The sequence below is a fragment of the Haliotis asinina genome, chromosome 14, assembly GCF_037392515.1.
Source record: "Haliotis asinina isolate JCU_RB_2024 chromosome 14, JCU_Hal_asi_v2, whole genome shotgun sequence".
In the NCBI taxonomy this organism is placed as follows: Eukaryota; Metazoa; Mollusca; class Gastropoda; order Lepetellida; family Haliotidae; genus Haliotis; species Haliotis asinina.
This window is the reverse complement of record NC_090293.1, coordinates 16768535-16840623: the sequence shown is the minus strand read 5'-3', so window position 1 is coordinate 16840623 and position 72089 is coordinate 16768535. Positions and strand designations below refer to the sequence as shown.

Below are 72089 nucleotides of genomic sequence, written 5' to 3'. Positions count from 1 at the left end.
TTCCATTGAAACTTTATATTTCTGAGATAATCTTTATATGAGTCTAAGCGATATCACCTAAGAAGATAAATAGTCGACGTCATGATAAAGTCTCAAGGACCAACGGACATACCAATTATTACCTTCAGAATCTACATAGTAGTAAAGATGTCAATGAACTTTTCAAAAATTTCAACATACCAAAAATAACCTCAGAATAATCTCAGTCCCCAGACTTTAGGAAAAAATAAACTTCCTGGACCATATGGATGTACTGCAGAATTTCACAAATTACTTGAGTATGATGTTAACAAATATTTAATAAATAATTAATATCAATTAATTGACACATTCAAAACTGGTGAAACGTCGGTGTGCTCAAACAGAGCCTTAACATGTATCATAGTTCTAAAATACGCCATATTTTCCTCGGTCTTACATAAATATTTCTGAGTTTATAGAATAGAACTAAACAACCCAGTTTGTATATTTTACTCAAAAACGAGAATACCGAACGCTGTATCTGTTATTGGTGATCTTCATTTTCCAGATTATAAGATAATTAGCATTGTGTGTTAAGCTTTAAGATTACAGACATGGTCCGTTCCAAGTACATTAATCCGTCAGTGAGATATGCGAACGTCTTAATTACTAAGTTACTTGATAAGCGTTATGTACTAATCGTTAAGAATACATGTCCAGAGAGAAAGGTAAAGATTATGCTATGATAACACACTCGCCGAGGAAACTGTTAGATAATTTTAGTCATTTCTGCATTCTCAAGTCTTTGAAGCTACGCTGGTAATCTCAAAATTCAGATAGGCAGCAGTGTAGATTAGTAACATTTGTAAGTATTTTTTAAGGATTACTCAGTTGAACGTGCGTCCATATCACGAACTCTGAGAGCATCGGTGGTATATATAACGGCCTTTATTCGGGGTACTTCACTCATGAAATGCACCGAATAAAGACTGGCCACTAATTGATGCTTCTCTTGGTTATTTCGAAGGTAAGCCATGTTCATTTCATTCAATGTATGTTCGTAAATTATGTTCATGTTTTCTGTTGCGTTCCATACTGTTAGTTTATACGATATACTGTCACTTAAACTATGCAGTATAGGCTAACTACACCAGGGAATATTTTAGTTAGGTATGACCATGTAACACCACCCTAAATATGTAGTCTACGTCAACATAGCTTACAGTATAATTTAGTAGCGTCAGGCATAATCTAACTTTAGTACATCACATTTACATATAATCGGGCTCGTGGAAGCAGAGGAATCATTGTGCACGTCTTGTATATTTTATTGCGTGTTTACAATCAAATGTATACCAGTGAATGTATTTCTAAATGATTATTGAGTGCCTTTAATTCAAATGTATTACATGAGATAACTATACTGTACACGCAAAACTAAGGAGCGTGCATAAGCCTTGCTGTCGCATTCTGCTGCTCAATATTGCTACGTTTTCAGTTTTGTTAAGCTCTAATTATATATACGTTGAACACTTTCAACAACATGATGTTCGACATATGATCTTTTGTATCTCACGATAATCTAGATGTAAAAATGTGGTCATATGATTCAACTAGCACACTGACATGTATATTATTTGTGTATTTATATTGCGCCCTTTAAGTTGTGTTCCCTGTCATTTACGACCTCCACGAACAGAATATTATTTTAGTTATTGATAACACATGATATTACTTATCTTACTAGAACGTTACCTCATCCGTCTCTATGCTTATTTGTCAGCTGCGCCCGTTTCACCTCCGTGTAATCCTTGCAATTGTTTATTGTAAGGTATTTTGTCAGTAAGGTTTGTGTAATTGTTAATTCACATGGCTTTCATATGTATTATTTGTACAAGTTTTGCTAATGTTTTATTATGTGATGACGTATGAAAAGCACCGAATAAAGACCGGCCACTAATTGATGCTTCTCTCGGTTATTTTGAAGGTGTGCGGTCCCAAGCTAATTCCCCGACAACAATTCTAGGTATTATAATTATCCTAGGCCACATATAAACCCTAAAAAGGTTACTATAAGGTCAAGGTTATTATACATGTATTCCCACACAACATAAACCTCAGACCAAAACTACACACCCACATCACTTCTTAATATATTGTAAAAACTAGTATCGTCTAACATTTCAACGAGAATAAATCCCCCAAATACTCAGCAACATTCAAGAAGGCTTCGTGAAAAGTATATGCATTGGTGAATGTACAAGAATAGTCAGTGACATTATGAAATATACAGACTATATGGATATACCAGAATTATAACATAAATAATGATTGACTTTCAAAAAGCTTTCGATTCCATGGAATTGTCGTTTTTTAAGAAGCGTTTTAATTTCTTTCATTTTGGACCATCAATCAAACACTGGATTAAACTTTTTACAATAGCAAATTCTAGCTTGTTAATAGATGGTTTTGCATCTGACTTCTTCTAAATTACTAGAGGCTGTAGACTTAGGGATCCTCTATTGCCATGTATATTTCTCACAGTCGCCAAACTCCTTGCTCAAATGTCAAGTCATAATGACAAAATAAAAGGGATAAAACTGTTTGACCTAGAATAATTAAAGAAAACGCATAAACTAATGAACCTTCGGTCACTAAAAGATCACCATTCCTTAGAATAACAGTCTTGAGAAGCCTTATATTGCCAACACACAATCATATATTTTCCTCACTGCCAAACCCCAAAATGAATACAATTCAAATAACCCAGAAAAGGATTTTCGCATTTATTTTGGAGAGGCAAACCAGACAAAATTAAAAGATGCTTGATAATCGGACTCGAAAGTTCCAGATATACTAGAATCTTTAAAATCTCTGAAAGTATGAAGATGGTTATTTACAACAAAGTATAAATTCAACAATTTTAATTAAGACGGCACATAATATAATCCCAATAGAAATGGGCTCTAGTTATCTGAAAACTAAAGTTATACCAAAACTTCAAAACCTTTTCTAGAAAGTTCTTCAGGAAACTTGAGCTGATTTACAAGAACATTACCCTTGTAAGAAATAGGATTTTTGCAGACAGTATATTTGGGCAAATAAAACTATAAACGTTGGAAGCAAACCTATATTATAGATTAAAGGCAAATGCACAATTTATAAATGACCATAATGAATCCTTTATGTCCTTCACTGAGTTTAGATCAGAGACAAATTTGTTAGAATTTGCGAGAATTTTGACCTCAATAAAACAATATTTAAGACATGAAGCTGCAGTCCTGGGATGTAATATTAGCACATGTTAACAAGGCATTACTGCAAACAGTTAGTGCGTATAGTCAGTAATGTCTTTTTAGGTCAACTGTGGAAGTCGCCGAAGTCTTTCACGAACGCCCGGTGGCATAATTGATTCCCAGCGATCCATTCATTGCACCACTGTCTTACCTTAAACAGGCATTGGAGTCTGTTTCTCGAACAGTCAATTCTCGTTATTCTCTGTTGTTGGAAATTGACAGTTAAAGATCTAACTTTTATGTGTAAAATTTCTGGGGACAAAAGCTGAATTATAACTACCTGTACGTTTCAAACTGTTCTCCTTTTCGTAAATACTGAACCACATAATCGTTGTTGAGCTTTCAAGCCACATGGGTTTGAATCTGTCTGGACAATAATTTTCAAAAATAAAATTCTATATTTCTGTATTATGTTATTGAGAGTCGATAATTTTACAAAAACACCCACAGTTAAGAAAACAATGGATTGAACTTAATCAATTATCTCTTCATTATGCATTAGAAATAAAATGTCAAAGAGTCGTTTCAATGTCGAAGAGAAAGCGCATCAGATCCCGGGGAACCAGACTGAACCGTTTTCTGTGTCCAAGTTACTTAAAAATCTATGGAAACTGTCGATGTTTACCGAAGAGCCGCCAGGCGTTGGTTCAAAGAATGACGGTAGAGCTAATGCGAGGGTCAAGGGTCAAATATGAAAAGCAGGTAGACAAATTGAATAAATGGGCAGAAAGGTAAAAGAATGTCCTCTTGTGTTGTGAAAAACATACGGTTTGATTGAACCGCTTGTTAAAATAGTCAGACTGTCCAGTTTTCGAGGTTTATGGGATCGTGAGCGTCACCCCATCTGTATTGTCATTCGCAACCACTCGTCCCTTTCCGTAACCTCCAAGATGACTCGTGCCCCCACTCGATGCTTGCTATGTGCGAAAATACGACAAACCAATCAGAACGCGTGTAATGGGTGTATTGTTTTGATAAAAATAATCTCCTACTACTTAAATCGTTCATGACATTGTGTTATTGTTTAAATATCCTGCTAAATTTATATCGTTATATTCAAAGTACTTGGAACGTATCTGACAGAATTGTTCTGTCTAATGTAAAGATTTTCTTAAGAATCATGCAACTGACGGTAAGAGATTGAAAATACACGCACGTGCGTTTGTTGACATAACGGCTCTCACAGATCCAAATGAGTGTATTTCTGACGATCTAGCCTTAATGAGGTGATTGTACGTACGCTTCCATCAGTTTTAAGATGTGTAATTATGAATTGCTACGAGTTACAAAACAATACTATTGTATCTGTATAACTAATCAATGTTAATCTTTGACACTGTGCATATATTTCCCATCTTTGGGAATATTTTACTCCGACTATGTTCATATTTTTCACCAAATTCAGTAAAAATTCCACTTGAGGTATGACAGCAAGGTTACAGGAATATTCAGGAATATTCGAAAGTCATTTCGAAGTTTCTTCCTTGGGAAATAATGTAGTTTGAGTATTTCAAAATAAAGTTCATATTCCCATTTGTGATTGTTAAGCCGTATTTAGAAATATATTTGGAAATATATGGTGAACACATGATAATAATTAGGGCAGAATATGTCTTTAAGACATACACTTCTCTCCTTTTTAAGTTGTATCAAGGAGGTTTATTTTTTAAAATAAATAATCAAATACAAACACAACATACATACAATGTACGAGTACTCCGGTGATATTAAGTACGATTGGAATCGAAGAGACATAGAGTTGTCATTCCTGTTTGAAGGCGTCCTGATGTTCCTACGCCAATATGGAATCCTTCGAGAGGGGCACGAGTCGCTATTCGGCTTGCCCCGGAATAACACGAGTTGGCCACAAATGGTGTATTTTATGTAATGTAGAATTTTCTAAAAATACCATTTCTCCATCGATTTCGTTCAAATTTGAAATATATGCCAAGCATAACATATAAAAACAACATACGACTGTAAAAATTGTTTGAAAATTATTGTCCACACAGAGATTCGAATCCCTGTGTGTCAAGTTATCCATCAAGATGAGAGATAATTGTAACAAAACACATGTATCATTATTTTGACACAGTGCCAACAAATAGTGAACAAATAGTGAAATCACATGGAAGTTGTCATTCTGTGATAACTTCGAATTTGTGTGACTAATACCTGGGTGTATACCAGTATATGCATTTCCGCGTCAACATGCTGAATATGCATGTCAGGGTCCTAATCCACAAACCTTTCCTGTCACTAGGCCATTCGTAAACCAATGATAGACTGTAGAGTTACGACACGTCGTAATGTTACGAACGCTTTGAGGGTTGGGACCTGGAACGGTTTGTTGGTAGAAAGGATCAAACGTATGCTCATGCTATAAAACCGTTTCAGTCTGTCAATCACTGTCAAATAACAATGATGCCTAGCGTTCGCGGAAAGTGGAGTATCCATCACAAACACATGCAGAGGCCAGTGATGATCCGGGTTAGAACTGACTAACAGTTGAAGGCCACTTACAGGACTGAATGGCCAGGTTCGCTGACTTGGTTGACACATGCCATCGTATCACAACTGTTTGGTCCAGACTCGATTATTTACATACAGCTATCTTTCCCCGCACAATGCATGTGTGGAAATATCATCAACATGTGTGTTTCTAAAGAATGGAAACTGGCGCTGTTTGGGACAGAGTGTGTCTATTCTACTTGTAGTGCTGTTATATTTAGCTTGTGATTTTTTTCCAATGACAACATCAAATATTGAATTAACCCATTCTGTAAAACAAGGGAAAATGATTATACCTCTTCAAGGAAAAAACGTTAATAACGACATTAGTACTTTATTTTAGCATTACAGACACACGTATTATTTCAAACGACATCGCTGCTTCTAGGGGCACAGTTGAAATGTGCCCTTGCATCCTTTAACAAAGAAACCCCCTTTACGAGTGATGACGTAGTTTCTGTCCTTGATACACGTGCCCTCCGAGGTGCCAGCCTTAAGGGTGGCACTGGCGACGGTAATGCCGTCAGGGTTTTTCCAGAATACTCGAGTCCCAGAAACAGCACCCTCGGGTAGGGTTACCTCTATGCATTGTGCTGGAAAGAATACATTCGAATACAGAAACTTTGCAACAATAAAAGGCGTTATTATCATTCAACTTCGAGGTGACATCACGCAGACAGTCATCATTTTGAGAATTTTCATCGGTTTTAACGTGATTCACCCTCCATTAAAAACTAGTTTTGGTGTTTTTTGTTTGTTTGTTGTTTTTTTGTAATAAAAAATCTCGATAAACATTACAGACGTGCTATCTATCCTCAGTTTGACATAATCACCATGTTTTGTATATTCACTAAGGGCATGTTCATGTCTGTTTCTGTCGGGCCCGCAACTACCCAAAATCTTGGACAAATTTCGGTATCTATAATAAATAAATGAAACGTTTTGACCCTTTGAAGCTGTGGAAGAGTATTTGTACTTACTAGCTGCCTCCGTCACTACAGCTGGGATGGTTGGCACAACGACATCTGAATGTGGACGAGTGAAATCAAATTACTTCAACATTGCAATGTGTTAACGGCCAGGACATAATTGGTGGTTGTAGAATATGAAGTTATTACTCACCAGCTGGTTCGGTAACCTTTGGTGGCAACTCAGGTTCTGGGTCACAGACATCTACAAGTAACATAAGAAAGGAATGAAGATACATGAAACTCTTATATCAGTGAAATGCTCGCCCAGTGTATGGTCAGAGTGAGTGAAAGTTGAAATCGTTACATGCATCCCGATTATGTGATACACCTCCAACGAATTTAGCATTCTAAACAAAGGCCACGAGAAACCAGTGCATTTTAAAACTAATAGTGGCAACTGCTGGATGACCTGTGCCTCATAGTGTCTCAAATGAATTTGCAATCTTTTCTGTTCTTCCATATTCCCACCAACCCCAACAGATGTTTACTTATGAACGTCAGTGTTGCTCTCAGAGATTGAGTTAATCCGTCTAGCAAAGTGGTGATTGGATTAAGTCACTGTTACCTGTTGTAAACTGCAGCAATGGTAAGCAATTAGTAAGGTCACATATTGTAAACCGTTAATCATTATTGAAAGAAAATAGGTATATTTACCTCCAGTGCACTCTGCAGCTGAAAAACCTAAAACACACTATACCTTTTAATCTCTGATACATGTCCATTGGAAAATCAAGTTCATAAATTTCTTTTGAAGTGGCTTGCCAAGGAACACGCCATAACGTCTTCTGAGGTCAAGGGAAAAGTCAGCAACAAATAAGGAGACTTTACAGTAGCATTAAACATAACATCATGGATAATACTGCTTACACAAGTCCAACACATGTGTTGAAACGAACACAGTAATTTGTATCTGAACTGATGTTTCTTAAAACTGTTCTTTCAAATGTATCTATGTTATGTTACCCATTTGACATCCTTCTGACATAGTTTATGCTCACCATTTGGTTCAATAGGATCATACTGATTTGGTTCAATAGGGGGTGGTAGCACCGGATTATCTAAAACAACACAAAATAGCATTTGAATAAAGATCAGTGACGAGACGTTGAGAATTGAATCATAAATACTAACTGTTTTAATAATTACATATTTCAGTTCATTTGTACCTTTGAAAAGGATAAGAAAACATCCATTTGGGTTATTTATGAATGTATAGAGGGAGTCTCTTTCAGACAGTTCTTGGGTCATTGTGGAACAAAGAACGTTTTGGCTGGAACTCCGTTGTCTTTTACTGTACGTGTAAGCTATTTTCCAACAGGGGTGTTGACACTGTTTAGATGTAGCTAAGAAAACATATTTTAATGACATCATTAGTGTACTACCTGATTAGTGAGATTTGTGTATGGACGGTAAATATTTAAAATATGCGTCCTCGTTATGAATTACACATGCACGTACCTACAACTTCCGTCGACGTCGAAGTTGAGTCTGATGTTGATGTTGAATCCGATCGAACATCTGAAACATACAGCTACCTGCTTAAGGCTTCATTTAAAGGTCACATGAAACCAAAACGTCAAATATAAGTAAACACAGTCACCCCTTATTCATGATATATATAGTGCACTGCAGATTAAGAAAAACAAATAAACAATATTATGAATTATAATCACAAATCGAAAGTGCAATATTTGGTACTTGGGTTTATCTCCCTCGAAACCAAGCAGTCGAGATACCGAACCCAGTCACTCAAGTGTAACGAAGCCTTCTCATTGGCCAGAGGTTCATTTGTCGATAATTTGTTAATTTCAAATTGCTTGCGGTCAGTGACTGAGTTTGTGCATTGTATGTTGTCATTAACAGACATGCAGGCAGACATATAGGTGTCTATATACCACTGAGACATTGAGTTTTCTCTGTAACAGTGTCTTCTTATCACAACCAACATGTTGTTTGTTGTTGTCGTCTTCTTTTTATGTAACGAGTAGATTATTTACTTGTTTGTGTATGCAACCAAGATTAGACTACTGCTCACGACCTCATACTTCGGACAGGCATACCGTTTCAATCTACTCGCTGGGCATGCGTTATGAGCGCAGCGCAGCATAGCTGTTGAAACTCCTTTCCCATCTGAGGGAAAGTTGGTGATTCGTTCTTACTCCGATTTCTCTGGTTTTTTCGTTACATTTTTTCAAACTCAAACTTTGGCTGAATTGGCATTCTTAATGATTTGTGTCGGTAAAGTGCATACCGAAAGATATCAGAATCTGCAAAGTTGTGTTTTACGTTGCATGTGACTTTTAAAATGTGGAGGCAGAATGTGGGCATTTAGTTCGTCGCAGATTATACATACATCACATACATGTATTAAAATGCGGAATCGGGTGGTCAACATGGTTTCAAAATGTATGGCCAGTGCATATATCTCTTGACGGACAACATACTACAGAGACCACATATAATATAAACTATTTCATGACAACATTGGTTACCGTGACCGGTCACGATTTTTTGTGTGGCCATTTATCACCAAACGCAGCAGACTGATCAGTTACCAAACAACCAGCTCAAACGCTGTCTCCGTCTACAATTGCCCACTGATTTCACGCTTGGGAGTGGTATTCCATCAGGTTAACGTTCTTTGAACAGTATTTGCGTTTAATGGGTTAGTTTGTTATTGGATGAAGACAAGAACTAAAGCAAACGACGACGGCTAAGGTGCTGACATAACAACTCAATGCTAGGATGAATAAGGGATTCGAACCCACCTTCATAGCACAGATGATGGACGAACTCTGTACACACAGTGTATCACGTATCTAAAGGATGATTATATATACCAAGTTACGTACCTGAATCGGTGAGTGTAACAATTGTTTAAAAACATGTTTAGATTCCTCTGAACTGGCTAGTGTGTTACAGCTGGTGTTGTTACCGTATCTCGTCACATATGAAATCCCAAATGAATATCAGAGATAACCAGATGCTTACAAAATATTATTTTTGTCAGACGTCTACCCAGTAGGAATCTGTGGTAAAACATGTTGAAACCTTATAGGCAAATATCTATTCCCTGGCATGCATCATGCGTTAAAAAGAAAATGTTGTTTTCAGTTTGGAGTGATGCCAGCTTACCTCTTACAACAGTGACGCATATTCCTGAAACAAATTACACCCTGTAGAGTTAGAAAATGACAGACAATAGAGATACAAGATGACAAACAATAGAGATACAAGATGACAAATAATAGAGGTTTGTTCAAGTCAAGGGAGATTTTGTAACACGGCATTGTGTGATGTTATAGTTGACTGGACAAAGAAGCGATAACATCGGCAACGGCAGTCATGGAAACAGGGCAAAAAATACTGAGATGTAGAAAGAATATATCATTCTGGACTCATGTTGAATCTGAAATACACATCAGTCAACCTACATTCAATACATCATCGTTCCCTACACTATAGTTTTGACCTTGGTTGTCTGATGCGTCTAATTTCAACAAGCTTCTCAAACAAGTACAGCCAGCATTCGTGTCTTCTTTCAAAAAATAGCACTTCAGTAAACTACGTTTTAAAGGTTTATATCGAGTTGCAGTTTTGTCTAGGGCTTGCTTACACATAGCGACCTTAGCGCTACAATAACTGTAACTCCCATTCTCCAACATAGGCTTAAGATAGTTGTATTGCTGAGATCGTTTTGTGCAAGTAGGTCCCGATGATAACGGTTATAATGAGCTAGGACTTGACTTCCCTGTAGTGATAACATATTTCTCTGTATTTAGCATTTTGGAATTAGCGTGGCCCGTTCTGAGAGTGACATTCACGGTAATGTCACTGAGAGAATGACGTTTGGCTTACCAATGGCGACCAAGCACAAGATGGACACTCTGCTTGTCATGGCTGCAGGAGAACTGGTCTTGTGTTATGGTGAGCCTTGTTGAAATGAATCACAAATGGAACTATCCCTATATAGTCATCGTAGATATTTCCAGGTCATGTGAAGGTAAAGGGCTCATATCAATGAATGTTTAATCAAACACAACGGACGGTTTATGATTTCGATGTGATGTTTACAACTATTTAATCAGATACATACATGTAACATAGCAGTATTAAGCCAGGGATAACACACGAGAGAACCACATCACATATGTTTGCTGTTTAACGCCTGTTAATAATCAAGTATGGACCAAACAATCCAGTGAACAGCATGAGCATCGATCTCTGTATGGGTCAACCAAGCCACTGACAAGCATTGGTTGCTGAATATAAATTCTAACCTGGATCTTAATGGGTATCATTAGGTAGGAAAGGGGTAGTAGTATGTAACTGACGTTTAATTAACCACATATATATGGACACACTTCGTGTATTTCAAGGCATGAATAGTATTATATATGAGTAGGGGTAGTAGTTAATTGGCTGTTTCATAACAACATGTCTGTGAACACACCTTTCAGAGTGAGTGAGTTTAATTTTGAGTCGCTTTTAGCAATATTTCAGCAATATCAGGGCGGGAGACACCAGATGTGGGCTTGACACATTGTACCCACATGGAGAATCGGACCCGTGTCTGACAAGCCTGTCGTCTATGAACTAAACGAGGCTGTATGATATTTGTATAGTCATTGACAACATAACCACCATACGTCTGTGTATTTGGCTAATCTCCTTCCTATTCCTGGTGTTCCCTGCTATTGCTGGAATATTGCTAAAAGCGACGTAAACTTACTCCCTCACTCACTCAAAAGTACATCTTCATGAACTACATACACCCAGTGGGGTTGAACCATGAACAAATATAGATTTCTTTGAGAACATGTTTATCAGTCTGTCTGTCTGTCTGTGAGTGAATGAAATTAAGTGTTAGTGTTAGTGTGTGTGTGTGTGTGTGTGTGTGTGTGTGTGTGTGTGTGTGTGTGTGTGTGTTATGTGTTTTGTGGTGAAGAAAGGTTTTCCCATATGAAATTTGGAATTTTATCCAGATTGAAAGCTCCCCTAACACCCTGAATGCGGTAACTCTGATCAAAATTCGAACGAGCAAGTTCACATGATGCTCTTTGAGATCTTGTTGGATTTAAAATGTAGATTGCTGGAATATGGCCACACTAGCAATCAGTATGGTGACTGTTTTTGTCGTTCGGAAATAACTGAGGGCCTCTGTATGTAGGCCAGATGGTTAAATGAGTGGAAACGGTAGCTCCGTGAAAATAGGAATGCAGACCCGTTATTCGAGCTTCCTTCCCCTCTCTTAATATCATCTCTCTTAATACCTATAATCATCTTCCTTCACTATTGCATTAGACTTGCTGAAAAAATCCTTCTCGTATGATTCGAACTGGAACTTGGGTCACAAGCTCATGGAACACTTTCACTGGGTGAAATAGATTCCAGAGCTCACAGAACACCTTCTCCGGTTGAAATTGATTCCAAAGAAACCACCCCTTATTTACTTTAAGTATTGTTTTTATAGTTTTGCAAGAGAAAACACAGCCTGAACGTTTCGGTTGCGTTCAAAATTCGTGAGATCCGTGAAGGTCCCGGGGTAGAATAGGCATCCAGCAACCCATGCTTGCCATAAATGGCGGCTATGCTTGTAATAGGCAGTTAACGGGATCGGGTAGTCAGACTCGCTGATTTGGTGTCATCATCATCATGTCATCGGTTCCCAAAAGCGCAGATCGATGCTCATATGGTTGATCACTGGATTGTCTGCTCCAGACTCGATTATTTACAGACCGCCGCCATATAGCTGGAATATTGCTGAGTGCTAAAATTAAACCCACTCGCTCACTCACTCCAAACTCGTGATAGCAGAATCATATTTTAACCATCCAAACCACGGTGTCGCCTAGCGTCCTTCACTTGGTGTGTGGTATTATCTACAATTCAATTTTACCTGCCACATTATTTATTTACCATAATTAGTGTAGAATCGCTTCCTCGTTAAACGAATTTTATTCCGAAATAGGCAAACAGCCAATATTGGTCTTCAAATAATAGACACGTAATAGTGTATACACCATTCAGTATAAGTAAGACTGCTCTGGCTCTGTTATTCATTCTGAACAGCACCTGCACAGAACAACAGAGCATCATGAACTCCACTAAAGTGACCGTCCTCTTCTTGATCGTCATTAGTAAGTCCACATACATATTTGTATGATTTCAGATATGTATGATGATGTGCCATTTTATAAAGAATCTGTGATGTTAAATGTAACTCTTTTCAGTCACACCAGAGTCTATATAAAGTTGTACATACGATTTTCAATCTCGTTTAAACAGTATTTGTAAAACATAGATGAGTTATCTAACTTTCATCAGGTTTTCATCAAAAGCTTTTCATAGAGCATATTATGTATGACATCTACTTGATAAAATTTTGTGAAATCAAATTTGTTGTATCATTATCATGGCTGGTAAACGGAGCTCTTAAAGGAACGTTGATTTAAGATCGAATATGTAGTTAAAGCTGAATATGTTGCCTGAAAATGAAAAAGAGACAAATATCACTTACATGTATTCTCGTATGGCAGAACTTGTTCAGGGGAGTCGGTATAATTTGTTTGTTGTGGATTGCGTCTTGAGTGGTAAATCGTCTATAGCCAAATCTACAGTAGATATGAGCGTGTTTCCTGTTGATTGTCATTGTCATCCACTGCTGTCGTCATTTTGTGTCATAGCAGAGGACTGAATGAATGATGCCACTTTCATATAACAATAACATCACAAAACAACTGCTTGTAAAAATCTTCAATTAAAGAGATCGTCTGTTATATTAAGGTACAAATGGGAAATGTTTTCTTTCTCTACGTGTCCAATATGTTGAGTCGGGATGATTAGGTATGTTTGATTTGTCTTTGAAAATGTAGTTATCGCCCTGCAGAAAAACCGATGATACATTCAGTGATGAAAACATATACTCTTACCACAAATATATTTCTACATGTTTCCTTTTTATGAATAACTGATACGTTGTTTCATTTAATTCTTTTTGTTTCAGGCGTTTCATTTTCCCTTGCAAGACACAAAAGAGGTGAGTAAATTTTCTGAATGTTTACAAGCACTTATACATCTTTATTTGTATTTTATTTTATTAATTCCATGATGCTTATGTCATAGTTTAAAATGTACAAGTGTACATTTGCTACTCTGAATAAACACAAAAGTACAATGTTACATCAAAATGCATGTCTTGTTTCAGAAGAAACATCGACGTCGACGTCGACTTCCACTTCCACTTCTACTTCCACTTCCACTGAGACAGGAGGTTCGTGAAGTCCATTACTCGTACGACTTATGCGAAACGAGATATTGTCTGTTTTGTTTTATCGTTTTACTATTGTGAAGAAGGCATGTTAGATAATATGTAAAGTGACTCTGTCCAGGACCTTTCCCATATCCAGTGTTACTCTTTTCTGACCATACTCTGAGACATGTATTACACAAGGAACAAATGTGACGGAACACCACTGCATACGACGCGCCCAGATACAAAATCATTTTTAACATCTCTGAGTCGATGCAGAAAATATTACACGTATGAATACAAACTGCAATCAGTAACAGTCTTTCAGTATGCTTATCAACTAAAGGAGCATAATGAGTAAAAGCATTAATGTTTCATTATTAAATATAAGTTGATCTGTAGTAACCCTTACTTGTCGTGAGAGGCGACTAACGGGATCAGGTGGTTAGGTTCGCTGACTTGGTACACACATATCATCGTATCCCAATTGCGTTGATCGATGCTCAAGCTGTTGATCAAGGTATTATCTGGTCCAGACTCGATCATTTACAGACCGCTGGCGTATAGCTGGAATAATGCTGAGTGCGGCGTAAAATTATACTCAGTTACTTACTCATTAAACATGAAAACATGCACAAAACAACTTGACACGTCCACTGTACACCCGCGAGGAAAGCTTCCATCACCAAGTTCTATCTGAACATGTAAGCATCGATCTCATCTAATGAGGAAGGTGTTAATCATTTTTATCCTGTAATTGCGGTCTACTATCAACTGTGTTGAACATTTTGTAATCAGAAATACTTGTTATTCCAGGAGTGCCAGAATTAGCACCTACGTTTCTTGGAGCCAACGGTAAGCATCATACTCACATTAAATTAACCATCTGTCACAATGCATGAGTGAATGAGTATTGATTAAGAGTGCCGTTATCAACATTTCAAGAGATATTTAATAAATTCAAAGTGCAACGTGCACCATGAATGGATGTAGACACGTGTATATCTACCATTATATTTATGTCATGAAACAGCATTCCATATTTGATGGCGTTTTTCAAATTCCTTTCTTTCCAGGTGAAGGATGCGTCGGAGGTAAGGCGTTTTTAGCAATATGACGGGAGATTACTATGTCAGTTCCAAGGTTGCAATTTATGATCAACATTACCAAGGTATGAAACATCGTGTAATGCCTCAGGCCGCATAAAAACATTAATGTTTCTGGGGCCCATTTTTTCAAACGTGACGAGGGCGGTAGGACTTTTTAAAAATGTTTGATAGAAAAAAGAAGTGACGAGGGAGGAACACATTCTTTTCTTCCAGAAATACAGCTTGGAAGTTTTAGCATTCGTTAATGAGCGTTGGTTCAGTCACACTCGTTCTTACAGACACTCATTCTTATAGTGAACAAACAGATGATCGGGACGCGGCAACGTCAGAATAATGTTCTTAAATGGCAATCCAAACAATGTCATGCGCACAATAAAAATGACGCACCGATGCCCAAGAAACATTTCACATTTTAATTTAGCCTTGTAACTCACCAGTGAATTTAAATGACGCAATATCAGTTTAATGTATGACACCAATGGAGGAATACCATGATGCGATGATGACGCTCAGCCCTTGTGTAACTTATCAATAGAAGAAAGCACTCCCTTGGACCGGATCAATTACCTTAACCATTTTCGTGGAATAATGTTTAACTATATCCATTGATGTTTCTCCTTCAGAAGCTTGTGGTCTGGTGGATCCTCCAGTAATCGGTGAGCGTGTATTATTTGTAAAAGGACCATGATAACTATCTGGCGTCAACTGTTTAAAAAAATGGGGATGACATAAATAATGTCGTCAATATAACTGGTGTTTAATTTGTGTAGATTTTTATAATCTAGTTAAGGTAGCAGTTGGCACAGTCTGAACACAGAAAAAGAAAATAGAAAAGTGAATAAATATGGAACATGGACTTGTCATTCAGAGGTATTCTGTGTGTTCTTTTATCAATGGGAGGAGTTGGATAATCTACACAAACGACAACACATGTTACCCGTGTATGTCATTACAAGACAACGAGTTTGCGAAGACAATAAACCAAGTGGCTTTGGCAGAATTTTTATTCAAGTTGTCGTTTCAGATGTAGGAGAACCTGCCCAGTAATCAAAGTAAACGTTTAAAACGTGGCCCTGTACTTCGCTCGATCGTCTCCGGCGTTTGGCGACACTGGAAGTCACGGAAAGATCTTTCGAGGTTCCTGACTACGTTTGGTGCCTGATTGGACCACTCTTAGATATACAGTTTTTTTCAGAATTTGCTATTATTTCGTTTTACTCTTATTTAGATGTATAGATAGAACATATCTGTGGAATGTAAACCTTATGCCACATATCTCGATGTGATTGTCACAGTATGACTGTGCACCATTGTTCAGTAATAAAGTCAACGTTAAATATTATCTTATGTTCTGTCTGTTTGTGAGTGACTGCATGAAAGGGATTTGTTAATACTGTCAGTAGTACGGCGGTGAATGATTCATCACCATTCCTGTAACTACAGTACATTTAAGGATTACAGGCCACTCTGCCTGTTAAAAGACGTCGCTAATCATCCTCACAAGATATAGTTGATAATGGGAACGAATGTTTTACTGACGACATTTAGTAGAAATACCTGCCATAAACCAACAAGTTATACACATGTTCACTCAAATGTTGCAACGAAACCATACAGATACAAACATGAAAATTGAAATTGGAATCAAAGACCAGACTGCTGGAATATTGTTAAAAGCGGCGTAAAATTCATACTCAGTAGTTCTATTATAACTGTAAATAAAAGTACTACACTCACTCACTCACTCACTCGCTATTCCAGTTACCAAGTATAATGAAGATACTACTACCTATTCTGCATGTCGAAGGACGTATTTAATCGTCCTTAAAGGATCTAGTTAGATAAATGGGATGAAGCTTTATTGATGGCGTGGTCGCAATACCTTCCAAAAACTAATAAATAGAGAGAGTCACTCGTTTACTCAAATCAAGGTGAAAGAAAGTGCTGTGGTTTTACCCCTGTTGGCAAATTCCTGCCAAGATAATCAGGTGGCTACAAATTTGTGGTTCCGAAGCTGAAGTTGACTGACAAAAACGGTTTGTTAAGAAACCTCCCCGGTCATAACGACATCCTAAATAAACACTGTCCGTGCTGACACCGTGTCCAAAAGTTGTAATCAGTACAAAACAAATATCGAAAATGTTTACAGAAAGTGTTCGATCAGACACATATATCACTGGAAGATCCTTTATACATTTATGTGTTTACTGTGCAGCAGTACGATTCCTCTGGCTGGACGACAATCATTTGAGGTCGATGGATGACATAAAATGTTCCCAAACCACTACGCTCACACCCCAACAACGGTCAACACTAATCTATACAAGACATTCAGCTCTCTGGCACCAGACCCATAACGCTCCCATCGACCAAACGAAGCATGAGGAGAAAAGGGGTCTCCTCGTTTTGCCACCACCCTATTGCTAAGGGTGGCGAAGCAGCTATGTGTTGATTGGAAGAACAATCAACATGAGGTGGCAGGGGTCGTCTCAAGTATTATGAAAGGTATTAGTAAACTTTGCACGATATTTACATTACAGCGTCTAAAAAATTATTTTTTTTTGTTCTTTATATTTTTATAAGGTTTAGAGTTTGGAATACATCACATGGCACAGGAATGTACATAGTTCTTACAGTATGGAGCACATCACATGACATAGAAATGTACACAGTTCTTACAGTATAGAGTCTTAAGTATTATTAATGAAATTGCACATGATATGCACACGTTTTACTGCATTTACACCTGTACCAATATATCATTTCCAGTAAATGCTGGCACCTCTGACGTCCTCTTAACTCTATACTTAAACCACAGAAATGCTAGACTACGGCCACCACCAACGTTACGAATGAACTCGACACTGGCAAGTGAGTGTGTGATGTAAAGCAGTATTCCAGCTCCACACAATGTGCCTATATGGGGATTCGATCACTTCATTCATGCCAAATATAAGTCATATATTCGAAACGAACTTCATATAGATGATAATGTACAGAAGAAGATGGTGATGACGATGGTGCTAATAATTCAAATAACAGTCTGAAATTACTCTCCTTTAATGTATGTGGTTTGGAGATTATACAGAATTACAAGAAATGATAACAAACAATGACATTGTAGGATTTCAAGAAACAAAAACCCACACCTTACTCGATATTGATATCTCAGCCTATAACCAATTTCTCCGAAACAGAAAGACATCAATAAGGAAATCGGGTTGCATTGTCCTTACTTTCAGATATAAATACGAAATATGTGTGACAATCATTACAGAAGAATTTTGTGAAGCCTTATAAAAAAGTATGAAAAACTCTGTGAGACGTTCAAGATGATATTGAATTTATGGCTCGTGAAAACTCAAATATTTCAGACTGAAACATTCAATGACATTGAAAATTCTTTACGTTAGCTGCATAGGCGAACTTGTTATATTGATGAAAGGCTTCATTGTCAGAGCTAATGAGTTGTTTTCTACTATCTTGAATTTGAACTTGTATTTGTTTATGTGTTTACATTATATCCCATTGCACCACCAGATTTATAGAAGCTGGTCCAATCAAAAGGTGCTTTACCCCAGGAATGGCGTAGTCTGCACCTTCAGGATCAGGATGCTGACAGGGGGTATGAGGAGGAGAGTGCTGTCTGTCATACAGTCACATTGAGGTGACGCACGGTATTGACCTTGAATCGTGTAAGACAAGCAAAATGACATATTGAATGTTCACATTTCCCAGTAAATTCAACATTAAACATTCCAGGGTCATACTTGTACAGCCATGCTTTTGTATCAAAATGAGTGTGTTTCTTTTATGTGATTTCGCGAAATTAGTGAATAATTAACGAACCTACCCACTGTTCATGCGTTGTGAGCGCAGCATAGTTGTGTAAATCACTTTTTGATGATGACACGCTCTTGGTGTGTAGTTAAGCATATCTCTTACAGCTGTAACGCTTAAATCTGAACGATAACAAAAGATTTTATGTTATGGCTTTAGATTGTTTCCTTGTTTGTTGTTTGAATACGCTGTATTCCATCAATATGGTGCGGTCTAATAACTGAGTTTGGGCCAGACACTCCAGTGATCAGCATGCGTTAGTCGTCTCTTAGGACAAGCATGGGTTGCTGAAGGTCCATTCCAACCTGTCTCACAGACTTGGTTGATATATGCCATAAAAGAAAATGATTGTATCCAAGTTGAGAAAATCAATGCCCGTGATGTTTGATCACTGGATTGTCTGGTCCAAACTCTATTATTTACGGACTGCCGCCACATAACTAGAAAAAATTAATCAGGATATCAGGAATCGCAGTGTATCATAAGGCTATAGAAATGCGTACTCAAATATTCTGCACCACTGTCCTTAGTGTCCTGGCAACACCCCCTTTCATCAATGATGAAGACAAGGTGTTGCATTCTAATTTTCTTTCATAAATTCAGAATCGGTGTGGATTGTGCTAAAACAGACAATTTACAACAGTGCTATTACTTTTTGCCGCAGTTTATTAATTTTACCGCGTTATTGCAAATTAACACACCCGTGACACACCCACTGTATTATCATTGATTGAACCAATGAGAACATGATGAGGTTACCAGCGGCGATCAAGAACAAAACACACACCGTAGTTGAAGTCACAGGTGCTGGTGAAGTGCCTTGGTGAGCTCATTTTCAGTAGTTCTGTAGGTTGGGCTATGGTCATCATAAACGTACCCAGATCATGAGAAAGGTACGAGAATAAACAAACCAAATAAATAAATAATGAAATAAATAATAAATAAACCAATAAACACATTGTCCAACAATACGTACCGTTATGTAATGTTTTGGTGAGCTGATTTCCAGTAGTTCTATAGTTTAACCATAGGTAAATGGTTCAGAGCAATAAAGGTTAGTCCAACAATATGTACCGTACCGATTCATGCTTACGTCCGCTTAATGTCAAATAGCAGTATTCAGCCATGGATAGTGTGCAAAGCAACAAGATTATTTGATGAAGGGATCAGTATATGATCACATTTCCATAACGTAACGTTTGTGTAGACTCACTGATGTGTTTCATTGTCAAGGTCATTGATGGGATGCCATATATTATGTACGTGACAAATATGATTTAATACGTATTAACCCTTTACTGTCTGCAAGTTGCATTGTTGTTGGTTCGATCTCAACGTGTAACTCTAACAGCGTGAGATCCGTGAAGATCAGGGTCAAAATTGATCTGCAGCAACCCATGCTTGTTGTAAGAGACGACTAATCAGGTTCGCTGACTTGGTTGACAATGCCATCGTATTCAGCGTCATTCGATGCTCATGCTGTTGATGACTGGATTATCTGGCCCAGATGAATTACAGACCACCGCCATATAGCTGGATTATTGTTGAATGAGGCGCAAAACAAAACTCACTCAATCACGTTACATCAATGTGGGGCGGTTAATGGGGAGCCGCTTCATAACTATCATTATCCTTTTCATATGTATACCTTTTCGAGATAAATTTTAAATTTCTGCATTAGGATGTACTATCAAATATCTGTAATTGGCACTGTTCTTGTCGTTTACAGCGACAGGTACACTTTGTCTTTTATGACCCTCTTGTCCACCGTGCACCTATCACATTTCACTACCTCGAATGGGGGCGACCCAGTTTTAAAGCGTTCGCTCGTCAGGCCAAAGACCCGGGTTCGACTTCCCTACAGGGGTACAGTGTCGGTGGTACATTTTCCCGGTGTCCAACGCCATGGGACGTTTAATTCAGTCTATATGTTTCTGTAATCTCCTTTGCTTGAATATTTATATTTCGTTGCTGGAGATGGGGACGGTACATAATTGATCTTCAACAACCCGTGCTTCTTGTAAGAGGCGACTAACAGGATCGGGTGGTCAGACTCGCTGACTTGGTTGACACATGTCATCATATCCCAGTTGCATAGATCGATGTTCATGCTGTTAATCACTGGATTGTCTGATACAGACGACTATTTACGGACGTCCGCCAAACAGATTGAATATGTTTCATTGTGACGTTAAAAAACAAACAAATAATTTGGAATGGACACCCGTGTGGACGCTTTCCACCGATTCTCGCTGATTTGGGGAGACACATGTAGGACATGATTGTGAACAGTGTAATCCGATTACGAAGACTGAGGTAGCGAGAACCCGAAAACGTCACAATTCCCCTAACAGTAGCAATACATCCGCACTGGAATCTGACTGACATTATAAAATACCCAACAAAATAACACGGACTTGACAGAATAAAACAAGGCCAACTATATGTGTTTAATATCACACAACGACAATAACCAACTCCTTCCAGTGGAAGTAAAAGTTTCAATGTCTTCCGAGAATCCGAGAATGCGCTTGCTGGGGATTGTAGGCACGCTTCTCAGTTCGTGCGCATCTTGAGGCAGGTTAGTTGAACATTAGTTTCGGGGCTGAGCGTGTCATCTTCATGGCTTGGAACTTAAACAGTGTAAGGGAAGTCGTATGTTACTCCAAGTTCGTTGAGGACCGTCTCGATCACCCCCATGATGTTGAGGCTGCTTTCATGGGAAACCAGTGGACATTCCAACAAGCCTGGGAATAAAATATACTGAACGTTAGTTGAAAAAACACATTGGAGGGAGGCTGCTTTAGGTTTGTGTTTTTTAAGTTCTTGCGGACTGTAAATTATCGAGTCTGGATTAGACGATCCTGTGATCAGTAGCAAGAGCATCGATCTACGTAGGATACGATGACATACGTTAATACACTGCATGTCACCGCGCCGGTGGGGTGAAATGTTAGAATGACTGAGCTCACAAATGTTTAAAACTATGATTTAAACCAATAGCAAATGTGTTTTCCTGGGGAAATAATATGAATTATTCGGTTCACGGTCGAATTCTGGCACCAAGAAACCAGTGCTTAAGAGGAGGGTCATAATTTTGACGAACATTGGATTCGAACTCACATCCATCTCGGACTTACCTCCTCCGACAACATTAAGCTAACATACCGATATATACCCAAAATGCAGGTCAATGCACATTTTACGACTGCTTGAATGAGTTAAGTGAGTGAGTGAGTGACTTTACTTTTACACCACAGTCAGCAATATTCCAACTATATGGCGGCTGTCTGTAAATAATCGAGTATGGAACAGACAATGCAGTGATCAACAGTATGAGCATCGATCTGCGCAACTGGGAACAGATGACATGTGTCAATCAAGTCAGCGAGCCTGACCCGATAGTCGCCTCTTACGACAAGCATGACTTACTGAAGGCCAGTATTCTAATCCGGACTTTCACGCGTCAATCGATAAAGAACACACCCGTGCGGTCGACCGAAAGCAGCAATATTTATTCTGATTAGGTTTCTCAGTGCCTTGAAATTGCCTGTTTGTTGTTTAACGCCGCACTCTGCAATAGTCCAGCGGACACTGAGACTGTCCACCCGACCTCGTTAGGCGCCTCTCACGACAAGCATGGGTTGTGAAGACCAACTCTAGGAGGGTCTTCACGGGTCGATTTCTCCAGAGTGTGTCACTATTTGGCTAACCTGGGAGAAGTTGACGTTCAATATCAAAAACAAAAACTTTCAATACTTTTTAGACTCACCATTCTGAAGACATTCTCTGACACACTGTTGTTCGTATTGAAATCCATTACTCTGCGCTCCGTAATACGTGTCAAATTTGCCTTTCGGGAGGGAGAACTCAAATGAGCCCATAGGTGAAGTCATTTTTACTGGTGCCCAAAAGTTTGGTTCGACCTATGGAAACATGATTAGATCCGATTAGGATCCTCGAATCACATATGCGTGAATGTAAGCATCATGACATACGCCTGTAAATACAAAGTTGCCATCATGAATTAAGTTCCGTTAGTTATCATTTGGTTGCTGAATACCAATTCTAACCTGGGTCTTCACGAGTCACTGGTGTGTCAGGAATCTGCCAGGGAATCCGTACTACCCGGCGCAGTGGGGAAGCCTAGCCCTATACTGCGGCAAACTCCATTCACGACGTGAATGTTCACAGCGCTAACAGTCAAAACAGGCATATTCTTACCGCGAATAACCCATGCTGCCTGTTAGGCGCTAGAAGGTTATAGTCGCATGACTTATCCCAGCGGGTACCCATTTTGTGCTGGGTGAACAGAGGCAATTTTGAAAAAAATCGCATGCCTAAGGTGAAACCACAAGTATCGCATGTGCTTCGTTGTAGGGCAGGACTGAAGTCTTAAAAACTCTCAGGAGTCAAGCTGCTAAACACAGTCACTCATCCAAGGACTGTCCGAGCTCAACACTCAGTCAACGTTCCTTAACCCCAACTGACTTGTGACCGAAGCTCCATGCACAGGGCATCACACCACCACATAAAAACATTGTACGATCGCAAAAGTCTAGACTTTCTTAAACATTGTACAAACAGTACAAACGCAATCTCATGGTTTATTAATCGGCACAACGAACTGAAATACTCCCGAATGTGGGCATATTACAACATGACAGGTGCTCCCAATACGTTTGACGCTGCTACATACAGATGTTGCAGCTGGATCTACTCGTCACTCTGGTGTTTCCAACTCACGCACTCACTCACTCACTCACTCACCCTGATGCTTCCCTTTGTACCCAGGATGGTGGCAGCATTGTCTTCGTGAGATGTTGTGATGTTGTACAACAGACTGGCGATCCGGCCCCCACTGTAGCGGAGTGTGATAGCGGCTCCAGTGTCAACTCCTATTGAATACATGTCGTTGTAAAGAGGCAGATGGTGATGATGTATGGTGATGATGATGGTGGTGGTGGTGAAGATGACGATGATGTATGGTGATGATGGTGGTGGTGGTGAAGATGATGAGTTTGTATGGTGATGATGATGGTGGTGGTGGTGGTGAAGATGATGATGATGTATGGTGATGATGATGGTGGTGAAGATGACGATGATGTATGGTGATGATGTATGGTGATGATGATGGTGGTGAAGATGACGATGATGTATGGTGATGATGTATGGTGATGATGATGGTGGTGAAGATGACGATGATATATGGTGATGATGTATGGTGATGATGATGGTGGTGAAGATGACGATGATGTATGGTGATGATGACGACGACAACGATGACGAAGAGGAGGCAGAGGAGGGCAAACATACTGACGCTAACCATAGGTAACATACAGGCTGTCGTAAAGAACATAGCTATCATCGTTGTCGTCTCTATCATGTTAATCATCATCGTTCCGAAACATATCATTAGTTTGATGTGTTACTCACTTCGCGTCGAGTGTCATGATCAAGTGCTGAGTGTCAATAATCAAGATAAACATCGGGTTCAAGATAAACTTCTCGTTTGAAGAAAATCTGGAGTTCAGAGCTAAATGCTCGAAACAAGGTCAAAGCTACCAATACTTTTGCTGTGCCAGTCCTCTCCTCTTCCTTTGGAGTAGTTGACTGGACAAAACAAGACATCCAGAGTCATGACCCCGTGACCTGAAGGATCATGTCTGAAAACAGAGCACATCACCCTCGTTCCTCTCTTAATCGTTTATATATGCCAGTCAATTCTGGAGGTCGGGGTTTGACTAATGTGGAGCCTCTTCATGATAGAATTTTATTGTGTACTTTTGCACATATTTATTTATCGGATGATCCTCTGGTGATACATGTCAGGCAAGGAATTCCACAGCTATTTTAAGCGTGCCAAGGTTGTTGGACACAATCTGCAATTTGAGGTTGATTTTGTGGATGGCGATATACTGCTGGACGGTACAGCGATGGGAGTAAACCAGGTGAAGTCCTTTACCAAGTCAGCCCAGAGTCAGTCATTTGTGGAGAAGCTGTCTGAGAAGCCATTGCATCGTGCGTACATGCAGTGTGTGGAACAGAACAGCAATCCAACCGACTCCTTCGTCTGAATGAAGTCGGCTGGTCTCAAATGTGAAACTAAGGGCTTCCTTTTTGCTGTCAAATGTGAAACTATGGGCTTCCTTTTCGCTGCCCAGAACCAGTCACTTCCCACTCATAACTGTCAAAATGTGATTCTAAATCAAAATGTTAACATGAAATATCGTCTTTGCAATGAATTTACAGAGACTCTCTGTCCAACACCTTGTCGGTGGATGCCCTTCCTTGGCACAAACAGCATATCTTAAAAAGCATGATGGCATGGCTCGCTGCTTTTACTATCGCCTCCGCCATGCCTGAGGCTTTGACCCCGAGGTCCGAGGTACGACCCTGAACATGTCCAGGGCATCCTGGAAAATGATGCTTTTAAACTTTTCTGGAATAGACCAATATACAACCTGAGACGAATTCCCGCCAACAAACCTGATCTTGTCCTTTTTGCTGAAGCCAATGAAATTATTTATATCATTGATTTGTCTGTCCTTTTTGACAGCAATGTGATTGGCAAGATTCAGGAAAAGCATCACAAATATGCGGACCTCGCCTTTGCAATATCTCGCTTGCATCTCAAGTACACGGTCGTCAGACTCCCCATTGTACTCGGTGCCCTTGGTTTGGTACCTCCTGAACTCTCGGCGCAGATCAGGAGAGTGCCCGAGTTCTCCACCGAGAGCACAGCCCTTCTGACAATCTGGGTAATGCAGAAGGCTGCAGTTTTGGGGAGCCTCCATATTCTCCAGAAAGTTCTTGGTGAGTTCGACTTGGCAGTGTTTCCTGGGAGAAGTCCCATTCGCTGTCTGGGCTGCATGTAGAGGGGGCGAGGGCCCTGAGCTGATGATGAGCTTTACCATCCTGACTGTGCCAGGATCACCCGAACCCTCTCTGCTGCATTTCTGTCTCAATCTGTAAAACATAATAATGACAACAACAACAACAACAACAACAACAACAACAACAACAACAACAACATCTATCTCACCACTTTCGGATACTGTGCCCTCAACGCTGATTTTCTCCGGCTTTCCGCCAAAGACGAAGTCGGCAAACATGACGACGTAGCAACCGAGGTCGAGGATGCCCCCTCCACCCTGTGCTTTTTGGTTCATCCTGTCGACACTGTAATTGTCGACACAAAACTTTGCCGTCGCCATCTTGATGTCCCCAAGACTACCTGAGTCCAGCTCCCGGCGGATCTGATGGTACACTGGGAACATTCGGGACCAGAAGCCCTGTTCAAGAAAGGATGTAGTTACATTAACGTGTATTCATCTTCTCCAATAATCCTGTACCAGGATTCCTGGTTCAAAAAAAGAGGCAATATCGGGAATATGTTAGATTAAAATGTTTTCATCTTATCCAATGATCCTGGACCAGAAACTCTGGTTCAACAGCTAGCAGTCAATCGGTGAATATGTAAAATGTCTAAATGGTGGTCAATAAATTTGCATTAGAAGAACTGGCTCCAGAACAAGCAGTGGGCAAAATAGTTAAACCTGAAATGTTTTAATCTGATCTGATAATCCTGGATCAGATCTCTTGGTACCAGAACCATCACTTTCCCTATTTTATGACGATTTTGCGTTGAAGCATATTGCTCTGTGGCTGATGTCTTATTCATGGACTTCGACCAGCATCAAGAACAAACGCAAAGAATACAAACGCTGATTTACAAAATCCAAATGACTTATTTCACAAGAATATTGGATAGTCAGTTGCAGAGTCCTACATCTATAGCAGGTGTGAAGTCCATTTCAGGTGTCCAAAGCCGTGTTGTTGCTGGAATATTTCTATAAGCGGCACAAAACCATATTCACTCACTCACTCAGTTAGATAGCGTAGAATGCATGGACTGTCTTGTGGTGTTTTTGAGTATTCAGAATGTCACTAGATAAAAGTCGTACTAATTGCAACTACGTTGTATAATATATATTTTATTCGAGTTGTACTATTTGGACTACTTTGCATTGCATTGCATTGCATTGCATTGCATTGCATTGCATTGTATGAGGCTGAGTTGTATAACTTCAGGCTGAGCTGTGTTATGTTGCGTTTCGTTGCGCTGTATTGTATTTGATTGTTTGATTTTACGTGTTTGTCACAAAATATATTTCAGATGTGAAAATGTTGGCAAATTTGGAAGAGCAAGTTTTTGCATGAATTTCGGCAAAATGTCTTTTTGAAAATTTCTAACAAATGGAAATAGTAGCAACCGAGGAATCGTACATAATGTGAGTACAAGATAGATGCAATAAATAAATATATATATCTGATCTGATCTTGGATTCAACGTATCAGGTACGCAGCTAACATGCTGTTTTTACCTCCATGAAGAAGAGTTTCTTTTCTTTGGCGAGGGCGAACACTTCCTTCGCTGCGGCCACTGTCATGGTAACGGGTTTTTCACACAAAACATGTTTCCCCGCATTCAGGCACAACATACTCAGCTTGTGATGCTCTGGATGAATGGAGCCAATATACACGATATCTACAAAGAAAAAGAACTTATTAAGAATTGCAGATTCCTATCAATTGTTTGGAGGTTCAAATGTTTTGCGCTGCCTGATGCAACGAGGGCTGATGGATTAAAGGACATTAATATCCAAATATTATTTTCACATCACATTGGAGACTTTGGGGTCCATTCGTTTACATGCAGTCCTGCAAGCACTTGCACTTGACCATCTTGCTCACATTCAGCGTGTTAACTGATCCCGTGAATCGTGCGACTTTGTACAGGGAGGCAACTTGTTCTGGTATTAGCGATACGATACACCACGATGCTGAATTCTAGTCACGACGATATATTGCCTGAGCATTGTGCACGGAAGCTGAGATACAATACGAATCCCGATACAAGGGTGGCGATACGATACGTATCAAGATACTAAAATCTTTAATTCTCACCCCAACGAAAAACATCTTAAGAGCAAAGCAAAACCATTTACATGTAACAGTATTTCGTCAAATTCCGACAGCGTTTTTCAAAGTTCTTTAGGACATGAGACTGTTAATGATATCAAAATGCGAGCATCATGTTTGACACAGTTCCTGATGCAAGGATTTCCTAGAAAATTATGAAGGGAAAATAATTATGCATATAGTTTGATCATCAAACAAACGTAGGTCCTTGTTGAGAAATACACTTCGATTTGGCAACATTCAAAGTAAAACATCAATGCATCGTGACCCACTGAAGTATCGTATCTGGATATACGACAATGTATAACTTTGTACCGTTTCACTGCATCGGCAGTCGATGCAACTCAATGATCAAGGTTATGAGCATCGATATACGCACATGGTTCGATTGACAGAGAGGCAAGCTATCCATGCATTGTAGTAATGAATTTATGTACCGATGTCTGGATTTTGAACCAACTCGCTGTAACTGCCGTATGCATTCTTGATGCCAAATCTATCTGCAAAAGCTTGAGCCTTTTCTTGTGACCTTGCTGCTATAGCGATAACCTGAAACATAGTAATGCATACACTTAATTCTACTTAGTGAAACAAACAAAACGTTATCAAAGAGAAACTTGAAAATCGGCGTATCTTGTTCATGCTCGCCACGAATAGTTGAAACACTGCTGATACGGCGTTAAACAATATTCACTCACTCACTGTTAGGCCTAATCAATGCTGAACCAATTGAATTCAGCGTAAAACTTTACAACATTAACCCAACTGAACTGACTGTGTGCTTGCTGTCATGTACAACCGACTTTCCCCTAATCAAAGAGGACTTGACCGAGTTTACAACTCTGTGTGTAAAATACATCAGCATGATGTACAAAGCTGTGTTCCAGTGACTCATTGTCACTCTTATGTTTGACTGATTAAATGCAAACGTCATATTAGCTCAAACGTGCATGAAAATTCTAAAATAAGTACATAAACACTGCATTCTTTCTGTGCTCTTCACTATGGAGGAATAAAGGAGTATATATGCCCATGGCGGACACAAACCAGTCCGATCACTCATGGTTCACGGACTCACAAACCAATGCAATCATTCATCCATTCACTGATTCACAAACGAGTGCAATCATTCATCAGTTCACTGACTTACGAACCCGTCAGTTATTCTCCCACTGACTGGCTTACAAACCAGTCCAATCATTTATCCATTCACTGACCCACAAACCGGTCCAAACATTCAGCCATTAATTGATTTACAAACCAGTCCAATCAATCATCCATTCACCGACTCACAAACCAGTTAAATCATTCACCCATTAAGTAACTCGCAAACCAGTCCAATCATTCATTTATTCAATGACTCATAAACCAGTTCAATCATTCTTCTCTTAACTGACTTACAAACCAGTCCAATCATTTATCCATTAACTGTCTCACAAACAAGCACACACACAAGCACACACACAAACACACACACACACACACACACACACACACACAAACACACTTACCTGATGTTCATCAGGGCACTGACTAAGTAGGGCTGCAGTGAAATCCCCGGATATTTTACCCGCGCTGAATATTCCCCACCTGGTTGCCATGGTGTGTTGAATCTGCAGGGAAAAAAACAAATCTTTTGTCTGGCATGGACAGCTAATGACCCGTGAAAACGGGTGACAATAAACTGTGCACCCTCTCTGTCTCAAGAGTGTGCATTGCCCTCGACACCACCCCCCACCCCCTTACTCAGGAAGCTGTATCCATCCCTGCAAATCTACCCCTTTTCAATTCTAATCACGTGAGAACATACCCAGTAGCTGTATGGTATTTACGGTATGGCCGTAGGTATTCAACTCTGTGTGTTAAGATCGTGACTTTATTCAGTATCAAGAAAAGATGCATTGAAGCACGAGGACTTACCTTACCCCGTGCGCTGACAAGCCTGAGTGTATCACGTTTTAACAGTGCGGTGATCTAAGGTCATTTCCCGTTATGTTAAACGAGTTTGCTTTATCCTAGTGCGTTCATGCGATATACACCCGATCACTGTTTTCAATACATAGATAACGGCAGTATTTCTGCCAGGTCAGATAAAACAAAGCTTTTATATTTTTTTCGATTATTAACAAATTCCCCAATTACAAATTTCTCACCATACCCAAACACATTCGATCTAAGGACTGGCAATCTTCTAGTCTAATAGTGGATCTGTTAGAGAAAAATGAAACATTCAAGCTCAAAACAGCAATATCGCAGCGCCTGAACGCATCAAGATTACTGACACAATTCACGACACGATGTGTACACGAAGACAACAGCAGGTTGTACAGTCCAATAAACAGGGTGGAGGACTTTGCTGGGTCACTCAAGGACGATCATATTTATCCTGATATCAGTTGACTCAGATTATTGTCACAGCCGGACCTTTAGTCCAGTGGTGAGCGCTGTGCGGAACGAAACAAATTTGTTTGCCAAGGTGCCTCAGTTCGCGTTATTGAGTTCTGGCTGCCCCTTGGGCACACCACGGCCGTATGATTTCGATTACATGTTGGCTCTATTTTGTTGCCATTATCTCTGATCTTGTTTCTAGGTCTTTCAGCAAGATATCCATGATCTGTGGTCCCACCAATGTGGTGAGTTTTCACCCACAGTAATGATTGCCATAAAAGGCGACTATGCTTCTCGTAGGAGGCGAGTAACGGGATTGGGTGGTCAGGCTTGCTGACTTGGCTGACACATGTCATTGGTTCCCAGTTGCGCAGATCAATGCTCATGTTGTTGGTCACTGGATTGTCTAGTCGTTTGTTTTAAAATGAAAATCGTATATATGCAAATTACATGCCATGCACCAATCAAAGCATTCCAAATAAAAATGGTTGTAAGGAAGTGTAAATGGTGATGCACTCTGAAAACATTCAATAATATCATATCAACATTGATTGACTCTGATAAACCTCCTAAATATTTTTTATCGTAATTAAAAAATGAAGAACCCCTACATTTGTAAGGGTGTATTAAATCGCTGAATTAGCTGGCTCAAACTGCAAGGGAAGTCGCGTTTTTCTCCAGGTTCCATGATCACCGTTTCCATTATTCCCGTGATGTTTCGGCTGTCTCCGTGAGTGGTCTATGGACAATTCAACATGCCTGGAGAAAGAAAGTTTGAATATGAATTAAACATGCAGTATGGGGTACAGAAATGTGTTTATCTGATCTTAACCCGTATAGTTTAGGCTATTTTCAAAGGTGGACATTAGATCACTGGGAACAGAAACACTGACCATCCATCAAACACGCATCTTTATTAAAGAATTATACATGGTGTTATTTTGGTTAAACATGCGCCAATAGGTGATGAGAGAACCAATAAGACGTTTTAACGTGTGTTTGTTTGTTTTTGTTTTTTGGGTTTTTTTTGTTGTTTTCGTTTGTTTGTGTTTGTTTCTTCTTGTTTATTGTTACTGTGTTCAGTACTGATGGGTGAGTGAGAGAGTAAGTATAGTTTTACGCCACACTCAGCAATATTCCAGCTATATGGTGCCGGTGTGTGAATATTCAGGTTTGGACCAGACAATCCAGTGATGAAAAGAATGAGGAGCATCAATGTGCGCAATTGGGAACCGATGACATGTCGGCAAGCCTGACAACCCGATCCCATTAGTCACTTCAACGACAAGCATCGGTTACTGAATGTCAGTATTCTAAACTGTTACAGTACCTTCACGCGTTCAGAACTGATTGGAAGAAGAAGACGAAAAGAAGAAGAAAAAATGTTTATTACAGTGTCACATGATATATTGAGAGAGGAAGATACACCAAGCCCGTTTCTCCCCTAAATGATAGACTGTGTACACTGTGTGATAAAAGTCAAGCTGAAGATTAAATCCAATTTTTTGCTAAAATGTTCATTTTACAGCGACTTAAATTAGGCTAAATTACAGGCTAAATTACAGGCTAAATTAAGGTGGCCCGGTGCATACAACAGATGCACCACAAGAGACGGGTATCTTTGTAACATATCTGTGATATTTCTAATCTTCTAAACCTGCCAACTCTGCGATTATTACGTGTGTAAAGTATTATGAATATTGGGATAAATCTGTGTGTTTGTTCAAGCAAATCAGCGTGTCTGAGTGAGTTCATACGTCTGTATGAAGGAGTCGGTGTGTCTGAGTGAGTCTGTGTGTGGTTCGTAGATCTGTATGGGCAAGTTGGGATGGCTGGCTGAGAGAGTTGGTGTGTGTCCCTGAGTGTGTTGGCATATCGGTTAATGAGGGTCGGTGTGTTATTCTAGTGAGTTAGTGTGTCTGTCTGAGTGAGAGGGTACGTAGAGTGAGTCAGAGTGTGAGGGAGTCAACGTCGGTCAGTGAGTCCGTTCGAGTGAGTTGGTGTGACTGTTTGAATGAGTCACTATGTCTGTTTGAGCAAGTCTTGTATCTGTCTGAGTGAGTTGGTGTGTCTGCTGGAGTAAGTCGGGTGTTTATTTGAGTGAGTTGGAGTGTCTGTCAGTCTGTCAGAAGTAGTCATCTAAAATGAGTAGGTGCGTATGTTCGATGCTTTGGTGAATTAATGCCTGGCAGAGGGAACTGGTGTGTCTAGGATGCTTGGTTCTTTTTTTTTCTTCAGTGGGAAATAATGTTTTAAGGTTTTAATGTCTTTTAGGCCCCGTGAGACCCGGTTGTTACATGTATTTTATGACTGTAGATAATTTGAAACGACATGACACAGAAATAAACTATTCTTCATTATGGACATGTTGAAGATGCATATGGGTGTTCCCAAAGAAAGGGGAATTGACATCTGAGAAGAGCGAAGTTGCCATTTACCGAGAACAGTTGCTCTATCCGTGGACGTCTCACCATCAGTCATTACCTCCCATGGAATACTGTTGCGTCTATCACTAGAAATACCTATTCTACCGATTGTCTTCCAAAAGACTACGGGGATCCCGATCTGCATATTTATCCAATAAACGCTACTGTTCATCCATCTGATACATAAGTTTAGACTTTCTCGATTGTAAATCGAACATCTTCCTTTCAGACACGAAAATATGCTTAAGACCTTTCCTCTTGATATTTTTACAATCCAACCATGGGTTTGAGTGGGTTTTGCTAACGTTTTTCTAGAGTCGAAAGATAGGGATCCCATTTCGGATACATAGATGTATCATCAAAGAAACATTATTCATTATTTTTAAAAATTACATTTTGTGAAGTTTCTTTTTTGACTCAGTATACAATGCGATATGACATAGGTTTTTCACAAGCGACAAGCGGAATGGCCTAGATTTACCCCGAGCTGGTTTCGCCGATAATTCAGTTTGCTAGGTAGTCTTACACAACTCGGATCAGTGATTGCTGGCCCTTTGCCCAGCTTGTAGGTCCAGACGGGGAGGTAAGTCACTGTGACAGCCATTGATAAGGGAATCCTTTACGACTCCATGTTGAATCCATCTGTATCATAAAGGTAAGCTGGTTGTTGTTTGACGCTGCACTGTCCTAGCTATATGGCGGGGTTCTGTAAATAACCGAGTCTCGAGTATTTCTGAGGGCGGCGTAAAACCGAACTCACTCTCTCTGAACCAATAATGAGGATGTTATTCATTATCTGTAATGTAATGAATAACCTTACCGCTGACCCTATGCCGTTTAAATATCCCATATACTCCAATGGGTGCAAATACACAGATCACTTTTTGGTTTCGTTATAAAAGAAACCCCGTCATTAAAACTACTCATTTCGATCTTTAATTACCTTAACTCGACCTTTTTGACAACAATGCAATATTCTCAGCCGCGAACGAAATTTCAACCAATCAAAGCGGTTGGAAGAAAGGTGGGGGTCAATATAATATTACTAACAATATTAATGTCACTTCGACCCGCACCGGGCTTCCGTGGAAAATATCGTTATGTTACAAGTTGTGTCATGCAAAATCCTTTCGGTCCTCTTTCAAATACATGTTTAACTACTAGTAAGAAAGTAGTTTTGATTTTCTAACTTTATGAAAACAAATCATAATCTCAATAATTCTAACGGACTTTAGCCCGTGACTTAACGATTTTCAAAATCAAAATCACTTTCTATTGGTGGTAAAATATGTATATGATTGATGGATAATAGGGTTTTGTAAGACATTGCTTGTAACATACCAATTTCACTCTTGGAAGCGAGGTGGGGCTCAATTTAATATTACTTACAATAATATTGTCACTGCGACCACAACCTCACTTCCGAGGAAGAAATCGTTATGTTCATGCAAAAATCCTTTTGGTCAGCAATGTGCAGTAAGTACTCCTGGTTTTATATATACTTTTATTATCCTCCAATGCGGAGAGATACTCACACTAGATATAGTTCACAATGAAGATCATATGATTACATCAGAAGTAGGGAGAGACTCAGACATGGTTCTATCGTTCCCTTAGTACTGGTGAACAGTTTGTGTTTTATAGTCCGCAGTACACATCTTGTACACGTACTGTACGGCAGTAAGAGTGAATTGTGATCTATCACTTTCACTTAAAGTGAAGTTAGGATTGCAGGACCGTCGAATCGCCATCAGACATATTGTGTTGAAAAACACTGAAGTCAACTGGTCCAATATTGGCAAGTTCCCACAATTCAGATGAATATTCACACGACGTTATAATGTGGGACCATGGATCTGAAAAGAAGCTACCACAGCGTTCGCACAGATACTTTTCAGATTTGAGCAGTTTGTAAACGGAGACAATTTCATAAAATACTCCACAGAATGCCTAGGGATTGGATTCTTCTGCACGGCTGCCCAACCTGGGTGAACTGATAATAAAGAGTGAATTTGCTTGAATTCTTGGAGATCTGGGTCATTATGGATCCGCTTAACCCAAGATCTCGATTGAAAGCCGAACACTGCAGATTTTACTCTCTTTTTCCATCGCGTATAGTATGGGAAATCGCCGTTGTCGAGAAGGGACCTGATTTGATCCATTAAGCCGTACTTTTCACACAGTCTGTAGATATCTGACACAAAACCTTGTTGATATTGTGAACAACCATGGTGAAGCTGAGCAGTCGAGTTGAAGAGTATCTTGTATGGAAGATGTGACGTATCTGTTTTCAATTGCCTGCCGAAGAACAGTAGCTTTCTGGAGTCTATTATGCCTTCAAGTGGCATAACATCGAGCAGACCCAAACATACGCCAGTGCGGGTTAGTTTCGGCAATCCTTCAATACACTTGATTATATATGTGTATGCCCTCTCCAGCATTGTAATTAAAGCTCACATCCATATAGAGCCTTGAGTAGGGTTATTGCTTCAGTTTGTGTGAGACAGGTTTGAGGACTGACAAACATGGGATTAAATCCAGACTTGATGATAATATGTAGACTGGCACTCATTGTTGTACAGGCATTCAGTGTTCTCTCTATTGACGACACATTAGCCGCTAAGGTTATTCCTTCGTGTTTTGTAGTGACAGCACGTGGCACAGTACTACCATTAAGACTGAGATTAGGGCCACCTCTGCGTTTGCGCTTTGTACATGGGAAAGTCATGATGTCTGATTTGCTAGCCGAGACGGTAGACCTCCAGCCTCTGTTATTCTTCTCAGCTATCAGCAATAATGTCTTTAGAACGCTGTATGGTGGGCTCACCAAGGCTATGTCATCTGCCTGTGTTGGGCAGCATGTGTTGAGATCGAGAATGAATCAGCCTCTATTAGCACAGTGTATGAAACTCCCACGAAAAGACAGAAAGCCCACAGGGCTGATAACTGAAAAAATGTTGCAATGAAAAAATGTCCTCTTAACATTTAACCAGCCCTGTATTAATATAGGAAATTGAGATATGGTGTTAAAAGAAAGTAATTAATGAATTACTTGTAGTGAGGTGATCTTAAACATCAAACGCAAATTTAATATAGCCATAACTTGGTGGTCACTGTTATTTCAAAATAACATTATTCATTGGCTGAAAGCCTTCTCTGGACCCGTCACATTTAGTGTCAGATCAATAGGTAGGTTTGTCTATGGAAGTTTGATTGATCATACAGACATCATCTAGTTACCACTATTGTGAATTATTTTGGACATATTTCCCGTAGTCAATGACGTGGTAAAATATGTGCCCTTGGAAAATGTAATGTCGAACAGGGCTGGCTATAATAAAAACTTGTAAGCCCGTCATGTAACTAGCAAGCATCGGGTCGACGGGCAGACGCTAGTTCATACACTGATTAGCACGAGTCATTTCTGACTAGAGTTCATTAATGAATAAGAAGTAGAGTCTGGCAGACAAGATCCCACCCTGGCGAACATCTTGCAGTAAACTGAACCATCTTAATTGGTAGTTTCCTGTTTTCACAGAGCTCCTCATACCAGTGTACAACCTGTCAAATATACACCACATCTGGCCTTGGACGCCATTATCAAATAGTTTGACCCTCAAGCCATCATGCCAAACAGTGTCAAATGCCTTGTAAGAGTCAAAGAAGGCAACATTAACGTCTGACGGCAGTTCGTGATAGTAATGAATAGTTTCCTGGAGGTTAAAAGATGCTTGCAGGGACAACAATCCAGACTATACATATACTAGATTGTCGTCTCCTTGTTGTTCTTCAGCTTCGCGCCGCACAGTGTTGCTATCATGGTGTTGCAGGGGAATACTTCATTTGAAACCTCCGGCTGACGCCGTCGGTTCCAAATGCATTCCCGTGCTTCAAATACTCAATAACACCCGGCAATTGGCCAACACATGATATCTATCTCCTAATTTCGCTGGGTGAATCACCCACACCTAGTCTTTCAGAGAATGGTACGTTAAGGTTTGCCCAAGCAACACGTAGATGGGGATTGTAGTCATATTTTATTGAGGTGGCATGACTACCCCTATCTGACAGAATTCTCTTATTTCATCTTCATTCTTATCTTCACTGATGTTACCAACATAGAATCTAGCTACCCGTGGATAGTGCTTGTGCAATGTCTGTCTTTGGCAATATCGTGTGTTATTTACAAAAGTTTGTTTTGAACTAGATGCAGTTAGGTCTTTTACTGTACTTTTAATTCTTGTGTTATCTGTGTCGAAACTAACAGATATGCCATGTCGTCTGTGTTTCTTTTTGATGATGAAAGAATCATAACATGTGTGAGCTGATTCCTTGTTATTCACATTTCTCCCGTTGGTCGTTGATTTAGATTCCTCGTTTTGATATATTTCGTGGTGTCTATTACCTACTATAGTTGTTGGTCATTTATTTTTTAAATGGAATTTAGTGTCTCATAGGCCGTGGTGGCCGGATGTTGTACTTTATTTTATGCCAATACTACATGATGCTTTTTACGATGTACAACTGGTGACACTTTAATAAACAATCTTTTTCTTCTTCTTCCTCCTCCTCCTACTGGCTGTACCGTAATCGGGGTCGTCTAACTTGTCCGGCCATGTAACCCGATGTAATCCAGATTAAGTGTTGCGCATGGGTTGCTGGCCCGACTTAGTCAGTTTCAGTGAGCTCAGTTTAGTTTTCAGTCAATTACTGTCACTTACCCGCTGAGCCAACACTGTTTTACTGATAAGGTGACATGTGTTTTTCTTCAGGTGGAGTGTAAGCAAGAAATGGGTTTGCTTTATGTCATTGCAGTTATGACAAATGTACAAATTCCAACTTTTCGTTCCTAACGTCTTTAGAGGTCAATATTAACTTTACGTTGGCTGCCAATTTTGTATTAAGTCTATGGACAGTGGTCGAGCTCACAGAGACAAATCGTCTCTGTACAGAGAGAGTACCAAGACAAGACCTCCGTCGCTCCCACATTGACCTTCCAAGAGGTATACACCAAGACTACGGCCGGCGACAACTCTTTCCTAACATCGGACGGCAAACGTAAACAAGATGCTCATCTTCACGACTGACTCCAAGCTGAGATTTCTGTCTGCAGTCGATGTGGTGTATTGTAATGGGACATTTGTATTATGACCGGAAGGCTTGTACAGGAAGCTAAGGCTGCAGATTGCAGGAAGCAGCCTCAGTTTGTTCTGAGTGGTGGACTTTTTGTAAGCAAGAACAGGCCTTTCTTGAGATAACCATCTTATAACTTCAATGTTCTGTATAGTACCTCGAAGCAGTGTCGCATCTTACAGGTCATTGCTATATATTGATATGTATCCTTATTGTGTATATATTGTTTAAACATATTATATTCCATACAAGAAGAAAGAATTGTATTGGTGAATTATGTGACAGAATCGACTACCAAACTTTAGATCGAACATTGTTGACATTTAGCTATATTTAGCTAAATGGTGTTGTGGGCTGCGTTACCATTTCGTTCCGTTTTCTCACCCCTCCATTGTTCTAATTTCATCCACCAGCTAATTCCCGCGCTTGAAGTCACTTCCGCTTACGTCAGCAGCTTGTCTCTCGTGCAGCTGAACTTAGAGCTACGTTATATAAATAAAACCCTCTTCGACAGTATAACTCGATTTGCTGTACTTGCGTCTTGGGTGCCCAAATAGTCTGTCGGTACAGACCCTGAAGTATATATATCCAAGAAAGCCCACGCAAGTCTAGAAAATGTGGCAAGTCTAGATTTCCGTAGCTTAGCTCACCATCAATGTTGACCATCACATCACATCCCACATCACTGACGCCCTCATCAGTGCCAGAGACAAAGTACATTTGAACTGGCAGGGCATGCAAGTGTTCTTCCACTCTCTAAATCGGGCCTTAATGCTGTAATTGGCCATGCGATTATTGCCTAATTCCCCGCGGGCGCGAGGACAGCCACGCGGTGTGGGCATTAACGCAGGGAAATAGTAATTTTAGTGACATCTCAATTCAACTCACGTGATGCGCACGGGGCAGCTACAGTAGTAGCCTGTACAGTCCGTTTGATACCATTTGAGACCGATTAATTGCTTCCTAGCACAAAATCTAATAATTGCAACAAAACCAAATTTTGCACAGCCACATGAAATCGACAGACCAAGTAGGATGATGTGTCTCATAATTTGGGACACCCGAATAAAAAAGTTGTTTATCAGTTCTTCACATAACCTACCACAACAGGCGACTATGCTTGTCGTAAGAGGCAACTAACGAGACCGGGTGGTCAGACTCGCTGACTTGGTTGACACATGTCATCGGTTCCCATTTGCGCAGATCCATGTTCATGTTGTTGATCACTGGATTGTCTAGTCCAGACTCGATTATTTACAGACCGCTGCCATATAGCTGGAATATTGCTGAGTGTGGCATAAAACTGAACTCACTTACTCACCCACTCTTCACACACCGTTTCAGGTTAGTTGCAAATATTGCTGAATGAGGCGCAACTAGAATTATCCCTTTCATTAAGACAGACCGATGTTTTGTACACAGTAACCCATGCTTGGATAGGTAGGGCTTTTCCAGCATTTGGGCTGCCATTCCACATCGGTCCAACCTGTGCACACCCGTCCGGGTCTGTAAATGCTATGCTAGCCCGTGCGGGCTTTACATGCTTCGTTGCTGTTACCCTAATTGTAGCCTTTGGGCACGTAAGACGCAAGTACCGGTACAGCAAATCGAGGTATATACTGTCGAAGAGGGGCTTTGCGGGTAACCCATCTACATTGCGCCCATTTAACTCCACACTGGCTTTTGTCTTCATTTATTGTGTGGGTGCATTTAGGTTTACTTAACTTAACAGTCAGCTCATAAGTTGGTATTAACTTCAGGTCTTATTAGATTCTTAAAATGTCCTTCAGAGGAAGCAGTTTTTGCATTTCTAGGTAATTTATTCCACAGTTTAATTATATCGGGGCATAGTTGGGATTTGGGATAGTTGGTAGATTTACATCTTATAGTCTGCTAATTTTCATTATTCCTTAGTAACTATTAACAGTAGTTACTGTTATAAGAAACATTCCCTGGATGAAGTTCACAAAGATAGTCCCAAACCATATGGTTTACCGTTTGGTAAAAGAATGTTAATTTAGAAATGTGAAACCATATGGTTTACCGTTTGGTAAAAGAATGTTAATTTAGAAATGTGTGTATATATATATATATATATATTGCTATGAATGTCAAAGTGTCATGTTATGGAACATTCATTTGTTAATTAAATGCTGTATTAAAACGTTGTTAAAATATAACTTCTTAACATATTAACCCTTATAAAGATATAACTTTATATTGCTCCAACATGCCCGGTATTCAACTTTCTAATACACGTTATAGTCGGTACATCAAAGACAAGACGGCATTCCCTTTCTGGGATTATATATCAGCACATCAAACAAACCGGAAAGGTGAGACTGACCCCCAGTGCGATATGACATAGTTTTTTTTCACAAGCGACAAGCGGAATGACCTACATTTACGGCGAACGGATTCCCCGAGAATTCTGATTCCCCGAGAAGTAGTCTTGTTTTAGTTTCTTTTTTGACTCAGTATACAATGCGATATGATATAAGTTTTTCAAAAGCGACCAGTGAAATGGCCTACATTTACCCCGAGCTGATTCGCCGTTTGTCATGTAGTCTTACACAACTCGGATCAGTTATTGCTGGCTCTTTGTCCAGCTTGTAGGTACAGACATGGAGGTAAGTCACTGTGACAGCCATTGATAAAGGAATCCGTTACGACTCCATGTTGAATCCATCCGTATCATAACGGTAAGTTGGTTGTTGTTTGACGCTGCACTATCCTAGCTATATGACGGGGTTCTAGAAAATAACCGAGTCTCGATCAGACAATCCGGTCGTGAGCACCGATCTAAGCACTGTGATACTATAGCATGTGTCGGGTTCCTCGCAGTGATATATTACTGCTGAGTTGCTGAGGGCGGCATAAAACCGAACTCACTCTCTGAACCAATAGTGAAGTAGACTCTTACCTGTAGTGTAGTGTAGTGTAGTGTAGTGTAGTGTAGTGTAGTGTAGTGTAGTGTAGTGTAGTGTAGTGTAGTGTAGTGTAGTGTAGTGTAGTGTAGTGTAGTGTAGTGTAGTGTAGTGTAGTGTAAGACAGGTCAAATTGAAGGACAAGCTATACAATAGATCATATGACAGTTTAATAGAAAACAAGAACAGCTATACCTTGCTGTCATGTGAGAGTGAGTTATTCTACACGAAGGATAAACAGTATGTCATTTATCAACATTCCGTATTCTGACTTCATAATTCTATAATTCAAGAGAAGTCTGTATGTGATATATTGTATTTTCGTTGTCTTTCAAACTACATCCTAGTCCAGTGGCATTTCTAGTCACAAAAGATCTCGCAGTGGTACAGTGGGTTTGCCATTACAAATTTTGTACTGGTTAATTCTCATACATATTAATTTCACAGAGCAATGGCATAATAATGAAGAAGCTTATTATCTACAGTGGTTCCTTGCTATTTTAATTGTTCATGACCGGGAAGACTAAACTAGTGACGGTTCTCGGTACTCTATTGCAGTGTTGTGGCTGAATGAACACAGTGCGCCCAACTCGGAGGCTCTGACAAATTATAAAGATTATAAAGTAACGTGGACGCTATTAAATTTGGGCAAATATGAAAATGGCAAGTGAAGAGATTATATATACCTATTTGTTTTTAATAACAAAATCCCTTTAATATATGTACATAATAATATAATTATCGAATTATCATCCTTTCATAAATCTCTGGGCGATTGGCTGTGTACCTCTGTTTCAGTACGATTTTATGTACACAGATGAGACGTACGAGGGGATGTCAATAAGTTTTGAGCCTTTCATAGAAAAACACAAAATACTGGTATGAACCACATTCATTTTTCAACATAGTCCCCTTGTGAGTCAAGACACTTGTTCCATATTTTCTGCCAGTCGCTGATGCCATCTCTGTAGAAGGCGCCATTTTGGTCCTCAAACCAAGCCTCAGTAGCAGCAATAAGCTCATTATCATCCTGAAATCTACGACCACGCAAGTGTTTCTTGAGATTTGGGAACAGATGGTAATCACTTGGTGCCAGGTCTGGAGAGTAGGGGGGAATTCGGCAAGATTCCGTACCCGCATTCCTGGACAGCAGCGGCTGCAACGCGAGAGGTGTGTACTGGAGCATTGTCTTGATGTAGAAGAATACCACGTCTCTCCTTGATTGACTGTCGCACTTGCCTCAACAAGTAAGCGTAATATTCCCCATTCATTGTTCTTCCTTTGGGTAAGTAATCTATGTGGATGACGCCTTTGCTATCCCAGAAGACTGTCGCCATTACCTTCTGCACTGATCTAGAGGCTTTGAACTTTTTGGTCCTGGGAGTGACATGTTTCCATTCCATGGATTCTTGTTTGCTCTCAGGATCATAGTGGTGGATCCAAGTTTCATCACAGGTTACTAGCCGAAAGTGAAAATCTTCTGGATTCTTGTTGTATCTGGTTAGCATGGAGTTGCTTATGGTGTCCCTTGTTTGCTTCATTTCATCTGTAAGCATTCTTGGCCCCCATCTTGCGCACACCTAAGACATGACGAGATGTTCATGAAGAATTGTCTCGATGGATCCGTGTGAAATGCCTGTGGTCTCCTCTAACTCGTGGAGTGTGATTCGACGATTTTCCAGCACAAGTCTATGCACTCTGTCAATGTTTTCCTGACTAGTGCTTGTTGTTGGGCGACCTGGACGGGGGTCATCTTCATGACTCTCTCTCTACCATGCTTAAATTCATTGATGGTAGCAGATGAAGGGGAAGACTTCCCATAAACTGCTGAAAGCCTTTCTTCAATGTTCTTCGCTGAGTTTCCTTCAAGAACTAAAAACTTAATTACTGCTCTACTCAATTTTGTTCATTTTCACTGCCGTGAGGGGGGTCTCTTTCTGTCAGTGTGAGCTGTTCAATAACTTCTGAGAGTAGGAAAACTTATATATCACATCAGCTACACCCCAAGGTTCAATGTCGTACCATAGGCTGTGACACCTGGGTATGAAAAATGCTCAAGGCTCAAAACGTATTGACACCCCCTCGTAAATAAACATTTTATTGTTTCCTTTAAAAAAATATAAAACGTTATTTACACATTGTCATTATCTATGATATCACGTTCACTGCCTTCGAGTTTAAGACAGTTTAAGAAGTTCGGACACATGGTCAGTGTAGATGATGTTTACAAGACTGTCCTGCAGCGTTTGGAGTCGGGAAGCAATGTTCCTGAAACGCCTTTTCCCGGGAGGCTTGCGCCTGTTGCCCCGCAACTGTTGTAATTTCACGTCAGTCAGTGACTGCTCCCTCTTCAGAAGACGAACGAGGTTAGGGTGTATCTTCAGTGCCACCTTGTTGATCTTGTGGTGATACCCTTCCAGAAGGTTCTTTGTCCAGTGTCCGTCGTTGCCGAAGTGGTTCCACATGGGAGGCGTCCATGATCCTTCGATCCAGGTGGTGGCCACATAGTCCATGATCCTTCGATCCAGGTGGTGGCCACATAGTCCATGATCCTTCGATCCAGGTGGTGGCCACATAGTCCATGATCCTTCGATCCAGGTGGTGGCCACATAGTCCATGATCCTTCGATCCAGGTGGTGGCCACATAGTCCATGATCCTTCGATCCAGGTGGTGGCCACATAGTCCATGATCCTTCGATCCAGGTGGTGGCCACATAGTCCATGATCCCTCGATCCAGGTGGTGGCCACATAGTCCATGATCCTTCGATCCAGGTGGTGGCCACATAGTCCATGATCCTTCGATCCAGGTGGTGGCCACATAGTCCATGAACTTTGTCGCCTTCTCGCCTGGAGGACTGTCACCTACAGTGTCGGCCCAAGCAAAATCCGTGAATATCAAAGCACGGATTAAGCTTCATACAATTAATTAAATACATCTAAAATGGGAAGAAGATTTTTACCATGCGTAGAAAATAAATCGCTTTACTCTTGAATTAAGCGTCCTCCAATGTTTTTTTGGCTTCTAATTAAATACATATGAACATGCGAAGAAGATTATAACCATGTTTTTTAAAATAAATCTCTTTACTCATGAATTAAACTTCCTCCAATGTTTTTCAAAACAAGCGAAGAAGCCACTTATATAAAGCTCAAAACAAGCGAAGAAGAGTCTAATAATCTTTTAAAAATACATCTCTCTACTCCCGACACGGCTAAAGCTTTCCCTCACCGCATCTCTAGCTTTGGCGGTACTCTCCTAATTAGCTCTCCTGGGAAAAACCAAATTTACATTTTAGCCTTGTCGGGACTTCTGAAAAATAGATTTGAGCCTTCCCGGTACGACACCATTTTAATCAGGGGGCAATAAATTGCTCTGGACATCAAAATACTTTCACCAATATGGCAATGTATGGGACTGTTTGTTCTTGGGTCAGTAGTCAGTGTACTTTTCTTATCTTTTCTTTGTCTTATATTCTTGGAGACTGTTATCATTAATGTGGGCTGGGATTTGTGGACACAGTACCATTGTGCCTTCCCTTTCTTTGTGTTTATTTTTTTCTTTGTGTCTTTTCTTATACATATTTGGGGAAAACCTTGTTCCCATCATACAGATGATATGTTTTATATGAATTTATTAATGGATTTATCTACCAGTGTATTAGCAGCATACCATCAATCACAATACTATTAGCCCATCAGTTAAGTACGAAACTTAAACCTTGATGTCTGTAACGATTATGTGTAATATTAAACAATTTTAAATGATTTCAGCTTATTGTAGGGGATTCGCAGATGAGAATAAAGGGAAAGAGGTAATCACTATTTACAGAAAAAAACAACATTTTCTATAATCTGTTTGCAAGACATTCATGTAGAAGGAAGATGTAGACAAAATGAAAAATGAATAGGGTTTGCAAAGGGTCATTCCAATCTATTTCTGGAAACATTTTTGATAAAATTTAGAGGAAAAACAATTTCTTTTTCATCTTTCTTTTAAAAAGGAAGCAAAGGATAACGCCAAAGAATTAGAAGTTAGAATTAAAGGTTATGAAGATACAATTAGAAAAGATTTTCAGAATGTAGATGAGGCCTTACTTTCAGAACTTGCGAAACTGAAATCAGAACTGCAGCAGCTAAAAGATGATGAAATAAAGGTAATCCATCTCAGAAACAAAATCTTATGGTATGAAGTAGGAGAAAAACTAACAAAATATTTCTGCCATTTAGAAAATAGAAACTATGTCAGTAAATCAATAAATAAAATTATTACAGATAATGGTGAAGAAATTACTGGCAGTGATTCAGTCTTAAATGAACTTAAAGAATGTTATAGAAAACTTTACTCTTCAGATAATAAACATGAAACAGACTCATTTGAAAAAAGGTGATAACCCTAACATTGAGTGACCAATTGAGAGACAAATTAGAAAAAGACATTGACATGAATGAAATATCACTGGCTGTAAAAAGCATGAAGAATAACAAAGGACCTGGTATAGATGAATTTCCGATAGATTTCTTCAAGAACTTTTGGAAATATCTTAAGATTTGGATTTATAGATTTATTAAAGATGTTTCTATAAGAAATGAGACGGCTCTTACCATGAAGAGAGGAATTATCACCTGCATACCAAAGGGTAATAAAAACAGAAACCAATTAAAGAACTGGAGTCCAATTACCTTATTAAAATGCGATGTATAAAATAATAAGTGCCTGTATCTCTAACGGACTGAAAATTACCTTAAATTCTCTAATACACGACTGGATTCATACCGGGCAGAACACTAAGTGAAAATACAAGGTTACTGGATGATATTATGTTTGAAACTAAGAAACGAGAAATAGTAGTAGTAGTAGTAGTAGTAGTAGTAGCCGCCGCTATAGAGGGCAGTAGTAGTGACAGATATAGAGGCCGTAGTAGTACTGGTAGTGATAGTAGTGGTGATAGTATCGGTAGTAGTGGCCGATATAGAGGCAGTGGTAGTAGTAGTGATAGTAGTAGTGACAGTATAGGTAGTACTGGCAGATATAGAGGCAGTGGTAGTGGTAGTGATAGTAGTAGTGACAGTATAGGTAGTAGTGTCAGTAGTTTGACTGTATTATGAAGAGGGAGCTGGATCCCCGAACACGGAATAATACATGGCCTTAAACGATAGTACTTCTTACTCCACTGTCTGTTTTGGTGTTGAGGATAAGACGGGAACTGGTGGAGATATTATGTTGATATCAGGTGATTAAAACACGACGTGCTATTATTTATAAGGTTTAAGTTAAGACAGGATACGTCTACGTCCACTATACTACATCCGTGACTATGGATGTCAGTAAGAACTGGTCTGCAGCAAGCCATGTCTATAGTAAGAGGCGACTAACAAGATCGGGTGCTCAGGCTCGCTGACTGGGTGGACACGTGTCTCAAGACTCAGATCAATGCCCATGCTGTTGATCACTAGATCGTGTGGCTGAGACAGGATTATCTATACACCGCCTCCATGTAGCTTAAATATTGTTGCGTGCGGCAATAAACATCAAACCAGCCAACTACACCACAGCTTTGAAAGACGTTCCTCAAGGAACAAACATAATTGTGGAAAACCAAACCTGCAAGAAGAGTGTGAAACCCGAAACGCGTCGTCAATGGGTCTTCAATCATAGTCCGTAAATGTGCTCAAAGGCCCCGCTGTAACGAAATTAATGCGCCAGGATGTGATTTTCGTTTCCACGTAATGCAGTCTATTACACAGAAGCTGGCATCATACATCGTGATTTGTGTTACAGAGTGGGACGTCAACTGATGTACAAATACGTCGGTCACACAAACTGCAGCATTACGGGACTACAATGAATTCATTTATGATTCTCGTCCTTATGTTACGTTTCACAGGTAGGTACAAAAAATAGGTTTCTGTGGTTACAAGAGCGAACGTGAGTGAGTTTAGTTTTATGCGGCCTTCAAAAAATATTTAAGCTATGTGGCGGCGGTCTGCAAATAATCGAAAACTATATCCCCTGAGACAAAACGAAATTGTTCAAATTAGAATGATTATATGCTGTTATCCATGCGGGAACACGGAAACATTTAGAAGGACGTACATCTGTTCACTAGTTTCACTTTCATATGCGCCACAATTGTGTCGTTCCATATGTGGTTGTGTCCCCTTAACACCTTTGAAACTCGGTGGAATGAGGGCGGCGGTGATACTAATATTCCAGCAATACCTCGACGGGATACACCAGCAGTGGGTTTCATTGAAAGTGTGTGGGAAAGGAAACCTGGGTCTCAGGCGAGACGAGCGAACGCTTTAACCGCTAGGCTTACCAACCGCCTCATGAGTGCAGTAAACTAGACCGTTCTTTACATTAGAGTGACACATCTTTCAAAACCACAGTTAAGAATTAGTTGAGTTTGACCGCCCGATACCGTAAGTGAGAAAAAATGGTTTTCGCCGCTTTTAGCAATACTCCAGCAACATCTTGACGAGGGGACACCGATATGGGTTTCACACATTGTACCCATCTGAGGATTCGAACTCAGGACTTCTGCGTGACGATCGAACGCTTAAGGCACAAGACTGTGCCACTGTCACTCAATGGATATGATATCAAAACCTCTTGATTAAAACTCCCATAAAAACCTGTCAGAATATTAACTATTCAAAAAATCTCAGTTTTAATGAGAGAACGGCAACAAAGATACTCTAAGATCCAACAGAGCGTAAAATCTGTACCAGTGCGTGAAAGCAGAGTGACCCGTGGGCCATACCAACATATGCAAAACACCTGTAATAATAGGCAAGTCGGTGATATGAAATATATTTTCTGGTGCGATTTCATCAACGTTTGTATCAACTTCAAATGCACAGAATTAATTATACAATAGCACGAGTTGAACGGCAATATGAATAAACTAAATAAATATTTACTGCTTGATATCTATCAGAGCTGCGCTTTTGTCCACTTTACATTATATGTATATGAAAGTGACACATAGGTAAATGCTTATGTCAGTGAATTCGAATGGTTGATTTTATCCATGTGACTGAAATATCCATAAGCATTGTCCAGTGTATGACAGTTCCAGAAATGACTGGTTTCTAACGCTAGGATAAAACCCGCTCATAATAGTAGTTTCCCGAACACCCGGTGTCATCACAGGCATTATTGCCAGTTTGCCTTTTACTATTGCCTTTATAAAGTATTGCCTACACCCAGCCATAGATGATGAACGGTCTCTTACATTCCAGGAGGGGCACTACGACTGGAAACTGAGACAGAAGTTCTGCTAGGGGAGACAACCCTTCTCAACTGTACCACAGATAAAGACTCATTTCTAAAGGTGCCAATAACTTTCAAGAGGGGATCAGGCAGCACCGTGTTTACCTGTCCGTCATACGACACCTGTCTGACAAACTTTCAAGGTTATGTTTACAATAAAACTCTGTCGACACCCAGGAAAATTGTTGTGGGCATTACCTCCGTCACAAAGAAGGACTCTTCGTGGACGTGTCAATACGAGATGGAGAACGGTCCTATAGCACAGAAAAATATCACGGTTTCCGATCCTGCTAGTGGAACAACAATGGGTGAGTGAGTTAGTTAACGGACCATTGTGGACTCGAACACCCTTAAGTTGCTGTTCTTAAAGCTAGATACATTTGAGTATCAATCGATTTAGCAGTTGATAATTGGTTATGAGGCCTCCTCAAATGAAAGCTGTTGGCGTTACTGGTATGCCGAGTGCTGGCATGTCTTGAATGGCTGCCATTGCAAGAGGTGTTGGTTGCCATCGAATGTCAGCCGAATTGTCAGAAATCATCAGTAAACTAATGACGTTAGTGACCATCAGCAAACAACAGGACCCCGAATAGTATCTAGTGTTTGGTGCCGCAGAACCAGTGCATTTGAGCAATGGAATGTCTTGAAGCATGTTCTGTTTGGCGGGGGTTTAATGATGGCGTATGGCGTGCCTCTTGCTGTGAATGCGACCTTGTGAGTGAGTAGGTGAGTGGTGAGTATGTTTTTACACCGCTTTTAGCAATATTCCAGCAACATCATGGCGTGGAACGCTGAAATGGGTTTCACACATTGTACTCATCTGAGGACTCGAACTCAGGATTTCTGCTTGACGATCGAACTCTTAAACCACAAGACTAATTAATCCACCGCCTCTCACAAGATATGATATCAAAAGTACTTGATGTAAAAAACACTCTTAAAAAACTGTCAGAATACTATTCAAATGATAATAGCATTTTCCCGGTAACCTGGTGTCATCACAGAGATTAAGATCTATTCGCATTATTGCCAGTTTGCCTTTATTGCCTACACCCAGCCATAAATGATGGACGGTCTCTTACATTCCAGGAAGGGCACTACGACTGGAAACTGAGACAGAAGTTCTGCTAGGGGAGACAACCCTTCTCAACTGTACCACAGATAAAGACTCATTTCTAAAGGTGCCAATAACTTTCAAGAGGGGATCAGGCAGCACCGTGTTTACCTGTCCGTCATACGACACCTGTTTGACAAACTTTCAAGGTTATGTTTACAATAAAACTCTGTCGACACCCAGGAAAATTGTTGTGGGCATTACCTCCGTCACAAAGAAGGACTCTTCGTGGACGTGTCAATACGAGATGGAGAACGGTCCTATAGCACAGAAAAATATCACGGTTTCCGATCCTGCTAGTGGAACAACAATGGGTGAGTGAGTTAGCAAAATAATCGAAGTAATGAGAATTTTCTTTGAAAAAAATATTTTATGCTACAAAAGTGGCAGCATTAGGCTTTCGTAAGTTAACGCATTTCTAAGCAATATTGCAGTTAAACCGCGGTTGAAGAGCTACACTGAGGAAGTACACATTGCAGGAATAAGCCGTGTTATCTGGAGTATAAAACTTAGGTATAATAGTATTAGGTTGCTGTTTAAAGCTTAATTAAAAGATCTTAAGGGCAATAAATTCGGTCACACGGTGTTTTGAAAGACTGTTCGGGACTGTAAGATCATTGGAAATATCTTTGTTTCCTGAGGCGCAGCCGATGTGCTTAACAATGTCGTACTATATGTGTATATCATTGGTAAAAATGACGGTTGTAGTATCTTATTCATGCATGCCATTGATGTTTTCACATTTCTTATACTTTCAGGATTATCTGGGAGCTATTCCATTCAAGCTGGATCACCACACCTGGTTGCGGCTCTGTGGTACTATTTTGCATTTTCTGCTTTCCGATGAATTGCAAGGCGCAGTCGACCCGTGAAAACCCGGATAAAAAAAATTGCTTGTCGTAAGAGGGGACTAATGGGATCGGGTGGTCAGGCTTGCTGACTTGATTGACACGTCATCGCTTCCCAATTACTATGCTCATACTGTGATTACTTGACTGTCTGATCCGCCATATAGCTGGAGTATTGTGGAGTTAAAACACAAACCAGCTAAAGAACAAAGGCAAGCTCAGAAATTTGTAAACAGTTGACCGTCATTTCATCAATGATTGATGACGTCATTCCTCTGGCTATGCAAATTGTAACTGAAGGACGTTTACGCCTGTGTAAGCTTCTCTTGATCCTATCTCAGATGCGGTCCATGGCTGAAATCACGATATGGCTGAAATATTGCCGATGTGATGTTAAATATTAACTCATTCACTAACTCACTCCATGGCTGAAAAGGCAAGACCCATAGCTGACCACTGTCGTCTGGTGATGAATTAGCTGCTGGATTGTCGAGACACGGCGGGTCAGAGATGCCAAACTACAGCGCCAGTGTATTGTACCCATAGTTATTGTCCATTGCTCTTCTCACGCAGTTTTCGTGGTCCAGACCATGACTTTACATTCAAACCCTGCAAATATCGTGCGCTGAACTCCTGATGACGTTCGTGAAGACACATCCAGAACGTCCGTGTCCATCCCGAAAATCCTGAGTGAAAAAGTACACAAGACCTTCGCAATTCCCCACTATCTGCTCTCTTAGCAATATCGGCGTCAGGCGAGAATGGTTGGATTTGTTAATGGTAGTACAACACGTGTTCGTTTAGCATTTACAAGATCTCCAAGGATGTTTTGCATGTACAGACTGGAACATGATCTATGATGCAGCACAAACACAAGTAGGAATGTGTTACGTCATTATTGACTCTAAACATTTTTGTGTCAACAAGATAATACCAGCAAGGGAAATCTGAAATTTCCCAAACAACAAGCTGTGAATTACAAAAGAGATAACACCTTTATTAAAGGAAAAGAAGCGAGCTTACAGAAAGAAAGAATAAAACTAAAGTGTATACAGAAGGAAATCAATCTGAAAGCTCGTGAGTGAAAACTTGCATAAATTGTGAGTGTATACTTGCATACGCCCAAGTCATACACTAGAATCACTGTCGATGACTTTTAATCTTCGTTTACCACAGTCACATATCATGGGTGTTAACCCATATCTCATCAAACATGGATTGAAAACTTTCTTGTGAACAGAAGGCAGTACCGGGAGTGTATGAAGTACACGGACCATGAACACTGGTGTACCACAAGGTTGTGTGATGTTTCCTGTTCTTTCACTCTCTGCTATAATTATTGTGTAAGCTCTAATTCAACCTGTTTCACTGCAAAATTCGCAGATGATGCTACAGTTGTCGCTAAAATGAGCCACACTGATTCCGAGGAACAGTATAAAGAGGACATTATTGTGTGCAGAAAACGGCTTACTCTTGCATGTCACAAAAACAAAGGAACTAAACATTAACCCACAGAAATGATTCCAGTGATAATAAACGGTGATTGAGTTGAGACAATGTTGGAGCATAAGAATCTGGGGACCTTCATTGACTCTAAGCTGAATTGGAACTCTAATACTGAAGCCGTACACAACAAGATATCATCATTTCATGTAGCATTTATTCATTGTATTCAGAGCATTTTAATATGCTATTTCCTCGGATATCTGGCAGTTCATCTTAAATTTCGAACAGACAAAATTAATAATCCTGCAAGTAATATCGCAAGGGTCACCTATGAATATTTGTCATTAACACATGAGCGGCAAATCGTGACGCGAGCTGTCAAAATTATACCATTTTTGTAGCATGAAACATTCTTTTCCGCCACAATTCTCGTTACTTCGATTGTTTTCCCGTTGCTTTGAATATTTTCTCATCGCTTCAAGTTTCTTTCAAAAATGTGAAATTTCGACTGTTTGCTCGTTACGTAAAGTTATTTTCAAAAACTTGAAATTTCGAGTATTTTCTCTAAATTTCAATTAGGTTTTCGTTCCTTCCATTAACTTCTCGTTGCTTCGAATATTTTCACGTTACTTCAAGTTTTTTCCCAACAACTTGAAATTTCGAGAATGTACTCGTTGCTTCGGGTTTTTTCTCTTAATTCCTAAGTTTGATGAAGCTAGCATGTATGGTTTAGGAGATCTGCTCCGAGCAAGATGACATCCTCATAGTCACAGCCTAAGTCACGTGTCCATGGATACAGCAAAAAATAAACTTCATATCTGGGTATAACCATGAAATGGCACATCTATGTGTGCCAAATTTGATGAAGCTAACATCCTCATACCCACAGCCTAGGTCACATTTGGAAGCAAACCGCAAAAGATAAAGTTCATATCTGGGTCTAAACCCTAACTGGATCTATGGATAATGATTAATTTGTGTACCAGGTGTGATGAAGTTATCATGAATAGTTTAGGAAATATGCCTCGGAGCACAGCTCAGTCATGCTCTCCACCTTCAATTAATGAGCTCACCCGTAGTCAGTGCAGGGTATAATGAGTATGGTGAGTTAGACCAGTTTGTACAATCTTGGAATTCAGACTATACTTCTGTGACGAATTCCATGTTTTATTAATATGCCCACCACCAGTTGAAGAATGAATGCCATTTTAACAAAATATTTCTGCCTGAATCTCTATATCTGTACTTGTATTTTTCTCATGAATGTGATTTAATCAAACGCACACCCTCAAATTATCCAAATATATGAAACACAGTGCCTTTTCAAATGATATCATGTAAAAGTGTGAAGATGTATAAATTCGTGCATTTATGTAAATGTGTTATGTATTTTTATCTCTCTGATATATGTTGATGTCACACTGTAATTATGTTATGTTATGTTATGTTATGTTATGTTATGTTATGTTATGTTATGTTATGTTATGGTGTGTTCTGGTGTGTTCTGGTGTGTTGTGTCGTGTCGTGTCGTGTCGTGTCGTTGAGCGGTGCGGTGCGGTGCGGTGCGGTGCGGTTTAATATAGCATGTCATGATATGTCATTTTATGTTATGATGTGTCGCGTCGTGTCGTGTCGTGTCGTGTAGTGTCGTGTCGTGTTATGTTATAGGCTGGTCAGCTGTACATTAGGCATGGAATGGCGCAAATCAATCATTGATCAACATGTTAAAGGATGATTTATGATTAATCGATCCTACACAGATGCTGATTGAGTGTTAATAGTTTGCATCTATAGAAACCTGTCATTGTAACGTTGAATGAAAGTCTTGTGGTGCAGGCCATGATAGGGGAACTGGCATTCGAACCTAGAATCGTAAGTGTCTGATGTATCCAAGGGAGGTTACTTGTACATCGAAATGCGACGGCTTGGTCGACTGGACGTAGGCGTTATGGTCTTTACAATAATGAATACGTATACTTTGCGAGACCGTGGTCCAAGGTGTAGAAATCGGGTCACTGGGCGACGCCGTGAAGAAATGGACAAGTCTTGCCAATAATTCAAAATATCTATTCAATGGTGATGATGTGTGTGTGGACCTGGACCTGTATAAAGAGAAGGTCTCTCAGTATGGAGAAGGCACCCACTGAGAAACAATACACAGGTGAGCAACTATGAAGGACCATCAGAGCCAAGCTGTTTGGCACAAGAAGCCAATCAAGGTCAGGTAAATACTTAAAAGGAAGTAATGCTATGGATGGAAAAGAAGAATTGAAGTGAATTCGGATGATTCCCAATTAATAAAAAGCTGGTGGGTTTTAGAAAATTCAAGATGGTGGCCATTGCTAGTAAACATGAAAAGACACCTTAATGAAATGGATGGCATGGGTGTTAGTACAGCACTCAGTTGACACTTTATTTTGTTTTGTTTTTAGATATATACAAAATATGTATGACCAAATATGCCAACTTCATGCGAAACTATGAACAGAAATATGCCACACTGCAGTGTGGTATGGATATGATATTATCTTTCCGTACACCATGTCTATAACTGTGTTGTTGTGTGTGATACTTGGGGCATATTTACTTCGACAATTTGCTTGTATGTATGTTTGCAACAATATAGTCATTGAGAAGGTACATTTAGTAGGTACTGCCGTTTTCGGCATGAAGTGTGCAAATAAACGTTACCAACCATTTTCAGCAGTGTGATTCTGACCAGATTATAAGCATGTGTAATTGGATCACTATCACTGCCTGATGACAACGGGTGGCCCGTCGATGGCACATACCACATTTGATGATGTAAAACACCAATCAACAATTTAGTACAATGATTACACAATGCCATACAAATGTACATGTGGTAAAATGTAACATACATTTTATTTGGGGCTAGACTGTTTAATAATTACAATTTTTTGTAAATTTGTTGGGTTGAGTCCAGAGATTCGAACCCACAGTCTCAGAGTCAGGCATATATTCGCCAACGTACAGCGCGAGCCGCCTAATCCGCTCAGCCACCGATACTTCCACGAGAGTAGAAGTCGGACGACTGGTAGTCTTGACTGCGGATTGTGTGTACCCCTCTGATAAGTGTAAGTTGGTACGGTTACCAGGGCCGAAAGCTATGATTACACAATGTCATTTAGAAAGTGGTGAAATGTGAAATACGTTATATTTGGGATAAAAATTTCTCAGTAAAGAACAAATTTTAGCAATTTTCTGGAGTTCCATCCGGGGTTCGAACCCACACCCTCTTCACCTAATCTGCAGCACACGAAGTCGCAAACCCGCGCAGCCACAGTGGCTGATGATATCGTGCCTGCGATATGTCTTACAGTTACGAGGGGTGGTGGGGTAGCCCAGTGGTTAAAGCGTTCTCTCGTCACACCGATCTCCCGGGTTCGATTCCCATTGATACTGTGTGTGAAGCCCATTTCTTACGTTAAACATACGTTTAGTGAAAAAGTGCCTCATAATCAAGGAATTACCTTTCTCTAAAGTGTATAATTTGAGAACGCTGAACACAAACGTTGAGCACATATCGTAAAACCTCTGGGTATTTTCAAACAGTAGCGCACTAAGAATGGAAAATATTTTTGCAGGATAATATGGACATCTTAATGTTTTTATCCATGAATTTACTCTCGCAGCACAAGTAGGTAAGGCGGGGCGAACAGTTTACACAGGGTCCGACAAAGACTAGCTGGGGAGAACGGCGCAGATCCTGTAGATGGGTTGGGCTGTCTGTCCGTCTTGCCGGTTTCTAAAGGCAGATGATTACTCACAATCTGCTTACGTCGACAATTCCCTGTTAAGCTGAACATATTTTGACTAGCCTGACAATCTCGAATGAATGCACACAAGTAATAGCGTTGGACTGTTGAAGCCTATTGGTGTCACTGTCTAACCATATATCATCATTTAAGGAGATTTACATAAACGATACGTCCTTTTACCCTAGATATGTTAACTGCAGTCGCGCCTCTCGTCAGTCTACCATGATACTGTCCTGTGAAGTCATCATCATCAGTTTGGTGTTTTACGTCGACTTCTAGCATAGCCAGTGTCGTCGACGGGGTAGGTGGGGTGTAAGTAAATAAGTAATATGGTAACAATAGGGGATAAACCACCTACCCCCAAAAATGTAAATGTAGGGGCCTTAAACTTAAGTGAGCTTTGACAGAAAGGTAAAATGATGTGAAAATGGAGATAATGCCACAGTTTATAAATGGAAAGAGAAAATAGAGCAGTTTTAGTAATGAGATATAAGAAGAAACTGAGTGGGCTGATGAAAAAGGGGAAGCGGTATGGGGGGGGAGGGTTTTTTTAATAGTATGCCCACGTTTTTTAAACATGTGAAACCCCCATTTTTTGGCCCACATTTGGCTGTAATTTAGCATTCTTTGTGTTTTAATTGTGGTTTGGTTCACGGAGGTACGGAGGTTGCAGAAGTCCAAAATGAAATCTCATCATCAGATTTAGCAGCTGAAATTTCTTGCCACTTGTCCGGAAAGGGTGTCATTTATCATGAAGTTGAATAATGTTGGGGATATCATGCTCTCCTGGGGGTTTCCATTTTCTAGAGGATATGGGTCAGAAATGTGTTGTGAGATTTGATAATTATTTGTCTGTCCTTTAAGAAGTTACGAATGAAATTCAGAATTCTCCCGTCCAGGGCATTTTCCTGTAGTTTTTTTTTTTTAAAAAGCCGTTATGCCTAACCACATCGAAAGCTTTACTGAAATTAAAAAAAAGATGGTCCGTGTGATTTTGCGCACAGGGGCTTGTATCGCTTTGAAACGGCGTTCGAAAGACATATAGATGTATAGACCCTACCCTAGTACTATATAAAAGGAATCCTTTTATATAGTACTAGGGTAGGGTCTATACATCTATATGTCTTTCGAACGCCGTTTCAAAGCGATACAAGCCCCTGTGATTTTGCGAGTGTGGCTGTAGTGATTGTGAGGTCTATGGCTGAGGGTTGTTGAAGGCGTTGTTGTTGAGAGGGAATCTGGTGGGATTGTTGTCATTTTGTTCTGTGAAGTTGCGACCCTTGTTGGATATATAGTCTTCAAAAAAAGTAGGGGAACTTTATTTTAATTTACGATTGAAACAATTGGGAAAGATGTCGGAGTCGGTGAATGTTAAAATTATAACAACAGGCGTGTTGAGACTGCATCACTTGCAATTCCTTCTGGCCACAGTCGTTTGTACAGAAATCGCTCTTAAATGATGATAGGTGGGTTTAGTCTCTCATCGCCTACATCTCTATTCGTCTACATTTCCAAACGCCAACAAAAACAGAGTTGACTAATTAGGAAGAAAAAAATGCTCCCCTGTTCGTAAATTGAAAGCACGTGACCAGGGTTACAGTGATCTTGACTGACTGTTGTTATAAGAATGTGTAGTGGAGTAGGAAGATGAGCATATCTAGTATGAAGTAACACGTGGGATCAAATGAAATGAAAGTGATTAATTTGTATATACAGCTGTGTCGGGTATTGCCGATCAGCTAACACCGCATCCCACTTAATGCCTACTGTACTTCGTCACACATAACAATATATTAACACACACAACGAACCTCTCAGTGTGTATCATGCTAGCATTTAGCACTCAAGACAAAAAGCCTTTGTGACATTGATGCCAAGCCTTAATTATATGACCTCCGCTTTCTCTTCCGCGTACGCAGACATGCTACGTCATGCCCCAACGTCATCCATTTCGCGTACAACGTCATATGACGTCAGACTGTGTCCCATATATTCATGACAGTCGACCTCTCGACAGGGTCACCGGCGATGGATTCCCCCGTGACGTCATAGGCTCGTCGATCACGCACGGTGGCGGGGATTCCCATCAGATTCGACGCGGAGGCTGTCAGTACTAACGTCAAGCAGGCGACACGGGAAAGAATTTGGAAAAGTGAATCCGTAGAATTGTGATCACTTTTGCCAAATGTTCATTCAAATAATGAATCGCAATTTTCACTGGAACTAGATCCTTCAGGTCAGGTGAAGCTGAGGCCATCAGCCCCGGTAAGTAATGAGCAGTTGAGCGTTGGTGCTTGGACATCTGCCTTCCACATCTACATGAGTACATACATGGTCAAGAATGCTTCTCAGTCTACGATTCAGCGGTGAGGTTTGGAGAAGATGGCTGAACACTCTACGATGAGCAGTTCCGTCATCGTATGGCAAGGGACCCATCGAGATCGTGAACTTTGGCTCAAGCACATGACTACACAACTCCGCATCAACCAGCGGACAGAGGCGGTCGAGTCAGAGTACCATACCTTGGATGATCGTAGAATCTCTGTATCACAGACTCACTATACGAGGCTACTTAGTTGACTATAATTATATGACAGTAATTATCAAGTCTGGACCAGACAACCAAGTGAACAACATAACAACAATCAGCGATCAACGTCATGAGCATCAATCTATGACAACCTGTTCCTGTTCCTGTTAGTCGCCTACAAGTATGGTTGTTTGGTTGGTTGTTTTGTGTCTCAACGTTCCTGCTATTTGGCAACAGTATGTAAAATTATGGTTGCTGAAGACTATTTCTAATCTAGTTCTGCACAGACCTCTAATTATCATCCCTTGAGGTGTGTAAGTAAGAATCAACACCACAACTAGTATCAGGACCCGCGACAATGCATGCTGGGACTTTAACAGGTCATATTGTACCAGGTCAGAATGCAAGTTCCAACATAAGTGCTCTAACTGTTCCGAGCCCCATCCTGCATATTCATGCTTCCAGGGAAAAGGTGCGTGTGTCGGGGGTGGGAGGGAACACCCGACTACGATTACAACTCCAAACCTACACACAGCCCCTACCCCCTTAGCACCAACCCCTGTGGATCTCGTTAAGATTTCCCCCTATTTGCACGCCTATATTGCCGTTAACCTATCACATGCAGTTTATATTTTAATGGAAGGATTTCAGTTTGGTTTCCACTTACAGTTCAGTGGGCAACGCTCACAAAGATGGTCCAGCAACCTTCGCTCAGCGGTGGATCCCGCAAGGCAGGGTATTGTAGAAAGTAAGTTACTCTCGAGTTATAGTTGGGACGGATTGTTGCCCATTTCTTCAACCTCCGTTCCTCAGCTTCCAAGTTTCCCTAATCGGTTTAGTACCAAAGAAGCAAGCATGTGCAAGCACTCCACAGGTAAGAATGCTGATGATTTTCGATTAATCCATCATCTCTCCTGTGCGTAAGGCAAATCAATAAACGACCATATTGACCAACAGGCCTGTTCAGTTTCATATGCCAGTTTCGATGAAGCTGTGACCGTGGTTCAGCAAATTGGCCCAAATGCTCAGCTAGCTAAGTTCAACATCAAATCTGCATTAGGATCATGCCACCCAATCCTGGAGATTTCGAATTGCTTGGTATCTATTTCCACGGTCAGTATTACTTCGATAAATGTTTGCCATTTAACTGCTCAATATCATGCTCTGTGTTCGAAACATTCAGTACCTTTTTGCAGTGGCACATGCTAAAACAGTTACCCAACAGGCAGCCGATGTCCAGCCTGGTTCCCTGGGTCTGATGCGCCTGCGCTAACGCTCCGACACTGACCCAGGCAACCTCCACCGCATGGAGGCTGGCACAGAAGGAAAATCAACATGGCGGACAAGGTACGTTAACATGGGGAAACGCTAGAATGGGTGGTTAGAAGTTTTTCATAGCATTTTCATTACTACGGTTGCAATGTATGAGTGTCGAGAAGAAAGTCCGTATTTTTTACGGGTGCACGAAATCATTATTTAAGCCGATTCGAGACACGAAAATCGTCGTCACGCCCACAAAATGTAAACTATGACACGCACCCCTTTTCAACAGCAATATTTGCGTTAATATTTCGTGTCAGCTCGCTGTGGCCGCGAATTCGTGTTCATGAGACATGGAAGCGGACGACCACTGCCATGAAACATCGCTAGTATCTTTAGTTTAGAAAATTTCAACACGATATGTCGTCGTTTTTACCACATTTACCCCCATTGTTGTATGCTGGATTCAGCCTAAACATTGACCTCGTGATATATTAAAGTAAGAAACACACGCGCTACTCGCCTAACAATGATGTACAGCTGTAGTGGAGTGATAATCAAATGCCAAAGGCTTCAGGAGGTTATTTACAGGATACATATGTAGATATGGTATATAATGAAATATGTATTTCAGTAATTTTCTTATTACCTGGTAATCTCTATGATAAACAGGTGTATAAATTTGGAAGATATAATCACAGTTTAGTCTTTTTGAACATTGACAGTGCTTGTAAAAATATTTGGGTTAAATAGAATGCTAAGAAAGAACATATTGAATTGTGGAAGTAATTTGGTACTAAAATATGCATCATTTGTTTGTACTTTCTTTATCACAGGATGCTGCAATAGCCTTTGCCCTCACGAAGTACAACAGTAATCAAGGTACAGCAATCAACCAACTAAGGATTCTTCAACGTGAGGTCATAGAGAAGGTTATTACAAATCACACCATTGCAGTGTTACCCACTGGATATGGACAATCACTCTGCTATGAAATTCTCCCAGATGTCATTGAATACCTGCTAAAGAAACCTGCATTTGTCATCATCATTGTTCCTCTGAATGTTATTCTGTCTCAACAAAAGGAGAAAATGGGAAGAAGGGCAACCTGCTTAAACAAGGAGTATTATAGGGAACTAACTGCAGACAGTGCAGAGCAGACGCGTTGGACTGAAGGGCAATACCGGTATGTGTTTGCACACCCTGAACAAATAGTTGGCAATGACACTGTCATAGAACTATTGTTACATAATTATTTCCAAGAGGAGGCCACAACTTTTATTGTTGTAGACGAGGCACATTGTGTCTTGGAATGGGGTCCAGATTTCAGACCTGTTTTTGCCAAACTTGGAACTCTTCGTGCCTTACTTCCCAATGCCAAGGTTCTAGCTCTAAGTGCAACCCTTTCTCTGGAGGGACAGAATGATCTGGCCAAAAAACTTGGGATGACTAACTATGCATCTGTATCCATGGCTCCACCAAGAGACAACATTTCACTAATAATGTGTAAAAGGCCAACAGAATCAACAATACAACATGCCATAGAATGTGTCATTGAGCCATTGTTGATAGAACTCCTTGTAAAAGGTCAGATGTTTCCACTAAGCATTGTGTACTTCAATGGCAGTCAGGACTGGGTGGGACGGTCATATGAGCTGGCAGAGAGAATGCTTGCGGATAAAATGTGCAGTGGAGGATAAGACCTGAAGCACACCAGAGTTGTACAGTTTCATGCCTCAATGGAGAAAACAGGGGACAAGGTATGTTAAGAAAAGAAAGGTTCACTGAAAACCTGAAATACTGTTCTCAGTTATACAGATTATGCTCGTATACAAAAAGGTGGTTGAAATAATGTTATACTTTAATGTTGTTTCCTATCTTTCATGCAGATAAAGTCTATCATCCTGCAGAATCTTGCAGAGGACCCAGCGAACAGTCCACTGAAATAGTATTTGCAACTATTGCTCTTGGTATGGGAGCTGATTTAAGACATGTCCAGAGGGTGATCAACATTGGTCCTCCGAAGCGATTAGAAAGTAAGTGTATGATAATACAAGAAGTGATGAGGAAAGCATATATGGTGCATTGTCACATGGTAAACTAAGTGCTATGGAGAAATAATAAAGATACTCTACATAATATTGAAAATGAGTTTAATATTGTGCACGGCATCTCACATAGAAAATATTGTTATGCATGTTCAATACAAGTATATTTCTTAATTACATTTCAGATTATGTACAGCAGATTGGGCGTGCTGCTAGATCAGGACAACAGTCAGAGGCCATACTGTTTTACAACAACTCGGACACTGGTCGGCCTCATGTTTCTAAGACCATGAAAGACATATGCAAAAATACATCTGTTTGCAGACGACAGCAAGTCAATGAAGCATTTGGTTTCAGTAATGAAAAAAAGACATCTGCTGAAGCATGTTGTGATGTCTGTAACCCAGACCTAACAACACCATACCAGTTTTCCTTCTCCAGAGATACCAAAAGCGTATTATTGAACACGCTAACTGACTACATAGTAAAGGATGGAACACAGTATCTAAGAGAATAGCTTCCAACATCAGCAATCCAACACATAATCAGTGCTCCAGATGTCTTCAACAAACATGTGCTCTTTGAAGACTTTCAACTCGATAGGGACATCGTGGAATCACTGGACAATATCGTCAAGCAAGTGAAAGCAATATCCATGTCCTGAGGTAATCACAAAACTTTCAGACAAGAAACAACTAGCTTTGTTCCATCGATGCCTGAAGTGCAGTGGATGATAAAAGTTTTCAAATATTCATCAGTCAAATCACTCCATCAGTAAGTGTCTTTGCTTCAGTTATATATACTGAGGGAAAAAACTTAGGGATCACATGAAAGGACAAGTGTTCCTTTACTTTTATCAGGTTTCTGCACAAGCTATGTGATATAAAACTTGTGAAGAAACATGGAAAAATAAAGGGAACAATTGTGCCTTTAGGTGATCCCTTAGTTTTTTCCCTCAGTATATCTACGTAAGCATCACTACTTTTAAAGTCAGTTTTCAGGTACTGCACAGATTTACTTTCCAATCTCATGGCTGTAGTTAAGTTGATTTTCTCTTATCCATGTCATGAGTTTTTCCTTTTTCATGTTGCAGACAGGGCTCTTCGACAACCTTGATACAGACTGGATTTGGAGTCCAGGGTGACATTGAAATGGTTTGACCCTGCGAAGATTCTTGACACAAAGTTCTTCATCCTTAATGGAGGAAGGAATTTTGTGCTTCTGTGCTCTGACTAGGACACCAGTTTGTTCATCGAAATTCTCAGAAATTGTGGAAATGCCAGCAAATGAAGCAGTTCTCTTTATCAGTGTTTGCTCAGTTTTGTTGGAATGAACAGCTTTGATATGACTCTTTGTCTGCTTCACTACATGTTCCATCAGCATATCAGCTGCAATGTGAGAATTGTACTTTCCATTAGTGTTCACAAACAGCCCATAGAAAGACTCATGACCTCTCTGTTCGCTCAGTGTTGCCATTTGATGAAACAGAAATCTGAGGATTTCCAGTGCATATTTACTTCGATTGTTCTGACCTTTTAACATGATCATTGCATATTTTAATATCCTCATCATGCGGTTCCTGTCTGGACATTTGATGGCATCTGAGAGGTTCTTGAAGAGAATGCCAATTTCAAGAACATTCCTGGCATAGGACTGATAATCATCTCGGAAACCCTGTGGAGATGTGCTCCCTGATGCAGAAGAAGTCGGTATAAGCAAAATATGACTTGTTCCATCTGGCATCATCACAGTCACCTGCTGAAATTGTGTGGAGTCGGTGGACGGAATATGACTCTCCTCCATGTGTTGTTTAGCATCCTGTAAAATCATTGTGTCGACCATACTGCCAACTGATCCCTTCACCCAAGCAGCTTTTTCTACATTTGTCATCAAACTCAGTTCACCATCAAGATGCTTTGTTGGTTTATCTTGTGCAGAATCCATACCAAAGTAGTGACAGGCAGCTTCTACAATGTATGCATCTGTGAGAGAAACAGCCAGTTCACTGCAATCCATAAAGTGTTTTTTGCATCACTTGCTCGCTTACGTCCCAGTCTGATCTTTTCAGCTCCAAATGTGCCTGTTTCAGTACTCTTTTCATTGTACAATACCTTGTACATCATTGCAAGGACTGTCATCTGCAAATGAAACAGTTCAAAAGTTATAGGAGACAAATGTGGAAATTTGTTCACTGGATCTGCATCATTGTCAGTTGAAGCCCTAAGTCTTTTAGCTCCGGAGAATCTTTCACGGGTCAGCTGGTCACCTCCAATGTGGATACCACAGTTTTCCCCAAGATCAAGTCCAGCTTTTCCATACGTTTCAGCAATCAAGGACTCATAGTGATCAAGAACATCGACTACGTCGGAGTAAGTTTGTTCATTCTTTGGAAGCACAGGCAGAGGAATAACAGTATGCTTTGTTCTGAGACGGTCAGCCTCTTCACCAACGATAACGTCAGGGGCAAACTGCTTGAGAGATTTGAAAGCTGGGACGTGTGTAGTAAGGACCCTCAGTATTAGAGTAATGTAGTCCTCTCTTATCCCTACCCAGTCCCGCTTGTTAAGAAGAAAATCTTCTGCTGGCATATTGAACAGGACATGCTGTGGTGCACCAGATGGAAGAGAATTGAAACTAATCTCCAGGATAATTGCAGCAGATCCAAACCAGTGTGCCATGCTTGGTCTTTTTTCACCAGATTTCCGGAGATGACTTACTTCCACCAGAAAGTTTACGTTATCCCCCACAAGCCTGAATCTTTTTCCATCTTTGATGCACTTGACCAGCTTGTCCTGAAAGTGTCCACTGATCATGTCCTGGACACCTAAGGAAACCATGTGTGAAAGACACACTCCCAAGGGCTGTAGTTTGTCAAAGACCTGTGTTGTAAGAAAAGGACAAAACCAGTTACTAAAATTCACTTTTGCTTCGGTCTCCATATTGCCATAAATGAATATTATTGGGAATGAGGGGCATGGGAAATATTCCAACTTGTTACTTATATATATATGTGAGACTTTATACTTAAGCAAGGGATATGTCTAAATATGTCAGGATAATTTTCCTTAATGGTTTGTATTACTTAATAAAGTTACTGAACATTATATCATTTCTTTTACATGAGTTATTGTGAAGAACTTTTCAACTTGAAGGCAATGTTTAGATAAAGAACTTCAAATACATGTAATACATTCTGACTATACAAACACATGCTAATAACAAGTAATCCCCAAATTCAATCCAGTTTGAAATAACTATATGTATACTATATCTTGTCACCTTTTACAATACCTCCATTGTGTTTCCAGCAGACAGACAGACATCTGTGTAAACTCCATCTCTGTTGGGCATTCAGAAAAATGAACAATATAGAAACATTCAAATCTTGTGAACATCATGCCTTGAACAAAAACAAAAAACAATAATTACTGCATTCACTCAGAGATATTTGAACTTGTTAGTAAGAGCATGAAACTGTTAGTCAACAAATCCAGTGAAGGTTCTCCAGGTCACAGTAAAATCACTGATGGTGTCACTATATATGTATGGACGTACATGTAGTGCTTTTCAGCTTAACCATAATGGTGTCCGTCATATTCTAGATGACATAAGTGTATATGCTCCAATAATGGCATCATACCACAACACTACACACCTTATATAGTCCACTGTGTGAGCAATGTTTTCTAGTAGTCACCGTTATTCACTTGGTTCACAATATAATTGTATAAAGTATCCAGCTCTCATCTTCAAATATTACATCATCTGTGTCAGCAATGCTGACATGATGTTTTGCATCATTATCGTCCTGTTTGTTTTTACATGTGCTTAATAAATAAGGAGACGAGTGTAATAACTGACGATTGTACTCTTTAGAACTGTCATTCAAAGTGACTAGCTTACCAATAGCAGTATCATGAATAAACATCATAATAACATGTGATTGTACTTTCGCTGCAAATGTTGACAAAGCACATGCAGTTTGAACCTTTAATTTTAGCTGAAATTAGGATAATTCAAAACTACAATGCAAGAACTCACTTGTCCTGTTTGTCCTAAAATTTGGAATTTAGAAGTGTGGCACACTTCTGCCAAAATGATGTGGAAAGGTCTGACGTTTGCTCAGTTTGCTTCTGAAGGACTTTAATTTCTTCATCACTCCATTTTGACTTGCTGGAGAGGCCGTGTTCTGCCTGGGGTTTCTGCAAAAATGTGCACTGAGCATGATGACACAAGTATTCATGCACAATTAAGAAATGCTAAAATTAATTAAATGTAAATAAATTACTGGTTTATCAGGTAATGCAATATGCATTTTCTGCATCATAAGATGATGTTCATGTGCTATTTTAACAACAATTAATTCAATGACATTAGCTAATTAGCATTGCTTACCTTCATCTTACTTTTAAAATAAGGTGTATGACCTTTTCTTGACATAACCATGATCAGATAGGCCTGTTGGTGCTGCTCTAAACGATGGTGTCCGGTTTTCTTTGTCGGGTTTGCAATAACTGTGAAAGGACTGACAAAACATATTGATAAGTACTGCTGTCAAGTACTTAGGACAAATGCACATGCTTGGGTCTACGTCTCAAAAGCAATCTGATACCTGCGACATATCGTGTTGAAATTTTCTAAACTAAAGATACTAGCGATGTTTCATGGCAGTGGTCGTCCGCTTCCATGTCTCATGAACACGAATTCGCGGCCACAGCGAGCTGACACGAAATATTAACGCAAATATTGCTGTTGAAAAGGGGTGCGTGTCATAGTTTACATTTTGTGGGCGTGACGACGATTTTCGTGTCTCGAATCGGCTTAAATAATGATTTCGTGCACCCGTAAAAAATACGGACTTTCTTCTCAACACTCACACATTGCAACCGTAGTAATGAAAATGCTATGAAAAACTTCTAACCACCCGTTCTAGCGTTTCCCCATGTTAACGTACCTTGTCCGCCATGTTGGTTTTCCTTCTGTGCCAGCCTCCATGCGGTGGAGGTTGCCTGGGTCAGTGTCGGAGCGTTAGCGCAGGCGCATCAGACCCAGGGAACCAGGCTGGTCGATGTCTACCTTGATGACTTCCGCCTCAATGCCCTCGTCATTCACTTAGAGTAAAACGACCTTGGTCAAGTCACCGCCTGCAAGCTGTTTCACGAAATTGAGCCATCGATGCTCCGAATTCGCCTGCTGCTCCCCAAGACCATAATCATCTGGTCGGACATGCTGCCTCGCCGATACTGGTATGTGGCCAGGTGCCCCACCGAGCTAGAAAGGGCAAGAGCTAAACTTAAGGTCACATGCAACGTAAAACACAACTTTGCAGATTCTGGTACCTTTCGGTATGCACTTACCGAAACAAATCATCAAAAATGCCAATTCAACCTATAAAGTTGAAAAAAAACGCGATGAAAAAAAAGAAATCCGCGAAATCCGCGAAATCGGAGTTCAAACGTTTCACTAAATTCCCCCCCCCCCCCCCCCAAAATTCAGAGAACATGTATTTTCCAAACCCAACATCTCTATATACATTCTTCATGGATAACGACTTCTTTTCGTGTATATGATTTTGTTTGACAACAGTATATGAATCCATACTGAAACGACGCAACAAGTACACAAAAAGAAGTTGTTATCCATAAAGAATCTTACTTTCTTGTGACTGGCTATACTTCTAAAATGCCCATCAAAAAGATCATCTTTCTGTACACACAATGAACCCTCAGCATATCAGCAAATGAAACAGCCAATCGGAAGCCGTCGTTACACTTGAGTGCATATCCACCCGCTATGACTGGGTTCGGTCTCCCGAGGGCTTCGTTTCGGGGGAAGTAAGCCCAAGTACAAAATATTGCACTTTTGAATCGCGATTGTACGCTTATAATTGTGTTTATTTGCGTTTTTAAAAGCAGCAATGCATATTATATGTCATGAATAGGTGATAAATGTGTTTTAATTATGTTTGATTTTTTGGTTGCATGTGACCTTTAACAGGAGGGTTGGCAGCATGGTGCAAGGTATGGGAGGTGAACAGGTCCCCCATCCCCAGTGCAACGCCAGAAACAGGGACCTGTATGCCTTCGACGACGTGCACCTGTCACGGAGGGGCATGGCTATTTTACATTGGTAAAACCCTGGACTCGATCCTTAACCGAGTAGAATCACCAAACTGAATGCTTCACCTTTTCCTTACGTTTATTTTCTTGAAAAGAAGATGGTGGGTTTATCTCCTGCGTGGCCTGGTCGGGTTTGGGGTAGCACTTCCACAGCGGTAGCTGCAGGTGCATTTTCACAACTAATCCAGCAGCACCTCCACACTCCAGGCCATTCAACCCATGTACGTCTTTGTCATTTCTGCCGTGTCCGTGTGGAGACGAGTTAATCCCGCCTTGTACATATGTTTCAGGCAAATATTTGACACGATCTATTCGTCAGATTTTACACTCTAAGACTTGTTTTGCTGACACCTTTGTGTACAAAACACACTCCAGTTTTTTCACCCACGTGAAGTTGTAGTTTGCATTATTAACCAATCAGATTGCCGGAGGTCGTAAAGCCCATCGCTGACGACCTAGCTTTGTATACGTCCGGCACAGCAACTCGGTCTTAGGCGATTTAATATAAAACAACAAGTGCATCCCCTCGAAAAGCCTGTGTATATGCCTTAACACACATGGGAAATGTGGACAGAAGCTGTTGCTACTCATGAGACTTTTAAAATACGACATATTCAATTACGAGTGCGTAATTGTCCGGTTTTCGATCACATTGCCGTGATTTGGTGATGCACCTTTTCAGGTTATATGGCAAGGGGGTTGGATAGTAAATCTGGACTTAGTTATCGATTTTCAGACCCGCGGTGGGCGCCTGTGCCTCGGATCACGTATTGGATTAAAAAAATCACACTTACTATATCCAACACGTATATTCGATATAAAAGAAACAAGAAAACAACTATACGTGCTTACGTGCCTCTCGAGACCGAGCAGCACGGTTCGTGCCTAGGCTCCCTGTACTCATTATCCATTTCTTATTCTCGAACCCGAACAATCGAAACGTGATACAATGTTGTACAAAAACCGACTAAGACGATACGATACGAGAGCCTGCAAAAAGGCAAAGACGACTAAACTAAGTATCGTCCCATCGATAGGTATGATAAAGCCGATAAAACGGAAGAAAAAAGCCGTGGAATGGTAAATATTACGTCACTATCAGTTTCACAAATTCATCACATGGAGTAAACAGCATTACTCCCTGCAAATGCAACCCAGCACGGAGAAAATCAGAAATCGTACGTCCTATCAAAAAAACACCCCGAACGAAAACATCCCACGTCACTCCGTTTTGGGAAACAATGCTACAAACGTATCATCGAAACCCGGAAGACAACATTCGGGACGAGGAAATATTCGAACCAAAACAAACCACAACAACATCCGGTTCAACCAAAACAAACCACAACAACATCCGGTTCAACCAAAACAAACCACAACAACATCCGGTTCAACCAAAACAGACAACAACAAAAACGCAACCGACGCAGTAAAAATCCTACAACTATACAGTGAGAAAAAAATCAGTACACAAGAAACAAAAACTTTATTTGAAATCATTGCACAAAGCAATTACAACACATTGGTTCAAAAAGCCATATCGCTGGAATGTCAGAGAACGCAAACCCTCACATTCGAAGAACTCCATCAAGTGTACTACTCGTGCAAAAAGGATGAAAACAATCCCAAGTCCGAAAGTACCGAAAATTTTTAAAAAAAAAAAAATCAGAAGATCGGCCGAGAATCATGGCTGGAATGCATCCGAATTCCTGGATGACATTCGTAAAATCTTAATCAAAACCATGGACAAAACAAATACACACGTCTTGCTGGGACCACCTAACAGGGAAAAGCATAATAGCAAGGTCATTGCTACCTTTCGTCCGCTTCCATGGGGAGGTTAAAAGGACAGGTAACAATAATTTCAAGAGCAACTTCGTCGATGAACCATGCCTAGCAGGTGAAGGCATCCTCGAAGAGAGTAAACTCATATTCGAGGATGCCGACACCATGGTTCGCCAAAAATGCAGACCGGACGCATTACTGAAACGAACAGTAGCTCGACAACATACTTTCCGAATCAAAGAACGGCATTTCAGGTTGACATAAAAAAAATATAAAACAAAACCGGCACCATTCCTCAAAGTTCTAAAACCACTTCATCCACTAATGTGGGAGGAATTATTTGAGGAGAACAGCAACAGGGAAACAGAACTAGAAATCTCCATGGATCAACCCTTGTGTCGGGAGGAACATGGGGAATTCTAGATTCAGATTCTGATGACGAATTGTTAAGACAAATGCTAATGCCTACACCACTAACCTTAAACGCAGGTAACGTCCCCACTAGAGTGAATTCAGACGTTGGTAACCATGACGACAACAATAGTGGCATGCCTTACCCCGACACCCTTCTTGACGTCGACTTATCTCATGGCAACAGCAGCGAAGTCATCCCGCAAACGCCGAACAACAGCCCCAACACCAGCACGGGAATGGCTACCCCCGACCTGGAGGCAACACTACCTCAGGTTCCTCAAAGCAGCCCATCAAAAACAGATGGATCAGGAGACAACCAAAGAATTCCTCAAGATGTGCATCGAGAGATCTCCAGGGGGAGAAAGCAGCCCTCTTCCAGAACCACAGCATGGGGGACCAAGGTCCCATCTAGGAAATTCTCACCCCCCAGACCTACCCCATACCCCGACATAGCAGATGAAAAGAGAATTGAAATATACAAAAACTGTTATGGTGTCGTTACAATGGATTAAGCAATAGAAGCCATTGTATTTGATTGGTGTACAGTAGTTGGAGGATGATAGTATACAAAAGCTAGGAAAAGATACTAAGGGTGGGATGATGCTGTAACAGTGGATTAGCAGATGATTTAGCAGATGAATTGATTTCCCAGGCATTGGGTAGGTAATCAATTAGGCATGGTTTTATAGACACTCATTTGAAATGCTTTTCATATATTGGATATTGCGTGATAGACATCTGCGTACACTGTCCCTTTGAATACCAGATATTACTCCTCAAATATCTTGCGCTATTAACAGATAGCGTACTGTACAGTAGTCCTTCAGATTGTGCTTTTGAAACTTGACAACATCGTAAATTATGTGACAAATTTAAGAATATGTAAGACCGAAGGCAACCATGTCCATCACAATGTTTTTTTTCGTTTTGGTGTTTTTTGCCATTTGGGTCGTCCCTAACCGAAATCAGATCGCTGTTAGAGGCCTATCGCATTGTTTCGTTTGACCCCGGAAATAAGTCTGACAAGTCCACAATGCGCACCCGGCCTGCTGATTGGCCGAAATCAACGCATGCGCCATGTGATTGACAGACAGGGTCGGTCAATAGCGGGAGTCATGGGCAACAGTAGGGTTGCGTTTAAGACGTCATCACTTTTTTTACCGTCACAGCTAGAACCAATAGTTGTGAACTTGTATGTATTATGGTTTCAGTGCACATATACATACTGAGTTACATTAGGCAGGACGCACAATTATGTTTTAGAATTGAGCTCAGGTTTAATCGGCCTTATGAACATTGTGTTCTTTCCCCATCCGTAATTGTGTATCATTGTTAGACAATTGATAACACGGGAAAGATAGTAAACTGGCCATTTCCACATTCATCAATGCTTACATTTATATATCGCGCATCCGGATCTCGAATTTGCTCGATGACTCTGTCCTTTAGTTGCATTCCAGTTTCTCCAATATAATGTTCATCACATCCCACACATTTTAAAACACATACACCATTTTTGCTGCGGCAGTTCATGTTGGTTTTGATCGTAAATAGTTTATCTTCACAAAATGTAAATTTGCTGTCTTAGGTTATGATTGAACACGATCCACATCGAGGTGTGCGACATTTTGTTAAACAGACAGTGTTTGTATCTTGTGAATAGTTAGATAGACACGGGATTTGTTTTAGATATTTAGGTTGCCTAGTGCTAGGTATTAATTTAGTCTTGGATAAACCCTTTTTCTTAATATCACTTTTATACAAGCTTGGAAGATTCGGTTCATAATGGACATAATTGTACAGTTATTAAACATATCCTCAACTACAAGGATATCCACGTGAGGTAGTTTAAAAAGCAATTCATAAAGCAGTAAAAATTCCAAGAGAGACACTTTTGAAAACAAAAGAAACAAATTCAGAGATGACATTCCTCCATCTGTTTGTACTTACAACCCTAATAACTGTACAATTATGTCCATGTTCATCCATCCATAATATAAACAAATAAAAACACTATAAACTTAAAGGGGCACTGATGCGGAGCGAATAATGTTTCTCGCCAACGGTCTAATTACGAAACCAAACCGCAAATTGGTCAGCGCCCGCTCCTTAGACCGTGACGGACAAAGGAACTGGGCTCCTGTCCATATTAGCAGAATTTCTTCACCTAAACAGTCAGGAGGCCGGATGCCCATCATATGCCATTTCAAAAAAATATCCATGGTATTCCTTGTCTGATCGTAACCAAATATCCCAGCAGCGTATTTCTTTTCGGATTTTTGGATGGTATCCAGTTACTGATCCAATTTGATCCTATTTCTGTGTTTTTAACTTCGATATTTAATCATGTTACATGAAAATATGATGTCTACAGGCACGTAGCAAGCTATTTGTTTCAGTACGGAAGATTGCAAAGCTTTATATTTAGGTAGTTTTGAGTGTTGGTTCAGCTGTGATAGCAAATATCATACGTAAATTTGGGTAGCTGTGGTAGCTACAATGGTTTATTATTTATGATAATAAAAACACACAGTTGATTTATTTGAATTCGTAAACAAACAACGATGACTTTGCCTTTGGTAGAGAAATCTGAAATTTTTCTTACGTACAAAACCCCTTTTTTCACCTATTTACCCAAGTACACAGCAAATGCCTTTGTGTATTCCT

The 72089-nt window shown here is 40.1% G+C and overlaps 4 protein-coding genes and 1 pseudogene across 6 annotated transcripts; 2 read left to right on the top strand and 3 right to left on the bottom strand.

Annotated features, from left to right (window-relative positions):
• Positions 1-6152: 6152 nt before the first annotated feature.
• On the bottom strand, positions 6153-10637 carry LOC137260670 (uncharacterized). Its single transcript, XM_067798266.1, has 7 exons — positions 10598-10637; positions 9875-9898; positions 8198-8257; positions 7738-7797; positions 6891-6941; positions 6749-6793; positions 6153-6361 (listed from the first exon to the last, which is right to left on the bottom strand). Exons 1-7 carry the CDS (start codon positions 10635-10637, stop codon positions 6153-6155), a joined length of 489 nt encoding a protein of 162 aa, XP_067654367.1.
• A 10729-nt stretch (positions 10638-21366) lies between these two features.
• LOC137261562 (trans-1,2-dihydrobenzene-1,2-diol dehydrogenase-like) lies at positions 21367-29960 on the bottom strand. 2 transcript variants are annotated; one of them, XM_067799328.1, is made up of 8 exons: positions 29846-29960; positions 29437-29538; positions 28363-28474; positions 27328-27491; positions 25986-26235; positions 23711-23838; positions 22713-22866; positions 21367-21687 (listed from the first exon to the last, which is right to left on the bottom strand). In XM_067799328.1, exons 2-8 carry the CDS (start codon positions 29524-29526, stop codon positions 21575-21577), a joined length of 1011 nt encoding a protein of 336 aa, XP_067655429.1. In that variant the 5' UTR covers positions 29527-29538; positions 29846-29960; the 3' UTR covers positions 21367-21574. The 2 variants fall into 2 exon arrangements, with proteins under 2 accessions (XP_067655429.1, XP_067655430.1); XM_067799329.1 differs by lacking the exon at positions 29846-29960 and adding an exon at positions 29736-29828.
• Positions 29961-33189: 3229 nt separating this feature from the next.
• Positions 33190-54183, top strand: LOC137261614 (uncharacterized). 2 transcript variants are annotated; one of them, XM_067799392.1, is made up of 5 exons: positions 33190-33322; positions 46580-46685; positions 48046-48384; positions 49166-49504; positions 49949-54183. In XM_067799392.1, the coding sequence occupies exons 2-5, from the start codon at positions 46643-46645 to the stop codon at positions 50035-50037; spliced, it is 810 nt and encodes a 269-aa protein (XP_067655493.1). In that variant the 5' UTR covers positions 33190-33322; positions 46580-46642; the 3' UTR covers positions 50038-54183. The 2 variants fall into 2 exon arrangements, with proteins under 2 accessions (XP_067655493.1, XP_067655492.1); XM_067799391.1 differs by lacking the exon at positions 33190-33322 and adding an exon at positions 40393-40502 and having other exon boundaries at positions 49949-52856.
• Positions 54184-59131: 4948 nt separating this feature from the next.
• Positions 59132-61768, top strand: LOC137260669 (ATP-dependent DNA helicase RecQ-like). Its single transcript, XM_067798265.1, has 5 exons — positions 59132-59143; positions 59893-60643; positions 60946-61092; positions 61290-61370; positions 61692-61768. The coding sequence occupies exons 1-5, from the start codon at positions 59132-59134 to the stop codon at positions 61766-61768; spliced, it is 1068 nt and encodes a 355-aa protein (XP_067654366.1).
• A 350-nt stretch (positions 61769-62118) lies between these two features.
• On the bottom strand, positions 62119-66070 carry LOC137260668 (uncharacterized; annotated as a pseudogene).
• Between the last annotated feature and the right edge of the window lie 6019 nt (positions 66071-72089).

What these genes read in the sequence shown, in the direction of transcription:
- LOC137260670 (XM_067798266.1), bottom strand. Translation starts at nt 10,637, where the DNA reads ATGACAAGCAGAGTGTCCATCTTGTGCTTGGTCGCCATTG. An exon ending in CTTGTGCTTGGTCGCCATTG is followed by an intron (nt 9,899 to 10,597) that starts GTAAGCCAAACG and finishes AATTTGTTTCAG; the next exon opens with GAATATGCGTCACTGTTGTA. An exon ending in TGATCCTATTGAACCAAATG is followed by an intron (nt 6,942 to 7,737) that starts GTGAGCATAAAC and finishes TGTTACTTGTAG; the next exon opens with ATGTCTGTGACCCAGAACCT.
- LOC137261562 (XM_067799328.1), bottom strand. Translation starts at nt 29,526, where the DNA reads ATGGCAACCAGGTGGGGAATATTCAGCGCGGGTAAAATATCCGGGGAT. An exon ending in GGTTCAAAATCCAGACATCG is followed by an intron (nt 27,492 to 28,362) that starts GTACATAAATTC and finishes TTTTCTTTGTAG; the next exon opens with ATATCGTGTATATTGGCTCC. An exon ending in GGGCACAGTATCCGAAAGTG is followed by an intron (nt 23,839 to 25,985) that starts GTGAGATAGATG and finishes TGTATTCAATAG; the next exon opens with GAGTTGACACTGGAGCCGCT.
- LOC137261614 (XM_067799391.1), top strand. An exon ending in CCTTATGTTACGTTTCACAG is followed by an intron (nt 46,686 to 48,045) that starts GTAGGTACAAAA and finishes CTTACATTCCAG; the next exon opens with GAGGGGCACTACGACTGGAA. An exon ending in TGCTAGTGGAACAACAATGG is followed by an intron (nt 49,505 to 49,948) that starts GTGAGTGAGTTA and finishes TTATACTTTCAG; the next exon opens with GATTATCTGGGAGCTATTCC.
- LOC137260669 (XM_067798265.1), top strand. An exon ending in GATAGAACTCCTTGTAAAAG is followed by an intron (nt 60,644 to 60,945) that starts GTCAGATGTTTC and finishes TCTTTCATGCAG; the next exon opens with ATAAAGTCTATCATCCTGCA. An exon ending in TCCTCCGAAGCGATTAGAAA is followed by an intron (nt 61,093 to 61,289) that starts GTAAGTGTATGA and finishes ATTACATTTCAG; the next exon opens with ATTATGTACAGCAGATTGGG.